The 71,298-nt window shown below is 39.9% G+C and overlaps 4 protein-coding genes across 5 annotated transcripts; 2 read left to right on the top strand and 2 right to left on the bottom strand.

Moving 5' to 3' along the window:
* Positions 1-32,941: 32,941 nt before the first annotated feature.
* Positions 32,942-43,644, top strand: dmbx1a (diencephalon/mesencephalon homeobox 1a). Its single transcript, XM_055032476.1, has 5 exons — positions 32,942-33,150; positions 36,426-36,595; positions 37,572-37,750; positions 38,766-39,156; positions 40,019-43,644. Exons 2-5 carry the CDS (start codon positions 36,442-36,444, stop codon positions 40,459-40,461), a joined length of 1,167 nt encoding a protein of 388 aa, XP_054888451.1. The 5' UTR covers positions 32,942-33,150; positions 36,426-36,441; the 3' UTR covers positions 40,462-43,644.
* A 5,752-nt stretch (positions 43,645-49,396) lies between these two features.
* On the bottom strand, positions 49,397-54,267 carry nsun4 (NOP2/Sun RNA methyltransferase 4). The gene is made up of 8 exons (XM_055033778.1): positions 54,163-54,267; positions 53,274-53,487; positions 52,655-52,835; positions 52,389-52,543; positions 52,126-52,286; positions 51,926-52,050; positions 50,755-50,887; positions 49,397-50,639 (listed from the first exon to the last, which is right to left on the bottom strand). The coding sequence occupies exons 1-8, from the start codon at positions 54,256-54,258 to the stop codon at positions 50,496-50,498; spliced, it is 1,209 nt and encodes a 402-aa protein (XP_054889753.1). The 5' UTR covers positions 54,259-54,267; the 3' UTR covers positions 49,397-50,495.
* Positions 54,268-54,434: 167 nt separating this feature from the next.
* On the top strand, positions 54,435-58,997 carry LOC129362317 (cytochrome b-c1 complex subunit 6, mitochondrial). Its single transcript, XM_055033779.1, has 4 exons — positions 54,435-54,585; positions 54,921-54,974; positions 57,862-58,023; positions 58,717-58,997. Exons 1-4 carry the CDS (start codon positions 54,538-54,540, stop codon positions 58,747-58,749), a joined length of 297 nt encoding a protein of 98 aa, XP_054889754.1. The 5' UTR covers positions 54,435-54,537; the 3' UTR covers positions 58,750-58,997.
* A 1,195-nt stretch (positions 58,998-60,192) lies between these two features.
* Positions 60,193-70,390, bottom strand: pif1 (PIF1 5'-to-3' DNA helicase homolog (S. cerevisiae)). 2 transcript variants are annotated; one of them, XM_055033373.1, is made up of 12 exons: positions 69,625-70,390; positions 68,690-68,813; positions 68,486-68,611; positions 67,994-68,147; positions 66,144-66,258; positions 65,726-65,832; positions 64,444-64,583; positions 63,792-63,898; positions 63,622-63,709; positions 62,333-62,478; positions 60,527-60,718; positions 60,193-60,389 (listed from the first exon to the last, which is right to left on the bottom strand). In XM_055033373.1, the coding sequence occupies exons 1-12, from the start codon at positions 70,207-70,209 to the stop codon at positions 60,351-60,353; spliced, it is 1,923 nt and encodes a 640-aa protein (XP_054889348.1). In that variant the 5' UTR covers positions 70,210-70,390; the 3' UTR covers positions 60,193-60,350. The 2 variants fall into 2 exon arrangements, with proteins under 2 accessions (XP_054889348.1, XP_054889349.1); XM_055033374.1 differs by lacking the exons at positions 60,193-60,389; positions 60,527-60,718 and having other exon boundaries at positions 62,379-62,710.
* Positions 70,391-71,298: the final 908 nt, after the last annotated feature.

Genomic DNA, 71,298 nt, shown 5'->3' with positions numbered 1-71,298 from the left:
CACCTTAGTTTATTTAACCTTATGACAATTTAACTTAACATTTCTAGAGAAGTAACTGTATCTTTGTCTAATTAATCTGTGTAAAGTGTTTTAAATGGTGATGGAGTTATTGAAATAAATGGACTTTTCAATAATATTCTAAATGATTATTAAATGGATTTTAATTCATGTTGAACACATTTCTCTCTGTAATTATTAGTGAACTGTTTGACTTCCTATGTTAACTTCACCATTGAATGAATCTGAAATATTAATTTCATTGCAGTTGTTTAAACATGAACGTGTAGTTTAGGTAAAATGTGTTTAATTGTTCAGACATGAGTCTTGACACTGGGTCTGAATTCAGTATAAGTTTCATTTTGTTTTCATTTTGTTTTCACTCCATCTGGGTGAATAACCTCTCTTCTTTTTATTTTTTTATCAGTCAGTGTTTCCTTAGATGCTCGGTTTTATTGGAGGAATTCCCGCGCTCTGGTTCCAAAGAGACGGCGGATCTCACAGATTTACAAGGTGACATTAAAATTCTCCAGAACCGCTGGGAGGAGTTCTGCTGAGAATGAACAGAACTCCTAATACTGGAATGCTTGGTACAGCCTGGACACTGGCTCCAGTAGTTCATTTCTCATAGTCATATTTTCACCATGACACATCACCATTTCAAACTAAATGTTTAGCGAGCAAGCTAACTATGCTAAAGATTTAATTAGCAAGGTATGTATTTTGTCTACATGCCAAATATTTATCTATACGTCCAAACTAAATAGTTATATAATAAGTCAAATATTTAATTTGACTTTCTATATAGATAATATTCAATATAATATTTACTTAATATTTATATTAAATAAATATTTTAGCAAGTTAAATATTTAGTTTACAATCTAAATGTTTAATTTGGAGCAAAATATTTAGCATAAAAGTGAACTACCATTTTTATCTCTTACTGCTGCTGATTTCTGACAGTAACTTTAGAAACTTTAGAAACTTTAGAGCTCTGACGAGCATTTTGGTCGTCAGAGCAGAGGGAGCTGAATCCAACGGACATGATCCTTTTTAGATGTTTTTCGGAACCCATTTATCAAGTGAATAATCAGCAGTATCTTTACCTCAGTATAGAGAGAGATGTTGGTCCCCTGGGCAGTGGAGGTGTTGGTGAGGGTGAGTGTGAAGTGGGACCAGAGCGGCTGACCCGTCACCGAAACGTTACACTGACTGTAGATCAGCTCCTCTCCTGAGTTCACTCTGTGGGACCCGGACCACCACACAGTCTGACACACACACACACACACACACACACACACACACACACACACACACACACACACACACACACACACACACGCACACACACACACACACACACACACACACACACACACACACACATGCTCTCTGTCAGAGTGCTCAGATGACACAGGTTTGCATAAAAGGTTTGGTCCAGTTAGGCGGATGGACTCTGCTGCTGAGGGCCTTCGTCACGGAGAGCCAGGCTGTCTGTGTCTGGATCATTCAAGGTGAGGACATGTACCACAAGGACTTAAATGCACTTGGAAGACAAAAAGAAAACAAAAGAGGCCTGATAGAGAACATTAAAGATACCTGAGTTAGCTGAAGATAAATACAACAAGTCCTATCTTCAGGAAAAGAGATCTTACAAATCTGACAGGATGCAAAGAAACTTGAACATAATTTACTTTGGGAGATGAAATAACTCACTCCTACAAAATGTTCTATGTTTTTGAGATGTATAGTTCTAGTCAGAGGAACTGATAATAATAAAATGCATTTTAGGCAATCTCATACTTTATCTGTTTGGGAAACAGTTTAGCAGTTAGTGCATCAGCGTACAAAGGAAAGTACATGAAGACATAAAGAAGCGTGTTTGACTGATTGACCTGAACAGAGATCAACTCAGTTATCCGACTTTGGGATGATTAAAACTGAGACAATAAGCTGGATGATATATTCTTTTATAGATCCAATATTCCTACAAATGCATTCCAAAACCATGTTAACATGTCATATCCCAGAGGAGCTAATGCTGTTATTTATCTGCTAAAAGATAAATAACATTTATCTTTTTGTCAAAGCCAAATGGGACATCACTGCATTGCTTAGTGTCCCAATATTTAGGTGAAAATAGCATATGTTAAACATTTCAGTGCTTTTTAAAAATTCAGTCACACATCATATGATCTCTCCCAGGATCAAAACTCAGAACAATTCTTTTGTTAGAAGTTTCTCTAATGTGGAGAAAATTCAGGCAAATTAAAAGCAGTAACCCCCTGGAAAGACCCAGCTCTCTCTTTAATCACTGATTGACTTTTCATCCCAACCATTCACCTTAAATACTGATGATTTTCTATAGTGTGATTTGGGCTACACACACACACACACGCACACACACACACACACACACACAGAGGCCCCTCTGCACACTAATCTATAGCAGACAAATGAGGCTGGGCTAACGGAGTGCGGCACTGAGAGAAAAGATTGACTCGGAGAGGGAGGCCTAATTAGCAGAGACTCATTAGGAGTCTTTAAGAGGCTGTGATTAGGGATGTTTGTTCACACAGCATGCTGCTGCTGCTGCCGGCCTTAATGAATGGGACAGATCACTTGCGAGTTTAGCCTGGAGCGTGACGGGGCTGGAGGAGGGGGAGCATGAAGGATGTGCACAGAAACATGTCTGTGTTCCAGGGAGTAATTTATCTGCAGTTAACTGATATTAAACACAGGAAGGAGAGCGTCTGTGGAGCACTTTTATGTTTTCTTCATTTGTAAATTGATATCTCATGCCTGCCACGGTGTATTAGCTCCGATGTACATAGAAAGACCTAATCTTCAACCACGTCGGAATTTTGAGATTTTGCTCAGAAATTTCATTCATTTTATTTTTTTTTTTAAGAAATGTGCTCCTTTTTTCTATATATATTCTCCCATGCTCCAGATGCCTAATGAAAGAGCAAAATTGAAAACTAACTAAATTGACCAAAATGACAGAAATGCAGTGATTTCAGACAGACGTTTCCCATTTACATCCTGTTCAGGGGGGATCATTCATCATGACTTACAGCGATAGTTTGAAAGAAATGGAAGCAACATTGACTTTAGCTGGGAGAGACTCTGGTGAGAGGACTGCGTCCCCTGTGAGTGCTTTGAGATGGAAGAGCTTGGCAGTATCTGCTGCTTGCTGAAACTAAAAATGATCTGTGCTGATACATCAGTATTTAGTAAGTTGCTTCAGTTTCCTTTAAAAAATTGTTCTTAATTCAGATGCCAACAATCTGTGAAAAACAGCTGTCCAATAGAAAGATTAGATTTTTTATTCCTTAATAATAAAGAAAAGTTGTGTTATCTTTAACTAATATTTCAGTTGGTTTGATGTTTTGTAAAACAGACATGTGAAAAACAAGCAAAAAACAGGAAAATAAAAAACATGTAGGAGCTTCTTAAAGAGACAGACGACCAATTTCAAGGGATTAAATTGCAAAATCAAATGTATTTAATGTCATATTTGGTATATTTAACATTTTCATAACAACTGAACATAACATACATGACTGTGTTTTGAGATGTTACTGTGTACCTGGAAAACACATAATAACGCCTCTTTAACAATTCATCTTGTTCTTTTTAGGTTTTACCTCAAGAACTGTTGAAGACTGGATAATTATTTAGCTATATGCTGATACAACACTATCTAGGTTTATGTGTGAGCATGTGTATTTTATTAGCAGTGAGTGGAACCAGACTGTTAACTTTTGTTCATTCTTGTTATTTTGAGTTTAGGCCAGTTCAGTTCAGTCACCCTGAAAGAACTCATATCCTTGCACAGTTCTATTTTAACATGTAAATTAAACATGTAAAGAGGTAAGATTCAGAACTCGCAGTCAGAATATAGACTGTTTCCCAACCAGCTTGGAAACTTTGACAGCCAGTGAGTTTTCCTAACCTTAAGACTCTGAGATCTCTCAGTAATCACTATGAACGTCCCGCATCAACAGTTTGAAAGTGAACAACTGAGTGTGAGCTATCTGTAAACCCCAAACTACTTCACATAAACCTGATAAGGTCTACGGCGCCATTCCCCTCTCATTTCCCTGAGTCCCTCCCGTTCCACTTCCTGAACCAGGGCAGATTGTCTGGAATAAACTCCAATCCTCCTTAAAAGAAGAGCGCAGGGGATGGAGAAAGCTGAGAGGATCAAGGACGCCAGGGCCAAAGTAGGAGCTCTGTCTCCTGTTAGCTGTCTTATCCATCCGTCCTCACAGCTCCATGTCTCCCCCTGCACTTCCCTCCCGTTGCCACTGGTCAGCGCTGCAGCAGTGTGCCTCCGTGGGGATTGCAGCAGCGAGCAGAGACACTGATCCATTTATTTGTTTTCTGAATCTGGGATTTGCTGAGATAGATTAGACAACAAAAGCATATGGAAAAGATAAAGAACACTTAGGTAATGGATTCTGGCAGACTCTCCAGAGAACTCATCCTCCTTTTCTCTCTCAGGCTGCACATCTTTTTCTCTCTGCTCTAAATATGTTTTTTTTTTTAGGACAGAAGAAATTAAAGACTGCAAATATGTGTGAGGACTCTTCAATAAGTGAAGTAGCATATTATGTGGTGGACTGAAGGATAGGCTTAAAAATATGAAGAAAGCTATTTAATGTTTATACTGAATAAAATTGCATTTATTGAAATGTGACAAGTTATGATTAAAAAAAGTACATAGCACATTTTTACATACAGTATGGAGGATTTGGGGGATGTACTTCATTTTTCACAGACTTGATGTTTCCAGCTGAAGAGGTTACTGCAGAAAACCCGGCCAGTTTGACCTACACTGGACTGCAGTGGCATTCTTACACTTCGAAAGTTATTACATTTTATTAAGTCCATATCTTTAAAAAGTATCATACTAGTATAATGGGGGAAAAAAATAGAATATTGACTAGTAAGAAATATTGCACTTTTACACATTGTTTTTAGGTGTACTGGTGCTGAAGACCAATTGGTGGATAACTGTGAACTGAAAGGAAAGACCTGGTTCGTCTTCAAAACAAAATCAAGATTTTAACTTTATTCTGCATTCTGCAGGTATAAAGTTAAACATGAATCTTAATGATTTATGTTTTGGTGGGAAGTCGTTGTTTAGAAGAACTTCTTTCACAACAAGTTTACTGACCTTTTTGCTCATTTTATGTCATTACATAGAGGAGAATAATTTCAAAGCGATTTAGAAAACACCTCCAGTTTCATCACATTGACGAAGAAACATCAGCGCTGCGCCTCTTTAATGAGTTTAGACTTTAAACAACACTTGGAAAAAATGATCATCGCTAATAGATCCCAAAGAGTTCATTACTTTATGAGGGGATTGAGCATGTGATGCGTACACAACAACAATAACAACAACAACAACAACAACACGGTTCTCTTTTTAAATAACAAGAACAAACCAGCTTCAGCCATACGACTCTTATGAATTATCACCTCCCGGCTCGTGGCGGTTTATGAATACAAATTGAATTTCCGCCGCAACCTTGTTGCCGTCACGGCTCATTTGATTTATTTCTTAATGAATATTTCTCCATTCAACTCGCGAGATGAGAAAACATCTCAGGACTAAAACGAGACCTTGTTTTTTATCAGAGCCCATTCTTCCCCACATCTCGAGGTACATTACACGTCTGCTCTCATTGCTGCTTTGGATTGAACGGTTTGCTTTGGCAGACAAAAGAAACTAAGACAGCGGTGACAAAGTGTTATTATGCCTATGGATGTTTGCTCCACCCAGTAATGGCTGTACTCCTTTAGTTTTCCTAATTTGACCAATAAAAGACACCAGTATTTCTCTGTCTTACACTGAATTAAGAAACTGTCACCTGGGTTAAAGACAGATAAGTAGATCTGCCTGATGGATTCAGAGACTAAGCCCTCTGCATTGACTGTCCAGTGTGACAAAGATGCTGTTAACCACATTGCTCAACAGGCGCTGTTGGGCAGATTCTGCACAAACACCATTTACCTGGTAATGTTGTGTAGATAATGTGCGATTGACCGCACACATGTTAAATAATGTAGCGGCTGGTTTGGGGCCAAAGAATTGAATTTAAATAGTATTGACAGGCTTAGCTGCCAGGGTTTGGGATGTGTGCAGTCAGATACCCCGTCCTCCTTCACGCCGTTCGGTTGAGAGGAAACAATGAGCCGCTTCCAGCAAAAATAACTCAGAGGAATGAGGGGGTAAAATAAAAAGAAGAGGGAAGTAAGGAAACAGCTTTGGAGTTCAATGTCCGAGAAATGGAGGCAAAGGAAGGCGGCAGCGGCAGCGGCAACAGAGGAAGAAGGATGTTGAGAGACGGAGTAAGAGTGAGACATGGAGACATCACGCCATGGCCAGGGGCGGCCGCTCCAGTAAAGTTGTTAACGAGTGTATGGACAGAGGTGTCAGGCAGAGCAGAGGTCCATCAGGGAAATGAGACGCCTGGCTTCTGTTATTGCCCCAGGTGCATTATGGGAGGACAAAAGGAAACTTTGTTAGAAATGGAGGGGGTGGAGGAAAAGACAAAGGGAAATTCAATCCCTTAGCAAAATTTTCATCTCAAGAGTTTTTTTTTTTTTGGATTTTGTTTTGCTTGAATTAGGGCTGTCAGTGTTAACACATACGATTAACCTGTTTAATCCCACCGGCAACAATTGTTGCCAGACTGTTTTTCTAACTTCTGGAAGCTCTAAAAGAATTGTTTAGATTTTTGGTAGCTAACTGAAGTTTTGAAATAAAACAGTAGGGTGTCTACTGTAAGTAATATCAATTTCATGTAGCTAGTGAGAAAGGTCACATGACCAGACCTCTTTACTTCTTGTATAAAGAAAAATTGGATCCATTCATTCATCTTTTGATCGTAAGAAGAGTGAATGTAAGGATGGTAACAATTGTTGCTGCTAGCATTACACACAGACAGCACTATGTTACGTGTCCATTGGTTTGTTGTTTATTCTATATGCCTTGCTATTCCAACACAGCTTGAAATAGCAGATATTTTAGACCGGAGGTGTCAACATCCAGTCCTTGAGGGCCGGTGTCCTGCAACCTTTAGATGTGCTTCTGCTGCACCACCTGAATGGAATAATTAGGACATTAGCAAGGCTCTGGAGAACTGATCTACACAAGGAGGAGGTAATTAGCCATTTCATTCCTGTTTTGTTTTTGTGGCACATGGAAAAACTGCAGGTCAGTGGCCCTCGAGGACTGGAGTTTGACACCCCTGCACTAGAGCTTCTAGACCTGAAGGAACCTCCAAATGATGTCAACAGCATCACTGTCATTCCCACAGCTGAAACCCTCCCCTTTTCACTCCTCATGTATCCCCCCACCAAACGGTGATCCTTTACACAAAATGTGGTCAATGCACTGAATGACAACCACAATATGATGCCACGCCTCAAACACAATATGAAGGTTTCGGCTCGGGACTTTTGCCTATATGTATTTTTTTAATTCAGTTAATTGGGTTAAATATATAACACACTTAAATATATGTAATTGATAAATAAAAATGAATACATTGCATTTCCATCAGTAAATTTAAGTGTTTGATACATTAGTGATGCTGGCAGCTGCAAAATATGGATTGAACTGCTTGGAATAATGAAAACACATGTAGAGACAAACATATCTAATCATAACATGATGGATTAGAGAGGTTCCAGTTTGCTCTTGGAAATGAGTCTTCCTGGTACATCTGATTTAATAACAGAAGTTCCTCAAGTTCTAGTTCTCTGACATTATGCTTTTTAGCTAATCAGACATTTCTTGCATAAGATAAGCCTCATCAGCTTACTCCATAAATTAATTCAGATGATTTTCACGTAATTGAGGTACCTGAAAAACACAGGAACATGCCATCTTTGATGATGCTGCATATATCCAAAGGTTTACATAAATACCTTTGGTAGAGCAGATGGAAAGGTGGCAGCAGTTGTAGGGGACTGATAACTTCATATAGAAACACAGATGATGTTCTTCTCAACAACTGTCTAACAAGCTCGCAGTGATGGGACATCTATCCACTCGATGTAAGGAAAGTACGTTCGGTGAAGTACGATCTTCACCGAACGTCACTTGAGATCCTAATGTTGGTGCAAAATGAAAAACGTTCCATCCGGCAAAAACCCTAGAAAGAAAAACAGCAATGGCAGATCAATAAACAGCTGTGTTTGTGATCTCCAGTCATGATCCCTGCAGATTGTGACTATTTGGTCTACAGATCTCTGGTGTTTATTCCATCAACACCTCAGGAAGGGTTTATGTCTTAAACTTCCTCCAGACCTGATCTGATGTAAACATTTAGATTACAGGAGCAACACAACAAATGTACGTCAGACACCTCTCACATGGTTCCTGTTGTTCACTCTGTCGGGAATTTACATGTTTAAAGCTGCGAAATAAACAACCAACTTACCAAAGACATGAAACACATGTCCTTAAGCTATTACGAAGAAACCTCAGATTTAATCTGTTATGATCGCTTTTAATGATGAAGACAAACATGTTTCTCTGAGCATTAGTTGGTTGTTGCACACACAGGGTGAGCGGCGGCCTCAGGGTCTGCACTTAGTGGGGATTGTAATGGGACAGCTTTAAGGAAGGATTAATGCTGTGTAGTCAAAATGAGAAAAACACTATTGCAGAAACAAACAGGCTATAATCAATAACACAAATACAACAAAGAGGAGCAGATAGAAAATTAATGTAAATAGAAAATTAAGCTTTTAAATTATGATTCAGATTTACTAATAGGAACTTTATCCAAACCAACTTGAACTTATACATGGATACTGTTATCACCCCCTAAAATAATAACTGCTTGTTCCGTCCTTGGCGGCAAAAACTATCACTTGTTCTGCAATATCTGACTGGCATCTCATGCAGAGTTGCATTTACACTTTAACTAGGCCGCTTATTTGAGTCATTCAGAGGTGGAGCTGCTGGTAGTTGCTTCAGATGATTGACCTGCTGAATGACGAAGAGCAGAATTTATGGTTATCTCAACCACAGCAAGTCATCCTGAGCCTGAACAGGTGAAACATCACTCTGCTACCACCATGTTTGTTACCTCTGATGCATCACGACACACACTTTACAAAAAGTTACACTTTTGTCTTGTCAATCTACAGAATATTTGCTAAAACGTTTAGGTGACCACGAAGAGTTTTTTTTTGTTGTTGTTTTTTTGGTAAATGTGAGACTGATCTTTGTGTTCCTTCAGGTCAGCAGATGCTTTTTCCTTGGAACTCTCCCATGGAGGCCATTTTGATCCAGTCTCTCTCTGTTATTGCTGAATAATGATCTCTGACCGTAACTGAGGCAGGCGAAGTCCGCAGCGCTTTACACGGGTTCATCTCTGAACGAACCGTCAGAGAGCCGTCAGTGCATTCAGTGGTGACTCCTGGGAAGGTTCACCACTATTCCCTAATTCCTTCAACTGTACATAATGGATCTCATGTTGTCAGAAAAGTTCTGTTAATATGTTCAATTAATAATATAGATCTAACAGTTGTTAGGTGAGGGTGTGGATAGAGGCGGAGCCACTTGGCTGTGAACATCCTGTTCCCTTGGGGCGTTAACTCACCAGCAAACCTGTGGAACAAGCAGTTCTCATCCAAATCAGTCGGTGGCAGAAGTGATAATATCAATATACTTTCAGTATTATTAACATAGCAAAGCCTTCAAGAAAATATCTTGTCTTTAGTGAATTATTTTGAAATGTGGATGTTGTACTCCAATAATTGAGCAGGTGGAACTAAACAAAAACAAACTAATTTATTAAGTTTATTTTTAAAAAATCCGTCTTTGCATAAAATAGCACAGGCTGGCTTTGATACATTTTCCTATGTTGAGAAGAAATTGAGATTCCAAACTTTTATTACTTATTCAGCTTCTCATTGTTTCATAAAATCTTTTTATCTGAAACAAAAATGAAAAAAAAAAAAACAAGAATCTCTAAGAGGCCTAATACATTTTTGCCAAACTGCATTTTGCTTTTACTGATTTGCTCATCTTACTGAAAGGCTGCAGTAAATAGAGAATTGTGCTGCTTTTATAAATGTTATTCTGTAGAGAGTTTGTTTTACCTTTCATCTTTAAGTATGTCAGAGGATCATAAGTTCACATTTATTTTCCAATATTCTAATATAGGCCAGTCTAATATCTTCCACTTTTTTAGCCATCTCCCCTCTTAGCCTGTGATGTTCCCTCTTTGCATGATAAACAGTTTTTCACCCCCACAATATGTACGTGGCCCATATTCAGTCGTGTGTGTTGCACACTGTATGGGAGTAGACAGATTCTGCTATGGCTATGGCAGAGAGAGAGAAAAAGTAAATAAACAGTTAAATTAAACAGGCAGAGTAATAAGGTTAGCTGTTTAGGTTTTCCAGAGATTGATATTTCCAAGCAGAGCTGCAGGAGAGGGCAAACTTAATGACAGCAGGCCTAATGCCATCAGGGGACTTCGGAGTGTGTCCAATACTTTAAGCAATAGCGTTAATGGCGAATTTGAAGGAATTTAATTTCTGACTTCAAACGGCAGCGCCTCTTTGGAAAGCCGCCACCCACGGCCTCCGGATGGCTGGATTCTGTGGAGCTTCTGAACTCGCTTCCTCTCACAGGGAGGAAGAGGAGGAAATCGTGTCGGCGTTGGCAGGCGACGCGGGAAGGCAGGCGGCTAAAAACTTGGGAGCAGAACAGTCTCGCGACTTGCAGGGCGACGCTTGTTAGGCTCAGGCCCAGAGGAGGGAGCATGGCCAGTAAGTAAGGTTATTGGGAAATAATTAGCCTAGCCTGGGAATCAGCAGGGATAGCAAACTCCTCTGGGGTAGAACGCCAATGCCCCTGGCCTCGTTTCCACAGCTAATTAACTTTGAAGAGAGCCTATTAATAAGGCTGTCTTTGTAGAAAAGGCCTGAAACTATATGCAGAAAGAACTTTTTTGACGTGTCTGGAATTCAATTCTTTGCTGAACCTGAAAGTAATACACCAGCCGTGCAGTAATTGTGAAAATAATGACAAAATGATATACTATTACCAGGCTTTACAGTATCTCAAAACTTCACCGACCTTCCCCTAAGAGACTGATAGGCCAATCAATTCCAACAAAACATTTTGCCCCAGATCACTTGGTTTCCCCACTCCTGCGTCCTCAGTGGACGTGGGCCCGCGTCCCCGTACCTGTCATCCCACAACCAGCTGCTGTTGGCCCCAAAGCTCAGGCCTGCTGGAGGAACAGAAAAAAGGCCCTGGGCTGTGTGGGGTTGACGCAGGTCTCACAGCCTAATCACCTTCCTCCCACGACAGCACTCATCAAGACAGCGGCTTCAACAAATCAATCTCCCTCTGACAGTTCATTTAGACTGAATTAATTTGGAATTAGGGGCCATTACTGCAATTGGCAGGCGTGGGTATTCCCCGAACGCAGGCTGTTATCCTGCTTTGGGGATAAAGAGAAAGAGCCAGCTTTTGGTTTTTCTCTCTCTCCCTTCAGGATCGTCTGGATCAGGCGTTTTTTTCCGTGCTGATCGCAGGGCTGAGTGGGGCAGACATTGGATTTTCAGTTTAACTAAATGACCATTTTTCTCAATCAACAGACAGACGATGCTGATCGTTTGTGCTGTTGTGGTTTCTTCTTGGGGCCCAATAAAAGTAAAATAGGTGTTTATACAAGACGTATTACTTCAGTAAAAGTTAAATAGAAACTCTGGTGGTTTAAGAAAAAATAAATTCAGACTTTTTAGGAACAGTGTCAGAACAGAATAAAGCAGTGATAGTATAAATTTAGTATTTTTTAGTTTATTTTCACATTTTCAGTGTCTGTTTCTCTGCAAGAACACACATCAAACAAAAGCAACTATTTATTAATATTTTAACTGTTAACAGGTCATTTTATAGATTCATTCATTACTGACCCTGTTGAGGACATTTTATGGTTTTGTTGTTGCCTGTGAAACTGAAATAAGTTGTCACCTTGCTCTACAAGGTGCAGACATTCAATGTTCTTCTGACACATGGGAAAAATGTCTATATGTTGTCTAACAAGCATAAATACCGTTGTACTTTTACATGACAGACCGGCACAAATTCACTATTTGTATTTCCATTGAATATATTTTTGCTCAAATTTGCTTGATAGAAACTTGGCAATTTCAAAACAACTCGTTTTTTGATAAAAGGATTTTGCTCCAGGACGCAGTGAAGTTTTATTTTAATCAAAATCAGCAGTAGAAATACATAAGACATGTTCAATAATTGGATGTTACTACTGGCAAAAACAGAAAATAAGATGACAGGAAGTTTTTGGATTACAATGGTGTGGCATTTTTAATGACTTATCACATGAACAAACTTATTCATGTGTGATTTTCTTTTCTTTTTTTGAAAATTTCATTTTGCTCAGAAAATCCTGTTGAGATTAAAAATCTCTTTTGGAAGAAAATCCTGGCCAAGATAAGCACAGAGAGATTACAGAGCATTTCATTACGTTTCTGACTTAATGGAAACACTGCAACTGCAGAACTGTGTTTTTTTCCCACCAAGTTTTGCAACATTTGTAATGGAAATCCAGCTATTTTTAAGGGAAAGAAGCATACAATTAAAAAATGCATTTGTTTTAAGATGACAAAATTATGGATTGAATGGATTGAATATGGATATTTTACCATGTATTTACTACCTTGAGTTATCCGATTGAGAGTCGGTGGGCTGGAGGTTTACTCAGGGTTTATGCCCTCATGACCTGAGGTCAGACCATGACAGCCAGTCTCCATGGAGACGAAGCTTCGAGCGCAAAAACACTCCACCATCACATGTATTATGTCAAAGAAACACACACTGATGGAGAAAAAAATCCTTAAAACACAAAACTGCCTTGCAGATTCGGTGAAAGTTTCATTTGACATGTTTTATTCTGTCACGTTGTAGTTCAGGTTGTTGGAATTAAAACAAATGGATCTTTCAAAAAAAATTGTTTCAGCAGCAAAGATCAGACATGAAGCAGAAAGTCTGGTGGGACTTTAACATAATAAAACTTCTGATCTGCGGACACATTTGGAAGATAAATGTGACTCATTACTAGTACATTTCCTGCTGTAGTCTTTTTGATTCATTTTATACTTTCACTCTGGATTGATTTGGTACCACTGGTAATTACGTGCATCAACTGTTGTGCAGTGACAAACCAGGACACCCAATGCAAGAAAGGAGATGAAACATTTTCTTCTCATCTCTGGAGTTTTGTGCAGTTTTGTTGTCGGTTTTTTACCAGGATGATCCAGAAGTTGTCAGGCTGGACAGGAAATCTTTTTAAGAAACTGTGATGACCAAACCAAAGTCCACTAGAGTTGGAAACTCTCTTATGCATCTTTTATTTATTCATCCAATCACGATGAAACTAGTTTGCAATAAAATGTTAGCTGGTTGGTTGAAATACCAAGCAGGCACATTTAGTTACTTATGCACTTTTATCAGCTCACTGTCTATATTTATTTGTGCTTATGATTCATTATTATTATTTATTTCATCAGTTCGGATCTCCTGAGCTGCTCGTCTGAAGATGGTGGCCAGGAATGGCGGCACGCTTAAATCCATGCAAGTGATTGGACTACACCACCCCTCCCTGCTGGAGAGGGGGAACTTTTATTTATTTGAACAAGCTTTTGTGTTTAATATTTTCATTTAAATATTAAATGTTAATACTTTTGGTTTCCATTTTTACTGTTTAGTAACAAACTGAGCTGAACTGTGTCATTTGTTATAGTCAGTGGTTGTATTATTATATTGTAATGGTGTCATTTCTTTGGGATGATCAGTTGTTTTTTGCTTGTGCTGCCAGTGAGTTTATTCACATACTTTTGCTTTTCACCTATTTTATAAGTTCAACATTCATATCTTTAAATATAATATTTTAAGTTCAAATAAACCCCTATTTTCCTATTGTTCCCTGTGAGTTCTTCTGTTTTCTCGTACTTTCAAACACTTAAACAGCAGGTTCACTAAAGGAGGATGTACAGCAGATGATTTGTTTGAATGTTTCAATAAAATAAGAATCTTCAAAAGTTCAAATCAAATTGCTTTTATCATGTTAGTTAAACTTTACCACACAAGGCAGAAGTACTGAACACTGGGGTCACTCATTTTCACTGCCTTAAATTCCAGCTTCAGAAGATCTTGCTACTCGATTTAAAAAAAATTCAAACTTAAATATTGCAATGAAAATATTCTGGTGTTTATGGGCTTTTTTAAGGATCACAAATTTTATCTCAGACTTCTGACTTTGGAGTTTGTTTTGGCTAACGGGAGTTTTGCAGATTCAATGATGTCGCTTTTTGCTGTAAACAGATGAGGTGTGTTAGGTGTGTGTGCAGGGCTGTCCGACCATGAGATCAGAGTAAATATTAACCTGACACCCTGCTGTGGAAATACCACAGTGATTTACAGGGGCTGTGTCAGGGGGGATGTGTGGGAGAGGACACAGACATTAAGGTAAGCTGAAAGGTAAACTCCAAAGTAATGCAGAATGTGGACACACCCCACCTGATACCCTCCTTTCCCTGACCGTGGCAACGCTTTAAACCTTTTTCTTTTCTTTCTAAATCTTCTGAATCTCTGCTGGTGTGATGACATGTTCATTCAGCACTTTCACAGAGCTTAACCTCTGCAGCACAGCCTGATGCTCTCTATCACATTAACTATCAGCTAACGCAGGAAAGGCCTTGACTTGGTATTCAGGAGCCAACAAAGCTAAATGTTTTTCTGCAAAATATTAAAGCTACTTTATAGTAGCTGTGGTTCCATTACAAATGAGCACAAATCTATGTCAATATTCTGCTAATGTCTAAAAACACAATTTTGTAAGTGCAGTGTTTCCATTAAATAAGAAATTAAATTTAAAGAAATTCTGCTACTACTTCCTGTTGTCTTCTTTGTCATTTTCAACAGTAGTAACATCCTGGTCATATGACTCATGATGCAAAAGTGTTTTCAATGCAGTTTTGAGAGATACATCTATTTCAATACGTCCGAAAATCCAACTCATCCTAGGACAAAAACTTTTCTTTGATAAATGGGAGTTTTTTATTATTTTTTTTAATTAATTTTTTTAAATTTTCTGTTTCACTTTCTAAATTTCAATTTGCCCAATTCTATGGCTAATGGAAACACAGCTTCTGTCACCTTAAATGTTCTTGGTTGTTATTTTGCTCCTGCTCAGTGCGGTTTCCTTCCTTCTGCTTCTCACCATGGGAAGGATGCTGTGATCTGAGGCCGCGGGTTTGAGAGTGATCACATTACAAATGCATGCTAAAACCCCGAGCAGACAGTACGGCCCTCTTTTTAGTATGGTTCCAGGCCAGGGCAGAATGTTCCATCAGCCTGAGAAATATGATGAAGAGTCCACCGACACAGACCCCCGGCCTCATATGTGGATGTAAAGCACAGCGTAATGTACCTGGTGACGGGCATGCATGTGGTTAATGTTTTAAGGAAAGGAAGAAACAAAAGAGAGACTTTTTGAAATAATTTGTGGAGGGGGTGTGACATTTTAGCACCGAACTGATAATGGAGTCAACATACTCTGGACATGTTTAGGAGGAGAAGGATGTATAAGAGGAATTTAAGACGGACAAACTGAACAGTTTTCATTCCACTATCAGACGTTTGTCATCTGTAATATTTCAGGTTACATAGTCAATCATGAGTGGGAAAATGTATTTTTTTTCATATTTTCACCATGTTATTCATTCAACCATCCACAGTTTCAAAACAAAATATTTAGTTTAGCAAGAAAAAGTTGCTAGTTTAAATAATTATCTCCATTTTATTTTTTTTAGCAAGTTAATATGTAGTGGATTAACTACATATTGGAGTGTTTAAACTAAATATTTACCTAACCCAGAGCTAAATATTTAATTTGGGGCTAAATAGCTTGCTCACTAAATATCTATGGAGCCAAATGTTTAACTTGACACCTAAATATTTAATTTAAAGTTAATTATTTAGTTAGCAGACTAAATATTTAGTTAATTTGTTATGGATTTAGCTAGCTCAGATGTAAGTAAACATTTAACTAGCCTAGCGTTAAATATTTATTTTGAGGATAAATGTTAATAAATATTCATGAAGCTTAATATTTTGCGAGCAAGCTGAATATTTAGCAGAAATATTCAGCTCCTGGTTCAAAGCAACCAATCAGAGCCAGGAGGAGGGTTTGAGCACTGTCACTCAACTCTGATACATGCTGTGCTATTAGAGAAACAATTGACCGTTTCAGTGTTCTGATTCTTTTGAACAGTTCTACTTCCTGGTCCCTCGGTTCTCACTCATGTTGTTGATTGCAAACACTGTTGCACTTAGCAACAATTCATGAAAAAGGCTTTGGTTTATGCATTTTAGCAAATCTGTTTAAGGTTGTTTGTGTCACTTCCCCATCGCTAAGTCAAGTTCGGTTGTCACTCATGTATTTACATTTAAATATATATATATTTTTAAAAATATATATTTTATGTGTCCTGTCTGGCAGTGGAGTACCATGTGATGCTCCACTTGATATAAATATGGATATTTAAAACTTTGTTAGAAAAGGCTTTAGGTTTATTGCAATGTAATGGGCATGAAGACAGAAAAGAAATGGAGAAAGGAAGGGAAACGGTCAAATAAAAAAAGGGGATAAGAGTGGATGAGAGAAAGAAGTCAGCTTCTATATTGCAGAAATAGAGGGAAACAGCAATAATCAGGATATAATACCTACGTCAGTGAAAAGTACACAGTACTATCATTCAGCTGATGTACTGGTTTACCTGATGTATCGGCTGCACAAAAGAAAGATTTTACTCTGTCAATAGAAAATAAGATTTTCAAAATAATTCCCAGATAATTTAATTTATTGTAGATTACAAATCTTCTGTTTTTGCTTGTCCGTTTTCATGTAAAACATTAAAAGGTTATGGAAGGAGCCACCATGTATCTTTTGTAAAATAGGATTTCACAAACCCGCCTCCCCCTCCGCAAACAAGATTTGAAGATTATCAGCAACCGAGATGCGGCCTAATCGCCAGATTTCTGCTGGTAAATGCCTGAAAATCCTGGGATTTTCCTCTGTGGTTTAGCTTTAAATCCACTGAGAGACACACAGTGGATACAAATATGGTCTCTGCAGACCTAAATCATCTCAAGTCATGACTCATGGCAGTATACGATCAAATGTGGTACATTAGATCATGTACAACAACAGCCTGGGAGGACGTATGGTAAAAGTCTGGCATTAAGACCAGCAGGAAATCTTCCAGTGATGGTTATTAAGTTTCTGCTTTGGGCAAGTAATACTGAATTTTCTGAGAACTTGAGCTGTTTTTTTTTTTTTTCAGGAACATATTCACCTTATGATATTCACCATCCAAATCCATTAAAGGGGCAGTGCTATGTTACATCAATTCTTTTAAGCTTTGCATCATGTTATAATGATTAATAATGATTAAAACAAACCTGGAGTGTTGCTTTGATTTGTTCATGCATGTTTTAGAAATCCTTTAATCTCCATGGCAACCATTCAGCCTGGGTGGACCTAGCTCCGCCTTCGAGGTGCAGATTCCCAGCTTCTGCCTCACAGAGCAGCCCTCACTCAGCTCCTTCAGACTAGCCAGCATCAATTAGCAAACACCTGCTGGAGCTGTGCATCTCATTCATTATATGAGCTACTTCTCATAAAAACGTTGTTGAAGTTTTAATAGAGGAGCCATGATGTGATGAGTTCCTGAGAGTTTCAGAAAGAAAAGGAGTTTTGAAAGAGACAGAGGCCCAATTTTAAGGCATTAAATTAGGAAGTCAAATTTATTTTAAGTTATATTTGATATATCCAACATTTTATAAGAACTACATGTAACATAGTTAGTAGAGTATGCGATGAAATGTCAATATGTGCCGAGAAAACACATAATTCTGTCTTTTTTTAGGAACTACACAGTCCTCTAATGTTTCATCTGAACATTTGGTCTCATGGTACAGAGAAACTCCCACAGTGCTCTGCTTCTACATGCTATCCCTTGGGAGTAAAGCAGTGAGAAAAGAAATGGGGGGGGCGGGGGGAACAGAAAGGGTGGGCTCATGGAGAAGGAGGAGATGAAAGAGATAGATGGGAGTAGATGTAGAGCGGGAGGGTAAAAGGGTGAGGTGAGGGGAGGGAACATTCTCTCAGAGGTAGCAGTGTGGAACCTCCCAGGGCCGTATAGTAGTTAAATCATATCAATTAAAGCAGTGGACGTCAGGGGATTAAGGGTTAATCTCTCCCTGGGGAGAAGCAGTAAATTAGAGAGGAGAGAAAGGGGAGAAAAAGGAGAGATCATAAAACGAATGAGTGAAAACCAAAGGTCTTACATAATGAATTAGAAAACATGTAAAAGAATTTCAAATGAACAAATAAGCTAGCAGAAGATTGCTGCACGTTTCCAACAATGCAGAGGCAAATGCCTCTGCCAATACGCAGCAGTGTGGCTCTGCATCAGGACCAGGAGTGGCATTTAAGGATTAAAATCAACTCAAAACAGGAGATAATCCCAAAGCTTGGCCACGCCCACCCGGGAATTTACACCGTCAGCACTTTGAACACAAGGACAAAGTTAGTCGCATAACCTCCGTCCAAAGCATCACCGTCCCCTGGCCGTTCTGAATATCATCCCACTTCCATATATCCATGTTTGACTGAAAATTCAGTCTTTTGAAATGAGAGAAGTCATGAGAGGTTGGAGGGTCTACATGGGAGGAAGGGTGGGGGGAACCGGAGGACTGAGCCTTTGGGGTCTGGAGAACGAGAAGAGGATCCCCCCCCCCCTTTTTTGGTATAAATGCAAAAATGGCTGAAGTGGGTAATGGAGCCGTGCAGTAAGAGGATTAAGATCAGCACTCGGTCCGGCTGATAGGGAAGTGCTGGGTGTCGGGAGGACAAAAGGATGTCAGAAAGAGAAAGGAAGAGAGGGGGAAAAACCAAAGGCAGAGGGAAAGACAGAGATGGAGAGTTAAAAGGTAAAAAGATCAGAAAAGATTGGAGAAACCGCATTTGTATGGACTTCATACAAGACTCAGAGGTTTTATTCACCAACACCTTGATGGGAGGCAGTCTGATGAGCTTCAACATGGCGCCTGAGTAAAATCAGCCAAGTCTCCATTCTAGTGCAGCCTTTAACCAGGGTGGTCCTGTTTTCAGCTCCGTCCATCCTCATGCCACTTTAAAGCCTCTGAGCATGACTCTGCCACCACCATGTTTTACATTGGGAATGATGTGCTCCTAAAACCCAAGAATTAGTTTTTGAACCCAACGAGCATAGATTAAAAATGATCTTTCATTCTATTGTTTTAAAATGATCTGATGAAGCTAGAAGTCTGGAGGTAACCATGGATCTTGATCTGAACCGTCTCAACCACATCAAATTTTTAATAAAGATAGATAGATTATCACCTAAAAAATACTGTAAGAACTGATTTGTAATGCTATTTTTACTGCATAACCAAAATAATCAATGAGGCAGCTTTAGCTGATCCAGGATGTTGCTGCGAGAGTCCTTACAAAAACAACAAGAGGTCAGCATATCAGTTCAGATCTGCGATTCTTGCACTGGCTTCCTGTTGCTCAAAGAATAACATTTAAAATGTCACTATAGACTTATAAAGCACTCACTGATAAAAGCCCAGACTGCCTTTCTGCTCTTCTTCAACGCCAGGAACCACGAAGACCTTTAAGCTCATCTGAGTCAAACACATTCATCATTCCAAGGTTTAGAAGTAAACACGCCAAAGCAACTTCCAACTTTTATGCAACAAAATTCCAGAATAAATGTCCTGCTCAGTGTGAGAGTGCAGGATGTTCATTTAAAAAAAAAACTTGCAAACTTGAGTTTTAAATGAAAGCAGAAAGATGAATTCTTGCGAGAAATTCTTGAAAAGATTCATGAACCTGACAGTCTTAAAGTGGCAGTGTTATGTTTTCCAGCAACATTTGATCATTTTTACAGCATCATCAAGTAACCGTGTTACCTTCAGTTGTTCTAAAATGCTGCATTTAAGAAATTTCACTTTGCAATTTAAATAGAAATCAGACTTCTGTCTCTTTAAAAACTCCTCCTATTTCTGAAACTATCTTCAGAAAGTCATCACAACATGGCTATTTTACTAATCCCTTAACATTGTTTTTTTTTTTTTTTTTTTACCAGCGTTGCACTGAGAAGTAGCTTCTATAATGAGCTCAGCAGATGCACAGTTCTACCAGCTGTTTGCTAATTGCTGCTGGCTAGTCTGAAGGAGCTGAGTGCGGGAGTCGCAGGAGAGAGATGTTCTGTGAACTAGAAGCTTGGAAGCTTAGAAACTGCAGCTGTGGGGAGGAGCTGTGCCTTGGTCCACCCAGGTATGCTTTTGATGAGGGAACAATGTTATAGAGTGATCTAAAGCTCAAAAAGTCAATTTCACATCTTACTGCTCCTTTAATTGCATCAAAATGTTCAGAAAACACATAAGGGGAGATAAACAGAGCCAAGCGCTAAGAGATGTTCGAAGTAGAATCAAAGTTTCTACAAACTTTTTCCACATCGCTTGAATCTGCCTCAGAAATAAAGACGTAGCCAAATAGCCGCCGCAGCAGACGAGGATCCTCTGACCAATACTTCTTGGTTTAGCCAACTTGCTGCCATCTTAGGATCAGACTCAGCTCTTATTTGCCAGCCAAAGAGGCTCAGCAGCTCGACCTCAGTGGTAGCCACGATGCCTCCTCCAGCCCCTCCCTGCCTCAGTCATCCCATCCCGAGTCTTAATTCACACACTTTGAAGTATTTCGGTCTGGGCTGAAGAGTCACTCAATCAATTACGAATGAAATAATCTCCTTATATGATATTTCAAGGTTCCTCCAAGTAGAGGAGGGGGCAATGGGAGAACAGATTATGGAAGCCAAATCAGTCTCTCAGCTGCGTCTAAAGTGACAGGGGTAGAATCACAGGAGAGGACGGCGGGAAATTAAATAAGAAAAAGAGATTATGTAGAAGTGTGTCACCTCCAAACACCACTGTGAAATCTCCAACCTGATCCATGAGGAGTGGAGGACTGAGAAAGGATTTTTGCAAGCTGTGTTTTTAAAAGGGAGCCATGATTGCTGAGGAAGCTTTCTGTATCCAACTCTGAGAGAGAAATGCAAACACATCGGTGGGAACGACTGAAAGGAAAACAGGCTCAAAGAGTCGAAGATCGCTTGTTCTACTCCGTAAAGTCTAATTATTTATCTGATGAACTCTGAGATATCCCTCGCGAAGTTTCGATTATAATCCAACACCAGGGCCAAGAGGTTCAACTTTCGGTTGTGAAGACGTAAATAAACCTGAGATCAGGATTCTAACATTCTGACGACATGTGTAACATGCTAGCTGCTTCATAATGTCATATCAAGCATTTTCATCAGGGGTGCACAATGTATTGGCACTAAATTTGATCAATGAAACATCAACAACTGATGTTTATTTGTATTTTGTTGCCGTTTGTTTCTGGCAGCGGAAAGATGAAGGTTGGTCATGTGACAGGAAAACAGGACTGAGGTTAGGGTTAGGGTTAGTTTAACTGAAACAGTGGGGAAGTCAGTGGCATGGTTGTGTTTTTCAAGGTGTCAATAGGGAAATACATGCATATATCATAAATGTATATGTGGGTAAATATCAGTTATCAGCCATTACAGCAATACCAATATATTTACATGGGCCCAAATTTTCATGTCAGTGCATCCCTGATTTGCATCACTATATTTCATTGATGTTGGGACTAGTTCTGCTGAGCATTACATCCGGGCTGCCAGGTGTAAAACCCCCCTGCGACATAATGTCCTTCCACTTGGGGCAGTTTGAATGAGCACAAACAGGGGGCAAATACTCCACCAGTTCCAATATGTGCAGGCTGTTCAGGCTCCTGCTGCAAGCAAGCTCAAAGAAAACCTTGCATGCACATTTTGCTGAGATCAGCAAGAACAAAAGATCACAAAGTTCTCAGACTAAGGTGATGGTCAGCCCAGAGGATTCAGTCATGAGCTGACGGCTTGAAGCACTTTATGGAATATTTCTCCTACAGCTCACAAAATAAGAGATGTGGTGCAGAGTTTGATATATCAAATCAGTTACTTTACAAACGTTTACAAAATGTTGTCGATATTCCACGGATGTTGAAAAAACACAATTTCGCAATGGCAGTATTTCAATTAAATAAGAAACGCAAATGAAGTCACACGTAAGTTTGTCACGTGATAAATCATCAAAACAACATACTGCACCATCATCCTCATGCACCATCATCCTCTTCGTCATTTCCACCAGTAGTAACATCTGATTTTGTGAAGCAAAAACATTTTTTCCATTGCAGTTTTGCAAAATACACACATTTTGGTACAGCTGAAAAACCACCTCATCTTAGAGCGGAACAATATAAAAACTAATTGATTTTTTTAAATTCAATCTAAGCAAATTCATTTTTGTAATTCCAATTTGTGCAAATATACAGTGAATGAAAACAAAGCTGAATGTTGTGCATTCATTTGTGTTATATTAAATACTTTTATTTAATTGTCATTACTGAAATCAGTCACAATTTGCTGATAATGATTGATTTGGAATAACAATAAAAAGGTAAAACATCCAAGGTGGTGAAAAGGTTTTCATAGGCATGGTTCACTAACAGCAATTTACAATTAAATTGACAAAAATACAACATTTTTCCGCTTCTTTCTGCCTCTCTTGGTCTGTTCCTCATTCATTTTTTCCTCCAGCGCTGCTGATTTTCTCCATGGCTGACTGTTGTTTCTAATGCTGCAAGCTCAGCCATCAGAGCATCGATCCTTCCTCGTCATCCCCAGCTTCCCAAACATTTTACCTGACTGTGGAGACTAATTCCCTGCCTCTCGCCTTTTTTCATCCCGGATTCAGAGGGTCCTCAGAAAAAAAAAAAAAAAGAGAAATCAATAACTTTGTCAAGTGGGGCAGGGTCAGAGGTCAACGAGGTCCTTGACAAGTGTGTCAGGGGAAGGAAGGAGAGAGAAGGGAAAGGAAAGTGCTCGTCTGTGGGTGGGGGTTACCTTAGGAGTGGTCAGGAGAAACAGGGTGCAGGTGTCAGCTTGTCAAGGATCAAATTTATGGCTATTGATCGGAACCGTGCGCCGGTGTGTGTTGGTAGTGATGAATGTGTGTTTCATCATGGCAGGATCTGACAGAGGTGAAGAGTCATCATATAAAGCCTATTATGGCCAAACAAGCCAATGAAAAAACTGAGTCCCAGAAGACGTCACAGAAAAGGGGGCATTGGCTCCGGTATCTCTGAGTCCAGTCATCCATTAAACCTGCAGTATGCAACTTCTCTAAAAATTTTTTTTTTTTTTTTTTACATATTTGTTGAAATTATCTTCATGTCGTGACTGTGTAATATGAGACAGATAACCTGTGAAAATATCAATGCACAGCTCCAGCAGGTGTTTGCTAAGTGCTCAGAGGAGGAGCTTCATCCTGGAAGGCGGGGCTAGGTCCACTGCCTGCTGAATGGTTGCCATGGGAGATTAAAGGATTTCTCAAATATGCATTAAAGAATCAAGCCAACATTCCAGTTGTGATTTTGATAAAGGAATAATGTTACAACATGACAAAAAGCTCAGAAAAGTTGATTTTACATAACATTGCCCCTTTAAATAATAATGAGCTGGTTTACGAACATCCTTGCTGTATATCCATTCATTCAAAGGAAAGACAAGTTCAAAATGAAGCATAAAAGAAATCTATTTAAATGGAAATGTAATGAGTCCACAGTGACAGTGAATTAGCCAGATGATCGATTGATCATGTCAAGGACAAATAGGTAAACAAACATATCCATTAGCCTTCTCCTCCTACTCCCTGCTGTGGAGAAACACTGAGAGGTGATAGGATGGTTGGTGTGTGTGTGTGTTTGCATGTGCGTGTGTGTGCGTGTGCCCGGCTGTGTGTAGAAACGGTGCTGACAGCAATCAGTTTTAAATCTGAGGACGCAGGATGAATCCATGGCGCTCGTGGCAAAAACATACAGTTCAACCAAATGTAAACACAGCCTCTCTAACAATCCCACACCCCACTGTGTTGGCCGGCCCCGCTGGTTACACAGTCAGTTGGGCCCAGCAAGACTCCATTCAGAGGCAGTAGAGGGAGCAGAGAAGGAGGAGCAGGAGGATCAGGCCAGAAGAACAGAAGCAGGAGCTGAGGAGGAATCAGCTGACTGGAATCAGAGGTTCCTAATCATCCAAAGTTACTGTTTGATTTAAAGACTCCATCAGACTTCTCATTCATATCAGTTTCAGTCAGTTAAGCACTCCGAAACATTGATATCCCATAAATCATTTCGGTCCACCCGAAGTAAGCCGTATCCATCAGCCGCAGAGCCCCTGCTAACGAATCTGTCACGAGTCTCAATCACCCAAACAAATCAGTCCTAACAAAAACCCGATGAAAAGGTCCTGGTTGTCAGAATGACTTCATTACTGCTCGTTAGCAAGAGAGAAAGACAGAGAGAAAGGTGAAGCTTTACGTAAATAGCAGTCTGGATGAATAAGTTTTTATGTTTAAATCAGAATTTTGCCACAACAATAAATTTCAAAACTCAAGATAGAGCATCGTTGTGAGGTAGAAAGAAAATGATACAGAGCTTCAGATTGTGGCAAGTAAAAATCTCTCAAGTGACCCAGAAATGGAAGAATAGCATTAATCAGCGAAGGAGCCAAAAGTCTTGTGGTAACTCTGGAGGAGCTGCAGAGACCCGCGGCTCAGGTGGGGGGGATCTGTTGACTGAACATTAGACATTCACTCCACATGCTGCTGCTCTGCTCTCACCCTTCCACTCTGAATATCTGAATTCAGTCTTGAAGTATTTTTCAAAGAAGATGAAAAGAGAAAATGTGAAAAATTGGTGCAAATATAACCTAAAAGATATTTTGCAATAACAACAAAAATTATTTCCTGGGCTTGCAGGAACCACCGGGGACTACATAAAAATGTGCTGCTGCTGTTCTGACAATCTGTCTGTCGTTGCTAACATTCAAAACTGTTGGAACACATGTTGATGCTTGTAAAAGGTGCAGCTATGCCTCATGCTGTTGTAGTTTCCAAGAAAATAGATCACTTTGAAGGCAGGCCTTTATGATATTACCATTCATGCCATGAAACTGCCTCCCTACATGCTTCTCCGCTTCGCTCCGCTGCACTGCGCACTTCACTGGTGGAGTGGAGCTTTTCCAACAGATTCTAGACAAAGTCAACAGTTTCCTTTAGTTTGTTGAAAAGTAAATGAACACAATGTGTCACCAAATCATATCATCAACATAAAATAGGTTCCCCTCACATTCAACAAGGTCTAAATAAATGCGACTCCAATCTCGGATCCATTTTTTGTGAGTTATACTCCAGAACAACTTATAGTCTGGAAAATGCGAGTATTGACTCTCGGAACTGAATACAAAAGCATGCCACATTGTTGGTTTTCCAGTATTAAGACGCTTTCAAAACCAAGTTTAACTTTCTTCACAGTTAAGTTATGAAAACTGCAGTGCAGTATCTGGTGGTAATGAGCGAAACCTCAGCGGTATGAATACTTTTGCTCATCCCTATACACAAGCCGGATTCATAGCAAAACCAAACTATCACAGAAAAAAGAAAAAATATATTTTTAATGTTGAATTGTGCTGTTCTTTTGTTTTGTCATTAGCAATCAATTTTTATGTCTGCACCACATTCTGGATCGTTTGCAGAGGGGGCAGAACTTCTCAACAGCATAAGCAAGAAATAAGATTTGTGAGCAGTCTTTGTGCCATGATGTGTTTCTAAACAAAATTCTGTTGGCTTTCATAACTGGAGCCAACAGGAAGAATGGGCAAGCGGTAAAAGAAAAAAAAATTGCAGTTTCAAACTAAAGTCACCAGGTATTCAGCTAAACCATAAACACTTCCTGCTTTCCAATATGTGAGATTCACCTGCTAAAGTTTTCTCCTCATTCCTGCAGAAACGGGACACCCAAAAGTCAGTTTAATTTATGAAAGTGTTGCAAAATTCTGTGAGGTTGTTGAAATCAAAATTCCTGTCCAAAACAACATGTCACATCACATGTCCCTCCTTGGTGTCAAACTGTCTGTGGAGATAAAATTCTTCCCGGCAAATCCTGGCAGAGCTTTCTTTACATTTCAACTCTGATCATCTTTTGTTGAATCAGCTGCATCATGACTGAATGACTTAAAAATCACATCCTGTACCTGGAAAATACATAACACTTTTTGTTTAAGTGTCCAGATTAGATTTGTTCTTCCAATGAAAAGAAAAGAAGTTTATATCCATCCTAGAATTTCTTAATTCTACCATAAATATCAATAAAATACTCCACTGTATCAACAGAGGATCCATGGAAACTTGTTTTTTTTCTGTCAGGATTTACTTCTCGCAGGCTGCTTGTTCTGTTAAATGAAAGAAAAAAAAAGAAAGAAAGAAAAGCAGCCATGTCAGAGTTTTACCCTCCTTTGGAATGGTATTTCCAAAATCATTACACCTCAACTTCTATCATCTATTTCTGTGACACTGTCATTGCAAGCTAATAAGAAAGAAAAGCACTTCACATACAAAGATAAAACCCTACAGATTGATGTTTTTGTGCATGTTAAACAAGATAAATTCAGATCATTTTTGCAATAATATTACCATCTGAGCAGACAGAGAAACAGTGAAAATTGCTGATGAGGAAACAGCAGGTAAACACAGGATGACGAACAAGAAAGAAAGATCTGGACAAAAAAAGAAAAAGAAAAGCTTTTTAAAGAGACCCATTTGTAAAACAAGGAGTTTAAATCCAGATTATGAGCCAACAATGACACAATCCCTTATGTTTATTCCTGTAATACGCTGTGAAGAAGAGGATTTCTGCTTTATTGTGGTGGAATGCATCGCGTCTCCTCTGTCTGCGTGCCTCTTTAGGAAACATTTTCCCCCTCCTGAGGCCAGGTGTAATCCCTGCATGGGGGAACCGGAGCTGCCTGCAGCCAGCTGCTGATCAGCCTTATAATCATTCAAGTATTATGAACAATACCACCGGGGGGAACGATTCACACAATCCAGGCTGACGAATTGTGCTTGCTCTGGCTGATTTTGCTGAGAATGATGTTTCGTTTGGTGGCTTCTCTCCCTCTCTCTCCTGCCCTGCTCTGGGTTGGATTGCATTGGATTGTCTTAATTATCTCTAATGACTAAATTGTCCCAACTATTTGCTTCATTAGCTCTGGGTTAGCTCTATTAGCAGGGAATGGAGCCAAAGAGACGAAGGTAATTGAGGGTGTTAATGAAGGCAACTCATTGAAAGTGTCACAGAGTCGAGGAAAAACTCACAGTGTGGCATTGTGATTAAAAAAACCTTCAGTAAATGATGTTTTAAGGAGTCAACAAAAACAGCAGAAAAAAATACATTAAATAGTTACGATGTTTAAATATTCACCCGTAATGTTGCAGGTTTCTCACCAGTTCCGTGAACTTTACATCTGTCTTTACCTCGGCTCTCGACCTTCTAAATCCAGCTCCAGATTAGAGTCTGATTGTCTGGCACAGAGCTGATACGGCTGGAACTTCTGCCATAAAGACTGATGCTTGAGGGAAAGTGGAGGGATTTTGGTTATTCTGAGAAGCTTTAGCTTTGTCATTGCTGCTTAGAGTTGGCCTGACACACACATTTCCTTAATTAGAGGAAAATCCAGGAAAGGGAGACCAACGTCCAATGACGTTATCGACTGGATGAGTCCAGGAGAGTCTTCCATAAAACTGTCTCTGTAGGGAAAGTCGCTGCTGGGTGGGAGATTCTTTAATGCAGAGACAATCATTTTATGTAAGTAGACGTTCACTCAATGCCATTACTGTAGATCAAGGGTTTCCAAAGCTAAATTATTTTCAGAATCGTGCAATTCCTGTGTATGTAGGGTTAGACAAACAAATACATAAATGTCATGAAATAAAAAATAAAAAGATTAAATGTATCATTATAAAATAGAGAGTAATATAATATAAGTAATTTTTAAAAATAAATGAATTTAGAACTACATATCATTTAACCCTATGTATTCATTTTTAAATAATCAGAGGGAAGTTATTATATGTATTTCTAGGGGGTCACCAGTCTGCTGTTATTTTGGGGATCGGAGGCTGAAATGTTTGGGAACCCAGACTGTAGATGGATGTGATGTTTATGTAGAGGACAGGATGATCAGAGTCACAGTTACAAAATCAGCCTTCTATCACCTGAAGAACATTTACAAGCTTAAAAAACGAATGTGGGAGCAAGACCTGGAGAAACCCGTCCAGGCATTTCTCTTTGGTCTGTCTTCACAGATCTGCCTCATCAATCAATCCTCCATCTGCAGCTGAACCAGAACGCTGCTGCTGGTCTGCTGGTGTTCTGACTAAAACCAGGAACTGGTTCTAAAGTCCTTCCACTAGGAGAATAGGTTTTAGACAAAAATGTAATGTTCATTGCTTGTTTCATAATTGGTGACTATGTTATGTTTTATGGTAAAAGGAACTTTGATCTGCCTTGTTGCTGAAATCTGCTTTAGATTGTCCTGCTGACAATGTGAAGACAAAATCTTTAAAATGTTACATCAGACCAATAAAAAAAAACATGTTTAATACAAAAATGTGGGATTATCAAATATTATTAATAATAATTATTAAAATATTAAATAATATTTGCATTTGTAACCCTAACCCCATTATTTTCAAAAGGCACTTTTAATCTGACAAACAAGCCTCATCAGATTACATATTCTAATTTATTGAATGTGCTACGAATACTTGAAAAACTGCCCAGTGTCTAATTGAAACAGAACAATTAGAAATCAAACTTTGCTCCAATTTTCTTTTTGCTATTTATTAACAGCAAACAAAAGACATTTATTTATTGTGTGTATGCCTAAAAGAAAACCCTTTCTGGTCTTTATTTAAATATAAAAGCATTAACCCGTCTCACTCTTCTCTGCAACACATCAGAGATCAGTGAGTTTGGTTACATTTTCTTAGTCAACAGAGTTTAAAACTATTCTTATTTAAGGTATTTTTTATTTGTATAGTTGAACACATTTATAGAGGAGAAATTTGAAGTGTCTTAATTATTTTGTTTTTCACAATTCTGCACCTGGGCAAATTCTCAGGGAAGTTTTGATTCATTTTTCTGCATAAATAAAAGCTTTTTCAGCACCACGTTAAAACAAATACACCTGCCATTATCCATTTAAACATTTCAAATAATATTTTCACTATATTAGCGTGTGGTTTAAATATGCATTTTGGCAGAGGGGCTTTTTTGATTTGGGGATGGCGGATTTTGCACAGGAAGTCATTCTGTCTGGGGATAAAAATGTTTCTGTCAGTAGGAGAACAGGCACCACAAATACGGAGGATATTTATGTTCCATGCAGATGACCAGGGTTGGATCCCACAACGTGGGAATAAGTTTGTTATCCGCATGTAGAGGCAATGAAAACAGTGTGATCGCTGACATAAAATGCAACCTCAATCTAAACATTATCTGATCAAAAATCTGTCCTGTCTGTGTAAAAATATTGTCCACACTGTAAAGAGATTGTTAAGAATAATGTTTCATATTAATCAAACATTTATTTGAACTGTGACCACAGGAAAAATGACATTTTCTGCACTTTTCATTTGGTGAAAGAGTCATCTTTAACAAGTATTTACATAAATTTGCCCTTAATGTTCAGTCTCCTATTCTTATTTGTTTGTTTCTTAGTTTCAATACGTATGCTTAACTGTGTTCATAAATGACATGTTTTTTTCTTTTTCTTCTCATGAGACAGCAAATCTAGATGGGTCAAACTTGGACTGAATTAGCCATTTTCAATAATTTGAAACTCTGTTTTAATCTCAGAATCAGGCGTCCTGCAGGACGCTGTTATTGCAACGGCTGCCAATGTGTTCATGAATAGAGGGTTCGATTCAAATCTGCCTTCAAGCCAGAGGTCAGCACACTTCAAACATCTGCAGGTGAGAGCCTTGTCAGCGGAGCTTCCCTCTTCCAAAAAACATCCTGACCTTCCCATGATGATCTCTCCTGGTTTGATCAGAGAGTGTGAGATTTTTTTTCCCCTTCTGACAATCTCTTGTTTTCTCTCTCTCCTCCTCTCCTTTCTGTGCCACTCTCGTTGCTTTTTCCTCTCTTTTTTTCAAACGCATATAGGTGGATTAGGGCAGAGGGGCTTTTGTTTAGATAAAGAGAAGGATTAGGGAGAGATTTGCCCCCATAAAGTTGTGGGCTTGATGGGCCTTTTATCCCTGCATGTCCCTAAAGCTGTGTTGCCTCTGGATTAAGACTATACAATGGGGGCCCTTGTGCAGAGGGATCCGGGCCAGAGAGAGAAAAAGACCCAGAGCAGGGAAGGCAAGGAAAAAGAAACGAGACAGAGGGATTGAGACAAGGGAGAAAAGAGGGCAGAGAGAAAGAGAGAAGGGGATGAAGGGAGACGGGGGAAGAGAGGGGAGAATTATCCAGCTTTTCCAGGAAACTGACAGGTTGAAAACTTTTAGAGGAGGGATTTGCTGACGAGATTCCGAGATCTTGTCACCAATAAAAAGGGATTTCAGGAGGACTCAGAGGCACGCTGCTGACAATAAAACCATAACATTGCTGCTGTGTCTTAAAAATTCATTTCTATAATAGGCTGGATTTGAGGGGGGAAAAGGAACAAGGAGAGCAGGTCTGACTGTGGAGGTGTGCTGCTAATAAGGTGTCTGAGAGGTGCCTGCTGGCAAAATTGCTTTGTTATTCTTGTCAAAAAGGTCCTCCCTGCAAGAAGTCCATTTTAAAGCACAAATCAAAATGATTAATTGCTGTGGGATGAACAGATGCCGGAATACCCTTGAATGGTGCAGGGGAGGCTGCGGCCTGCCGCCTCATATATTAATGAAGTAGCAGAGAGCGTCATTAGCAGCATTAATTAGGTATTGGAGGTGCAGAATGCAATGGTAAAAAAAAATTCTAAACAAGTGGGCTTATTACATATTGGCACTCGCAAATAAGCACAAATGTAAATATATATACTGCTTGTTTTTATGATTCCAGTCTGTCTGTGAGGCCTTCACTGTTCAATTTCTGGGCTTGACTGTTTGTTGTTTTTATAAAAGTGTTGTGTGTCCACGTTGCGTTAGGGGGTCGGTGGGGCTGGAGGGGCTGGTGGGGCTGGTGGGGGCGATGGCGTCCCATAAGCCCATCAGATGCGCTGGACAGCTCTGGTCGCTCTAAGTAGCTTTAGGTGGAGAGGCGCTGAGAAGAAACTCTTTCTCGCTTTAATTGCTTTAGAGACGGTGCTCACAAAGAGACAGTGGCCAGATTTACCTCCCGTTTAAGTTCTTATTTCCATTGGTTCACAAGTTAATCCTCTTTCTCTCTGGGAGCTCGGAGAAAACCCGAGTGATAGGAGCCCAATACCGAAGCGACAGAACCAGAGAGGCGCACGAGGTTTTTTTTTTTCTATTTTTTTTTCTTTCTTCACCCGCAAGACTTTGAAGTACACATGGACCGAATTGTAAATAATTTCAGATGAAACCTCGGTGGAGGATTTTTGCATCATTTACAAACACGACGATGAATTGTTTCAGATTTCACTCCATTTTATTCCAGACATTTTAAACCAATTAAGTTTCAAATTCTCCCAATTTAAATGTTCAGGTGAAACAATATTTGTTTATATATATATATATATATATATATATATATATATATATATATATAATATATATATATATATATATATATATATATATATATATATATATATATAAATTTCAACGTGATAAACTGAAAAATGAGAGAATATCAATAAAGCTTGTTAAACTCACGAACCAGATGAGGTTTTGCTCAATGTTTTAAAAATGAATGTATTCCCTATTTCAGCCCCGTTTTATTGTAACACAAGAAAATACTAATCACATGGACATATTTGCTTAAATATTAACATCATTTCAATTAAACATTTCATCTGCTGCTGCTAAAAAAAAAAAAATGAAAGTAGCTATAGGGCCATGCACGTTCTCAGGGAAGCTTTTAACAAAATACGCAAGCTTTACATTGAAAGGCTACTGCGCTGCCCTTAATTCCCTACCTAAACGGTTTTGCTCCGGGAGAAGAAATCCTCTCTAAAAAACCCTTCAAGAAGAGAAGGGCATTATTGCCTTAATCCTCTTACCCGCAGTCATTTCAAGACAGGCTTTTTCTTTTCCCTTTTTTTTTTTTTTTTTTTGGGAGGCTGAGATGGCGTCTTGTCTTTCCTATCCCATCCCAAAATCCTTCCAGTCCCGGCAAAGAGTGTAAAGGCAGCGCCCTGGCATCTGAGGGCCATCTCTCTGTCTCTGTCCTCCAGAGGCATGCAGGGAAAGCCGAAAAGCAAACAGACTATGAGGAGCTTGTTTTGCTCCTCCGAAGTAGCGGGAGGACTCTTCATGTTCATGGGAATAGCTTATCGGGGTAAACTTGACAATCTTATTTATTTATTTTTTACTCATTCACCAATTAATTACATTTTCGCTTCAATAAATAATCAGTTTTAGTGGCCAAATAAATGAAGATAGTCTACAACATTTTCAGAATAGTTGATCAACTTAGAAAAAAATATATATATATATGACATAAGAGTTAAAGGAGGAGGAGGATCTCAGTCAAGATAATATGCCAAAACTCATCACGTTTGGAAATAACTCAGGGACGTCAGCTTCACGCAACTGACAGAACGCGGAGCCAATCAAAAGCCCGGACGACCCCCGCGTGGCTCCCCTTAAAATGCCTCCGCAGGGAAGTCTCGAGCGCCAGCAGATGGCGGTTTCCCACAGCAAGCAGAGATCACAGCGGCACCGCGGAGCGCGCGAGCGAGTTGGACTTGAGGTGAAGCAGCCGAACGGAGTTTGACCCGGTTAGGAACCGAACACGATACAGGCGGTAAATAAGAAAAACAACGGAACCCGGAGAAACAGCGAGTTCTGGAGGCTGGAGTAACTCTGTCCGAGGAGAAGAAAGGAAGGAGCCGTTTGAATTAAAGGTAGCTAAAGTTTTATTAATTTACCCTATTTACTTATTTATCATGTCCGTCACCGACTATTATCCGACATTTTTCTCAGCAGCCTCAGATTCTTCAAGTTGTCCATGTAGCCTGAAGAAGTGACACTTTTACCCTGACACTTTGTTTGGCTTGTCCTAACTGTGACAATTTAAAAAATAAATAATAAAAGATAATATCCATTGAGACATTTTCATAAAAAAACAAACAAAAAAACAAAAACAAAAGAAAGTTATTGCATGGATTAAAAAAAACAAAAACTGACAGTAATATTATGCTACAGATACAGAGACCTTAGAAAACTTTTCACTAACTAACTAACTAACTAACTAACTAACTAACTAACTAACTAACTAACTAACTAACTAACTAACTAACTAACTAACTAACTAAATCTGTGATTTATTCATAATAATTATGGTCGGATTGTGCTGCGTATAACGGAACCTGCAACATTGTGATATGAATATATTTGTTTGACTGATTCGATATAATTTTATATGAATTGAGCCTTTTTGTCTTGAAATTTCCCTTTAAGTCACATATATTGTTGAATTGGCGTTTCATAAATAAACTCAACCTTTTTATTTTTTTATGCTCTCACTTAAGTTACAGCTCAAAGGGAGAGCTGTCAAAAGACAGATTTTAATAAAGAACATTTAGTCTTCATTTTGATTTTGGAGGAACAAATTAAAACTGAGCCAATCCCAGTCCTGGACAGCAACAGCAGAACCTGCGGTGTCAGTAGTTCAAAATGTCAACTAATAAACATGAGCATATTTCCCAGAGTAAGATTAAGTCAGTGCAACATTTCTGCAGGCATGCGTCGAATATTTCAGCTCCGCAGCGTCCTGATTACCGGCCAGTGTGGAAAGTTGATCAGGCCACATCTATTCAGCTCTCTCCAAGCTAAAGAATCGCTCTCCTACTGCAGTTTGACTTCACAACAATTTCAAACAGAAATGTTGGCTCTGCGTAGAAAGCATCATATCAATGCTCGTAACCCTTCCAGCTGCACTGTTCAGATTCAAGTGGAATCCCAGTTTACGCTGCATGACGTAGTGAAAAGAAGAAGAAGAAGAAAAAAAAAAACACAGATCGTCGGGTCGCCTCGTGCCCCCGAGGGAGGATATAGCAAATAACATTTTTCCTAATTTGGTGGGATCAAAGAGCTTCACTACGAGGCAAATTTCCATAATTACGGTTTGATAATGGAAGCGTTGAGGAAGCCTGCCGGCCGGGAGCGGGCCCCGAGTCAGCGCCTGCAGCTCGGAGCGGGTTATGAATGACAATAACGAGCCTGACAGCTACTGTGCACAATCAGTTTTGGACGAGCGAAGCTGCCAGTCACTACGGGACAGTTTAAAGGCCCCACACACAGTTCAAGTCATCATTTTAGCGGAATTACGTTTTTCTTCCGTGAACTTTGAGCGGTGAAAACAGGATCTTTTCGCATTTCTAATTGCTCGGTTTCAAGAAGCGCGTTTGAATAGATGAGAAGATAAAACGAACCGACAGGAAGCGCGTTGCCCGCCACCCTGCACGAGGAACGCACGCGCGCTCGAGAGCGCAGCGCGCGGCCGGTCAGTCGCTGTCGGCCCGGCCGCGCGTCCGCCCGCGTCAGCGTTGATGATAAATGGAGGGCCCAGCAGTCGAAACCTATTTGCACTTCCATTAGACGGGGAGGCAAATGGGGATCAACATGCATATTTTTTTTTCTTTTGCTTTTTTTTTTTTTTTTTTTTTTTACCCGCGTTGAAGCCATACATCTCAGCCAAAACGTTGCCCCAGGGCGGTGGGATAAGAGGCCGCCAGAGAGCGGCGGGAGGGGGCGGCAGAGGCAAGGAGGGGTGCGGGCATTCAACTGGAATACTTCAGGGAGCAAAGTAAATGTTTAGCGAAGCACCTTCTGTCCCGGCGAATTAAACTATTCCCCACTGCCCTCTGATCACATTCATCAGCCGCCGCAGCCACTTAATAGGCTGGGAATGGGCACTGCAGGCAACACGTGCACACGCACACGGGCGCGCGCACGTGTACAGAGTTACTACTCAAGAAACTCCTGGAAAACTAATGTTCAATATTACATTTTAGATCTAACTTAACTGAATTATTATTATTATTATCATTATTATTATTATTATTATTATTATTATTATTATTATTATTATTATTATTATTATTATTATTATTATTATTAATTCGTTTATTTCTTTTTTTTCACTCTGCAAAAAAAAAAAAAAAATCCATTCCAGTCCCGATAAAGAAAACATTTATTTAATGTTCAGCTCAGTTACAATAAACCACTAAGTGTGTTGAGAACAGATGAAATTTTTTCTGTAAGACATTTGCTGGAATTTACTGCAAACTGATAAATCTAAACAAACGTGTCACAGAAGACTTTTCTCGACACCATGTTTAGTTTGAATTCACCAACGAATCAGTGAATATTTTAGATATTGTCATTATATTTTGTGGCATGTCAAGTAAAAAATAAAATTCACTTGAAATGGCTCATTTTGATAAAAATACCTGATTATATGTTTTTGATTTGCACCTTAACGACTTGTAGCTGTGAATAAAGTTAAAGCTTCAACAACAAACAAAGCGCTGGATTGAACTTTCAAAAATAAATAAATAAATAAAAAAGTTAATAAATAAATAAAATTGTCATACACCGGGAAATATTAATACATTCTTTATGTGGCCTTTTCATTAATATTTTATTTCAAGAATAACATTGGCCAATAAATCGAGTTATTTTCATTTAGATTTTAGAAATCTGACATCTGATCTCAGTCTGATATGAAGTGGTTCGGTTAGCGGGTTCTGCAGGCGGAACCGGTTACCTTCTATATTCCCAACACATTTCATCACTGCCGTGATCTGTCAGTGTACCGCTGTCAGTGAAGATTTAGGCCTCTCGGAGAACGGCTGAATACGTTCATGAATAAAGCATCCGTCACGGTTCATTACTGGAACGAGCTATAATTACCCCAATTAAAAGTCTTTTGTATAATTAATGAATTGAACAGAGCGATAATTGGATGTTAATGGATAACATTTTAGCCTGAGTGCGCCCGATAAAATGTGTTGGCCCCCGGAGCCCCTGCCGTCATTCAGCTATAATAAAAAGCTGGCGCAGTTAAAGCCCGTGATCCCCTCCTCCGTGGAACAACCGCAGCGCGTCCAAAGCGCAGCGTCTCATCAGGAAAACTCACAGCCGCTCTCTCTTCTCTCTCTGCTGCGCTCCGCAGGTGCCGACCTCTCATCATGCAGCACTACGGGGTGAACGGCTACTCTCTGCACGCCATGAACTCCCTGAGCGCCATGTACAACCTGCACCAGCAGGCCGCTCAACAGGCGCAGCACGCGCCCGACTACCGGCCCTCCGTGCACGCGCTCACACTGGCCGAAAGACTAGCTGGTAATTGAGCACGTGCCCACCTCACACACACACACACACACACACACACACACACACACACACACACACACACACACACACACACACACACACACACACACACACACACACGCGCGCGCGGTTACCTCGCACAAAGAGTGTGTGACAGTCAGTGTTTAAATATAGTTGTTTTAAATGTGGTCTATATGGAGAGACAAAAGGGCCAAAATAAATAAATAGTAAGTAATTAATCATCTTGATGCAGATAAAATTTAAATTGTGTATACTATAGAAGAAGACATAGATGCAAACTTACTTTATTGAATAGATATGTAATTAAAGTATTACATACAGAGGTTGACATATTGATGCAAAATATTGGTATCAGTATTGGATTGTTAAGATTGATATTTTAGTTTCAGATTTTCTCCTGGTGTTTTTTTATTTTTTATTTTTATATCATAGTTTCTCCAGTCTACAAAAAAGTTTTTGTTTTGTTTCATTAAAATTATAATTATTGTGCACTTTGCTTAGAAAAAAATCAGTACAGATTTGTTTGATTTTGATATGGTTTATCTTTATCATGTTATATACGTAAGTATTTTATAAATAGCTATAAACTTTCTTCAAATTATGTCCCAAATTTTAACAGACTAATTCAACAACAACAACAACAAAAAAAGAAAAGAAAATGAAAGGTCAGAAGTTTCATGTCAAACTTACATTTAAAAAGTCAATGCTTATCAGTAATATTTATTCGGTATCAGATCAATACCAACATATGCATTATCACATACCTCTAACTCAGTGTGAAATTCATGATTTAAAAATGTAATTCATTCTATGAGAAAAAACACATTCATAATTAATGTTATTAGTTCCTGTGGTACTTTGCACCAAACTCTCCCCATCAAACTGCACCATCTGTCATCTGTGCACAGTGAAATAAAACTTGCCCCCTTATTTGTTTTTTCTTCCAACGGCTGCACGTTTCAAGACATCATCTTGGAGGCTCGCTACGGCTCACAGCACCGCAAACAGCGCCGGAGCCGCACAGCTTTCACCGCTCAGCAGCTGGAGGCTCTGGAGAAGACGTTCCAGAAGACCCACTACCCGGACGTGGTGATGAGGGAGCGCCTTGCCATGTGCACCAACCTGCCAGAGGCCCGGGTGCAGGTAGGCAAAAATGACCTCAGGAATGTAGTGTATACTATATTCAGCACAGATAATTGATGAAGATAGAAACTTTTATTTTTAAAAGTTTCTGTCTTCAGAGAGATTGCAGATAAATATGAGATCTTATTAAAATACAAAGTATTCTATTTTACATAAACACACTTTTTGCAGGCTTTTTGCAAGGGTAAAATCTATCCAGTTCTAATCCGAACTGACAAAATTTTTACTATTTTCTCAGGACCTGACAAATCTTTCCCTTAATGTGGAAAATCTGCAAAACCCTTAAATTTTGTCTCTACAATAGTTGGTTCAGAGAAGTGTAAACACACATCTCTTTCCAAACAAACAAATCTGCTCATTTAGTATATTATCAAGTTGGAACGTACTATACAGTACAAGTTTTTATTAAAAATATAAGTTTTTTTCACTTGACAATTTTGGTGCAGCAGACAAAAAGCGCGGACCCCCCAGGCTTATTTTCTATAAATTTTATAGAGAATATTTAAGAATTTAAAGGATCTTACTGATCTTGTTTTTGTGATGGATTTTTTTAATTAAGAATTTTTAGGTGAATACTGGCTCCAATTGAACTGTCTCAAAGATGGATTCTTGTGAGAGAAAACTAAATAAAATCTGTTCAGGATGGAAAAAAATCGTTGAAAATTAAAAGATAAAAATATATTCATCATAAATTTCACATATGCTGAAAAATGTTTGTCAAATACAAAAATCTCTGTTAAGATCTATGAAATTGTCATTTCACATGATTCAAATTCAATTCAGAAATGCTTATTGATCCCAACGGGAAATTGAAAGTTGTTGTAAATCATATTAGTTCAATATTCATCAGAGTTACTGTAAATAGTGTTGGCAGTGGGCAGGAAAGATTTCCTGTAGCAGTTCCAGTGAATTTGAAGAAGCCTCTGACTGAACACACTGTCTTTCTAAGCTGGTCTCATGAAGAGGATCCTCTGGGTTGTTCTTGTGTCAAATTTTCTCCTGTCCTAACTTTCAGGTTTGGTTCAAAAACCGCAGAGCAAAGTTCCGGAAGAAGCAGCGCAGCCTGCAGAAGGAGCAGCTTCAGAAGCAGAAGGACGTGTCCGGGGAAGGAGGAAGCGAGAAGGAGGAAGCTCCTCCTTCTGCCACCATCCTTCCTGACACTCCGCTCCCTCCATCATCTTCCTCTCCCTCCTCCTCCTCTCTGGAAACAGACCTTCCTCTGGTCCGCCACGTTCCTCTTGACATGGAGCTGAACGTGACCTCAGCAGAGCATTCGGGCAGCGACTCGGCAACAGAGGACAACGCCACCGATAAGGAGGACGAGACTAAATCTGTCAGAGAGGAGATGAAGTGCGAGACCCCGGGTGATCCCTCCGCAGGTTGCAAAAGGCTCAGCCCCAAGCCGGGTAAGTTTTACAGACAGAAACCATGTTAGTTACGTTTCCGTTACAAAGGTGTGCAAATCTTTCTCAAGATTCTCCTAATGTCGTAAAAACACAATTTCGTAATTGAGGTGTTTCCAATAATAAAAAAAAGAAATGAAAAAAGCTTGTTCATGCAATAAGTCAATAAAAATCATGGCAGTGACAGATGTCAACAGTTACATTAGATGTATTTATAATTCAGTCATCAGACATTGTCGTCTTATTCATGAGACGGAGCAACATTGCCGAGAGCAGCTACGTTTTGGGGTAATTGTAGTCAGTGATTTTACAGAGAAGCAGTGGAATCAAGTGGTTCTAATGAGAAAACTTTTTATGAGCCGCATGACGCTGTTAGAGCTCTCTTTAATTAGGTTAATCAGTAGCTGTGTTTACGTTATAAATGTGAGAAAAACTTTGATGATATTCCACAAATGTCGAGAAAACAGAATTTTACAACTGCATGGAGCTGAAAGTGAATTAAAAAAACAATAAAAATCACTCGTGAATATGTTTTTTACTGTAATAAATCATTAACATTCATCCCCCTACAATATTCTGTCATCTTCTTTGTCGTTTTCGCTAGTAGTAACATCCAGCTGTTTATTATGTGACTTGTGTGATGCAAAACATGTTTCCATTGCAGTTTTTCAAATTACATGTATTTTGATATTGCTGAAAAACCTCATCATCATAGCACACAATCTGTTTATCAAAAAATGTGGGTTTTCCAACAAATAAATGTGTTTCCATTAAGCACATTTATTTTTGTAATTTCAATTTGCAGTTCTACGTTTAGTAGCAGGAAGTGACTGTCAAACTGATCAGAACTGGTTTCTCTGTGCAGATTCCCCTCTGGTCTCTCCGTCCATAACGCCCTCCTCGTCCTCCGGCGGCCTGGCTGCCGCAGCTCCTCTCTCTCAGAGCCACTCTTACTCGTCCTCCCCCCTCAGCCTGTTTCGCCTCCAGGAGCAGTTTCGTCAGCACATGGCCGCCACCAACAACCTGGTGCCCTACCCGGCAGCTTTTGACCTCACCGCCCCGTCCTCACTCCCTTACCTGGGAGTGAACGTGAACATGCCCCCTGCGCCCCTGGGCTCCCTGCCCTGCCAGTCCTACTACCAGTCTCTGTCCCATCACGCCCAGCAGGTGTGGAGCAGCCCCCTGCTGCAGGCCTCAGCTGCAGGAGGACTCAGCAGCCACAACAGCAAAACCACCAGCATCGAGAACCTGCGTCTGAGGGCCAAGCAGCACGCCGCCTCGCTGGGACTGGACACGCTGTCCAACTGACGCTTTGGAGGGCGGTGTGTATCAGGCGAGAAGCTCCACCTGCACCACAACTACACATCCCATTGTATGTCTGTGTGACCGTTATAGATTTCTAGCACCCATGCAGAGCTCCAGTAAGCCTGCCAGGAGGGTTCAGACCGAGGAAGATCAAACCTAAAACGGGTCATTTGGGATTTTTAGAACTGAGCTTTTGTTAAAATGACATAAGCAGTTAATATCCTTCTAGCAGAGGATAACTCTTTAGAAGACATGCACCAATCAGTCGGTCAGAGTTGGGAATTGGCTAAGTTTCTCTTGACTAGCTCTGATCAGTGTTTGATATATATAAAAATATGAAAACTAAGAATTGTTTTGGCCTTAAACTGCTTGAATGCACAACATGTACATTTAACCTGTGTTTTGTCTTAAATTCATCTGAGTTTCAAGGTAAAAGTAGTTTTTAGGAGAAAAAGTTGGAATCAGTTGAAATCAGCACTTGCATGTCAGACTTAAAAGAAAACCAGAAATCAATACCAGTCAGAAAGAGGCTTTTCCCTGCAGCTCTGCTCTCTGTTGTACAAATCCAGATTATCTGAAGCCAACAGTTATTCAAGCAGAGCCCAGTCCTTTATGAAAACACACGTTTGAACCTTCAAACAATTCTCATGTGTTTTAAGCTGTTATTCATACAGAATAATGATCCCATGGAAATAATCAATTAATGATGAATTAATTATTTACATGGAAAGTGGAGGGAGGAAGTTTCTCATGTGTGTGAAACTCATAGTGAGAACAGAAGATGTAAAGCAGAATAGCCACCCAACAGGAAGGTAAGACAGAACTTGCAAAATCCATTAAATAGATTTTCCTTAATTTTTGCTTTTGAAGTTGTTTTTCGTTCATTTTAGATGGCCACTCTGAGCAGGAAATGCTTTACATGTTTAGCATGTGTCTCAGGGGGTCATTATTGGCAGCGCACCGCCTCCAGCCTCGTCCTCCAGCGTAATCATGATCAGCTTTAATGTAAACAACAGCACAAAGCAGACAAGATTACGGCTTAAAGGTTAAAGAGATTATTTCTTATTATCTGAGAAACTGTGTTATGTTTCATTAAATAGTTGCATTTTAAATGATTCTTTTAAAGTAATTAAACAATTAAATAAAATAGAACAATAACTGTATAGGTGTTTTTTTTCCTTTTCTTCAGCTTTAGTGAACTTAAATTAAATTAACATTTAAATAAGATTTAAAACGTTCATTATAATAAGACTTGCATCTTATTATAACCAAAATATGGCTTTAGTAATGTTGTATTAGTAGAACAGCAACACCTCGGGATTTTAAGATGTTTTAAGAAGAAACGGTGAGAAGACGGAGAGTCATAGTGAGTCCCTTTATGACTTCTAACAAGCTGTGAACTGTCAGAGGAGCTCATTTTTATAACATTTTTGTTTTAGCAAGATATTATGTTATAACAAAAATCTTTTGCAACTAACTGTAATGAGAAAGTTTCTCATTTTAACGAGAAGCTTAAATATTTTGATAAAGCGGAGCTTTTGATCTAGATATTTTCATTGCAAAATATTTCAGATTTCATGAAACACATAAATCCCATTAAATGTCACTGTCTCCAATTTGCAACATATTTAGCTTTTCCAACAAAAGACAAAAGATTGTGATCAGGGTTGTCTTTAGGCTGCTGAGCTCTGCTTTCACCGCGCCTCCTGACAGGCTAGCCGTTAGCTTCAGCCTCCAGTACCAACTAATCTGGATGTTTGCTAAATTTAGATGATCTATGTTGCACAAATTAACATCAAATGTCATTTATTTATGGAATTTAAACTCAGTAAACTACAGGAAAGATATTAACTGCTTCTTACCCTCACTTCAAAATCCCAAACTGTCCCCTTTGGAGAGATGTTCATGTCTTCACACCTTCTGCTGCAACCTGCCATCCAAAAGTAAATTATCTGTAAAAATACCAACAATAACACAACTTGTATAATATTGAACATGCTGCACTAAGGGGCAACAGTCCACGTGACTAGAAACACATTTCACACTGACTTATGATGTGAAATGTAAATATTCTGAACAATTCTGAAAAGGACGTAAACAACTGATGGGGAATGCGCTCTGTTTCTGTGACATTGTCTAGAAGAATACTGTGAATAAGTAAAAGCACTTTGGAAGATACGGTAAATCAATAGTGACAAAAATGATCTGCAAAGTGGCTGTGCACAAGTCCTGTATGGCTCAACACGGTGATGGCATCTAAACCCGCAGCACTGCTCAGAGCGACTCATCTGCCAGTTAAATGTGCGGCGATGTGCTGCTCTCTGCAGACGCTGGCCTGATAATGAGAAAATTATTTCAGTGACTAAATTTTAAGAGCTTTTAATTACACTTGGCCCAGGGCTGAGGGAGCTGGGGCAAATGCAATTATAAGCATGCATACCATTCTAAGCAGCTCACACTCTGGAAACCTCCAACATGATTTTTGCCATGACTTCAGTGATATCCTGTGTAAAGAGAAAGAAGGAAAAACTCTCCTCCCCCTCATATTGTGTTGAAGCCACTCTGACTGTAAGGACTTGATCAGGCCTCTCATGGCTTTCTTCCACTTTCAGTTCATGTGTGCTGCAAGATCTTTTCTTCAAATGTAAAAAAAAAGAAAGAAAAAAAAAGCACATTATTTTTTAAATATGATATACATAAAAGGTCTATCTATTAATGTTTACTTGTAAGGTAATGTAAAGCTCCTTATCATGATGTATAACTGATGGTGGACGTCGGCTGCCAGCTTTTAAGGTGATATTTGCTGAAAGTCATTCAGACACTACACACATCTTTACTTCTGGGAATCACAATGAACAAACACGATGTTCGTGTGCAATGGGTCTGGACTGAAAAGTAGCAAAAAAAACCCCAAAACATAATTATGAATAAGATTTCATAGCATAAATAAGTCATCCTCCATTGTGTCACCCTGTATGGACTCTGTCTGGGTTCTGTTGTCGTTTTTATGCTGTCCTCCCACCGTTCTGTCCATCCTGCTGGTTTAAGTGATGAATCGATTTCTGATGGAGGAGAAAAGAAGGACAGGATATCTGCATAGATGTTTCTATTGCTTCCCCAAATAATGTAGACTTGAACTAGTGTCATTGTAAAGTAACTGCAAATAAAAGCTTTGCTTGATCTGTAGTGGCGGTGTTTTGTACAAAACATTTACACCACATGGGGGCGCTCACAGCTGTACTCGAACTGAATCAGTTTGTTTTGCTTTGTGACTTTATAATCAATATTATATCTCAATATTGATCAACCACTCAATTAAAAATGTTGAGATTGTTCATTTCAATTGAAAAATACTTCTTTTCAAAGGGAAATTAAATGTAAGTTTCATCCCATGTGTCCTTGTGGCTGCGTGTGGAGATGCAGTGGCCAGAAACCATCCAGAAACCATCTACCATCCTGTGGTAGCAGTCAGTTTTACAACAAATCTGAATAAGCTTCTGACTGAAGATTGTTGCTGTCTGACTGCCTCATGACTGTTATGACATGCTAACATCTCGAAGACGATATTCCATAATGATCAGTAGTTGGCGAGATGGGAAGTTGTTACTGAGGGAGGAAGAACTCAAGGTTAATCATTTTCATCATCACTGAGGTTCCTCATGAATGAAATCAGCACACACAGGTTAAAAATTCAATTTTAAGAAGAACTGAGATTAAATCTTGTTTACTGTCACGTTTAAGCAGAAATGAAAACTTCAGTAACAGGAAGAAAACAGCAAAGTTGTCCAGTTTTATGTTTCTGAGCTTCAGCCTCAGTCTGCTGGTGGAACATGCTGGATTTGGAAATTGGCAGGTTTTTTTTCTACCTTTTAGAGGAAAACCGTCTACGTTCTTTATAGAAAACAGACAGATCCTTTTTTTTTGTCAGTCATACTAAGCAAGCTAACAGCTAATAAGAAATTTTAACATTCAGCTTTGCAGGTCAGCTTCATGATCATTTTGACTTTTTAAAAATAATTAAACATCTAAGGCAGCAAAGCCTGAAAATATTTCTTAATGTTTTTAATTATATATCAGCAGGTCAAAGCAAACAAAGTGAATCACAGGCTGTTAATCAGCTGGAAAAATTCTGTAAGAAAGAGCAGAAAGAGATATGAAACATTTTCATCTAAACATGGCATGTGCACAAAGAAACAGGATTCAGATTTAAAATATTTGAAAATGTTAAAAAAAAAGAAAAAAAAGTGGGGGCTGAGATGTAATGCGTCCCCAATGAATAGGAAGGCCATTATCCTGAAGAATGACGGCCTGGGGCGGTGATTATGCTGCTGTTATATCTTTAACAGCATGGTTTGTCAAAACGTACAGACCACCGCCCACCACATCACACACACACACACACACACACACACACACACACACACACACACACACACACACACACACACACACACACACACACACACACACACACACACACAAATATGCACCTTACAGCGTCTAAAACTGTAACCTTGCTCCTCTGACAGCAAACTTTCCATATTAGCGCCTTGTTGCAGCAGTGGGACTTTGTTGTGCTGCTAATTTAATCAGCCTTAAGCGCATTGCTTCCCTTCAGTGTTTGTGCAAATGAGTAATTTAGCTCTGCGGCTGAGCTGGGTTACGTCTGGTGACGGTTATGAACGAGTCCTTCCCAAAAAGATCGGATAGAAGAGGATAATGATCTCACCAGATTAGCAGCATTAACATTGGTGTAACATCTCACCCTCACCTTGTTGTGTTTTATTACACCACAAGCAGGTGTGCGGGTGTGTGTGTGTGTGTCCTCAGCCAAGGGCGTCCGGATTGTGTGACTGATAGGACCGCAGTGTTGATATATATCTGAAGCGTGTGTCCTTGTTATCCAGAGGAGGAATCTGTTCAGATACATGGCAGGATTTTCTCCCATGGGGGTCCGGAGCAGAGAACATAACAATGTTCCCTCTATTCTCAACACCCATCCCCCAAACACACACACACGCGCACACACACCCACATACACACACACACCCCAGGGGGTGAACAGGGATTGCTTGATTGTATTGCTGCAGGGTCAAGTGTGTTGAGCCTCACTGCTGGATCAGGTGCTTCAGTCTCTAATACTCAGGCCTCTGAATGAACCTCCATCATCTCCAGCGTGTAGTTTGTACAGAAGAGCATGCATCTCCATCTACTTTGATCCAGTGGACACTAAATACTGGACAGAAAAAATACGAGGAGAGAACATGAACTGGTTCGCATGCTGGTAAAACCTAGAAAGACAAGAGCATTACAGTGGATGTGTTTCCATTACAAATATGTGCAAAATTTTGTTAATATTCTGTTAATGACAAATTTTGCAAAGTGGTGTTTCCATGTAATAAGAAACACAATAAAAATTCCTTGCAAATAAGTTTTTTCATGCAATAAGTCATTAAAAAGCATCAGTCTGAAACTACTTCCTGTCTTCTTCTTTGTGGTTTGCACTGGAACGTCCGGTTCCAGTGCATCATGTGACTCACGTGATGTGAAAACAAAGTGTTTCCATTGCAGTTTTACAAAATGAACCAATTTAAATTTGACCATAAACCCTCAACCCATCGCCAAAACCTTTTCATTGGGATTTTTTTCTGAAATTGCTGAGCTTTCATCAAGCAAATTTATTTTCGAACTGTCAAATTGTGCAACTATATGATCAATAGAAATACAGCAACTGTATTGCAAAAATATTTACTACCCACTGAACTATTTTTTTGTTGCATATGGTTGGATTGCCAGTTTAAATTTTAATGTGTCAAATGGTTTCCTAATAAAAATCTATAAAACATTCAACCTTCTAACATCAGTACTTTGTAGAAACAGTTTAAAAAACTAGTTTTCTAAAGTGTCCATTTACCAGCTTCACGTATCTTGACTCACTTGTTTTCTTGTACCTTTTCTTCTTTGGTCCAAAAGTATGGAAATGGATTTCTGAACCTGCTGTTAAATTCTTCTGACGAAACATATTTTATTTAAGTCTGTCTGGACTTTGACTGTGCCATTCGCACACATGGCTTTCCCTAAAGCTCCAGTGTAGCTCTGGATGGATGGTTTGATCCTGATGGAAAGCAAACATCTATCCCAGTCTCAAGGTTCAGTTTTCAGTTTCCTCCCACTGATAGATGCATCCCTACTGCAGCTCACCTGAGTCTAATGAATGCATCATTACCAGACCAGATGGTAACAAGCTGATGAGGTTATTCAGTCATTTCATTCAGGTACGTTGGAGAAGTTCTGAATGCAATTGGCTGCAAAATTTTTGCAAAAATCTTGTAAAGTTATCAGGCCAAATGATAGCACTACTTTGTGAATTCATTACATTAAATATAAATAAAACACAATAAGGTTTGTTTTTGTGACTTCACAACATGTGAAAAATCTTTCAGGATTGTGAATAATTTTGTATGGGAGTGTTCAACTCTAAAGCTTAAAAATGAATCGTTTTCTCATGAAAATGAGAGTTTCTCATTAAATTGAGAAAAGCTGAGATGCAAACCTCGCTAAGACAAGTTTTATGTCTTGTTATAACAAAAATCTTTCTCATCTTAATGTGAAATGTTCAGCAAGTTGAGTTTATTTGGTTAAAATGAGAAAAATAAAAGAGAAAATATTTTGGTTTTAATGAGATATAAATCTCGTTATGAGGTTTTTCATTTTTATTTCATTTCTAGGGCTTTTGCATATCATAAAAATAAACCTTTCTCGTTTAAAAGAGGCGCTGCGCCTGAATTTATTTCCATGTTCTGGCAGTTAAACTCTTTCGTACTTGCACAAAGCAAAGTATGAACATATATTTTTGCGCAGCAGAGTGAGCAGTAAGCTAGAGTGTTTTGCACATGACCAACAGGTTGCCGTGTTCTTGCTGCATTTGACTTTCTCTTCCTCAAATACTCAGACACACACACACTCACACACATCTTTCGGATCAAGAGCTCCACACAAAAATCACAGTGTACCATTCAATCAGTGCTTTTCCTCCCTCCTCTCCATGGTTCTCTTAAAGGTTTTAACCAGAGCGAGAATGGAAAAGTGCCAGCGTTGGAAACCTCAGCCCATTGAGGAAGTGACAGGGTCTGCCAGAATATGATCCTAATCCTGTTTCCAGCATTCTTTTAGCCCGGCAGCATTGCCATTTCACAGCATATTCTCTGAGCTGTCAGGCCCGGGGAAATCCCTCTAATAGCGCATTGCTCAGATACACATCAGAGCTCTCCTGGAAACCGCCAGCAGGAAACTCAGAGGAGAGAGAAGCACCGTCAGCCTCACAGCTGCTCACACACATGCTAATGAAGTGGAGGCTTTACTCATGACTCAACACTTCACTCTTTCTCTTTTTTTTCCTTTTTGCTGGATATTTTAAACCACCACTCTGCACTGTGTTCGAAAGCAGAGACAGTAGAAGGAGACAAGTGACAACAGGTGGCTGGCTGTGCATCCAGGGCCGCCCTCCTTTAGTTCCGCTTCATCTTCCATTCTCCTCTCGTCTTCTCACCAACACCCTGACTGCCGTCTCACCCCTCCCTGGGTAATCTTCTTAAAGAGGATAAAAAAAAGAAACACACACACACACACAAAATGTTCTCTCTTCTTAATCTGGTGGCAGCTTGAAGCTAATGTGGCGGTCCCAAAGTGGGCCTGATCAGAACCAAAACGAACCAACAAGTCCATTTGGAGTTGTTGGTCAATACTAAGACTTTTCAGTTCCAGTTAGCCCGAGGTTTTATGCCTCATGGGAAGCAGTTTGAGCTGCCACAGTACGGCAAAATAACATGTCTTACAAAGCACAGCATCTTCCCAACATCAGGTATGTGTTTAGTTTTTAGGAAGATCTTGACAGGAACCATCTTTGAACTCCTACAGCCATACAGAAAATCATTTTTAGTCATAAGGAAAACTTAAAGCAGATTTTTCCTTTTGAAGCTCATGGAAGAAACCCATCTTCCTTTTCAGGAATTGTTGCTCCTCATTAATCTGGGAAGGCTTAAAAGACCATTTCTAGATATTCTGGTAATTATTTTCAAAAGGAAAACATTCAGGCCATTTCTAAAGGACTGGATTCTCCAGCATGCTAAACATTGCAGATCAGCATGTTAAAGATTGAACTAGAATGAGTTGTTTAAAAGGGTCGTAGGAGACAGATTATTTTCTCTTAACATGATCTGAGTTTACAAAGTTAGTTGTGAAATAACCTCAGCTGTTCAGTATTGCTGTATTAGGCTTTCACTTTCTCATCTCCTAATGAGACGCTCCATGTTTGGAGAAAACCAAACACAAACCTGACCAATGCCTTCTAGTCCATTCTCATCTCCCAGCTGAAATTCAACCAGAGAAACTGACTCAATGGGAGAAATCCCACACAGAGCACTGAAGGGAGATGAGAATCGAGCAAAATTGCATGAGGTAATTAATGCTCGGGTACTGCTTCTGTAGGTGGTCCCACTTTCTGATGACTGGTTAATTAGGTAGCTGTCATTCAGGGTAGAGCGGTGAATTTTTCTCCATTTTGTTTTTGCAGCGTTGTTACGGTTTAGTTTGCCGTGACTGTAGTTCCTGCTGGGCGCAGCGACAGTAACTGTTAACCCCCAGCGGCTGGAATCCTCCCTCCAGCTGCCAGCGCTTCACCTGCACACACACACACGCACACACACCCACACAGACACACACTTACTTCCCTGATCACACTGATGGATTCTCATCGTTAAAGTGTTCATCAGACTGCAGTGGGAGCTCAGTTATGCTGCTTATAAAGTTAAGTCATAATGTGTGATTTTTATGGCTGTGTGTCTGTCACACAGCGGCGTGTGTTGAAGACTATTAGAGCGCTTCACATGTTTATCAAAAGCATTATATTTGAAAACACAACAGAAGCAAGGCTGCATAGTTAAATCCATAATATTCATCTTTTTAATACACAGCATAACGCAGGCTTACACACACAGACACAAACGCACAGCGCCTCATTGGCTAATTCAATAATAAAGCAGGCAGCCGGTGGAGTCTGCAGAGAGTAACTCATCTCTAACCGTCTGCCATCTCCTGAGTGCTAAAACATGGAAATTTATGGAGGAGCCCATCGGAAACACATATTTACAATACGTTTAGGTAATCACAAGAGCCATCCGAGGCACCAACGCAGCCGGTACAAAAAAATATATATATATAGTTTTTATGTGTCATTAATTCCCTCTGCATTCCCTGATACATCCCCCCTTTTTGCCACAGTAATACAGTAATCACTCACAATCGCACAGGAAATTATCTGCACTCATCTGTGGAATAAAACAGCGGCGGGGCAGGAGAGAGGGCGAGCCGGCCCATTTTAGCTCTCTGCTGCCTCTTTAATGTTCATCTGGGAGCCGCATGGCTGGCGTCCCGTCCCCGCTGCGCTGCGCCGCGCCGAGCTGCTTAATGACGATGGGATGTGGATTCATCTGATCTCATCAAATATACAGTACTAGATATATATACTCTCTCACACGCGCAGGCATACACACACCTTTTTTCACGCTACATTGCCTAGCCAGGACAGCACACAGGGTCATCGGCGGTGTGATGGCAGACGGCCCCTGAACGCCTCCCATTAGGCGGTGATGAGAGGAAGCGCCTCACCTCTGACTGATGCTGATGCAAAATGGAATCAGCCCTGCTACAGTAATGGAAGCTGCACAGATTCAGATGTGAGAAGCCAAATGGTCAAAGAAGTTCTGGGCTGACTTTTCATTATCTTCTACTTCTGTGCAGAAACACGCATTATGAGGCAAAGCCATCAAACCTGATGAATAACCACAGAACAACCCTGCAGAAGAGCTGCACACTCGGGTGGACAGTTTACCGCCCCCTGGTGGCCGCAGAATACATCAAGCACCTTTACTGCTGAGCTACTGCAGACGTCTACAGGAGAAAAATAACTCTGCAGGTGAAAAGTATCTGGGATGAAAGCAGGCAGATGTTTGTTGTGTTTTGTGTCCACAAAGCAGAGTTTAGGTGAGTCTCCTCAGCTTGCACAGGTAAATGGGTCCAAAGTTAGCAGCTAAGTGCGGGATGACCATCTCACCCAGGTGGAGGTCAGGAGCAAAGTGAAATGTGTTGCTAAACATCTGAGCCAGAGGGGAGAGACTGATGACCTGAGGGGGGAAGGGAGACAAAAATAAATATCAGTGCCTTAATATTTAGTGTATTTAATGAGTCTATGCGGCAGTCCTCCATCATTCCCTCTGCTGGTGTGGTTGTTCCACCGACCTGAAGCTGGATGCCGTGCTGCTCCTCAGCCAGCTGCACAGCTTGCTGCACCACAGCCTGGTTCTGGTTGGCAGAGAGGGTGCAGGTGGAATACAGGACGTCGCCTCCGGGACAAGCAGCTAGGATTCCCGCTCTACACAGGAAGCACACACTTGGATTGACTAACAGTAGTCCTGTAGTTCTGTTGACCAAATGTGTGTGATGTGATCAACTAATCAATTCATTAATAGGTTTTTTTTTTCTTCATTTTTTATACAAACATGGAAGAGATATTAAGAGCCATAACTACTTTCAATTCTGTTCTGGTAAAACAGATTTCTTGTTTCTAATTTTTTTTCTGTCTTGAACAATTTTTTTATGATTCTTTCCAGCTCCAGCGGCCTTTGGCTGGTCAGAATGCCTGATATAGGAGGGAGAAGACATGGGTCAAAGGTCAATTGGCCAGGAATCCTCATGGAGGACCAAGGTCTTTGTGTATGGGTCAAATGCTTTTCACCTGCACCACCATCACACACTTCAATATCGGACAAAGACTTTTATATGAGGATTTAATTTCTAAACAATGAAAGTCAAACCAACCAGGCTCTGTGTGAAAAAGCAAAAAATAAAAATAAAATAAAAAGATACCATGGTTTTCCCTGAGTTGTAACAATCTGGCTTAAAATGATCAATCATCTCTCATCTGCTGTGCAAACTGTTTACATGCTTCATTGTTGCCAAACTCAAGTGACTGAATTTGAATGAGAAAGTGAGAAAATTTGTTTCAAAAAATTATTTTTAAATAATATTTTTTCTTAAAAAAAACAAAACAGACTTTAGAGATAAAGTTTTAAAGAATTCTTTTTGCATCTCTGCATGTCACCAGAGATATTTTTATTGTGCAAATTTACTTTGGGGAAAATGTTAGCTTTTCCTAACCTGTTCAATGTGAGGTTATGCTACGGGAATAAAGATGAATTCATTTGTAGGTTTCTTACACCAGACGATATGATTGTAGTGGTTTGATCACTGTCCAGGTAGACACTGTGAAACTGCAGAAATGCTCCTGATGATTATCACCATGTGAAGCTAGCGGGGTTAAGGAGTCACTGGGACATGTGACATTATGTTTGCATATTTGGTATTTAGTCATCAGTGGTTTGGTCTGTTTGTGTATTTCCACGGTTCTTACAGCAGAAGCGCCGCCTGCAGCTGTGGTAGACTGCGTCTTTCTCCGACTCTGCTCCTGCTGAATATGTTGTTGTCGTTCTCCATGAGGGAATGTCTGTCTGTGGTGCAGGGGACGTCAACAAGGACCTGAAGGGAAGCTGGTGTCAGATCAGTGTGTCGCCAGAAAAACAGGATGAAGATGATGGGGTGACCTGAGCTTACTCTGTCGAAGGAGTTCCTTTCGATCTCCCCCCAAATGGTGCCGTCAAACGATGTGATGCGCAGTTTGTCATCGGTCAGAAGCGCTTTGGGAACGTAGCTGTGCAGAACCCGTTTCAATCGAGACGTTCGAGACACGGACAAATCGTTGGCACATAAAAACCCTGTGGCATAAAAACGACACGGTGGATAATTGTCAGAGGAGCCAGGACACTAACCAGACTGGACAGAGCTTGATGAAGACCAGCTTAGAGCAGGACACTCACTGACAGACTGTGTCTGAAGTAAAGCCAGGGCCTTTCCACCCGGAGCAGCGCACAGATCCAGAACCGTGTGGCTCTCCTGAACATCCAGCGCCAGACAAGGCAATATGGACGCTGCATCCAGCAGGTAGTAACTCAACAAGCCAAACTTGTCAGGTCTTAAGATAACAGGACAGAAGAGAGATTCAGACAATACTTCCTTGGAACAAGACGTCGACCTGATTTTATTTAAGTGCCAATAAATCGGACTGTACGCGACCTTCGCTCACCTTGCGGGCCTGAACCGTGTGATGTCTCCTCTTGGAAAAACCAAGCACCTGATATTGGGACTGAGCCGTAGAGGAGAAGGCTGCAGACTACCACCATCATGAGTCTCTGTAGACACAGTGCTGGAGTCTTCTTCAGGTCTAAACTCAGAGCGGTGATCAGCGGAGGCCGGAAACATGAAGGCTGCAGGAAACAAAAAAAGAGGAATTAGCAAAAGATCTACCAGAGATCCTCCTGTTGGGTTCAGTTTCAGAAACTCTTCAAAGGCTTTTATCACAGCTGATAACGATCGCAGATTTCCACAACAATCAGAAGGAGAATTCATTGGAGAACAAAAGTCACACTAAATGCTGAATTAAACTCTGTCCTCCATGTTTTCTCGGACAGAAGTGTCTTCTTCACTTCATGCCACATGGTTGTTTTTCAACACTTTATTGTCTCACTGTGCATGAAGAGGCTCCCACAGCCACATGTTGCCAGTGCTGGAGTAAGCTCTGTACCAGAGCCTGCGTGGTGCTTTACGCTTCTCAGTAGGAGATTGTCATGGAGCTTGCGTTTTGAAACTGTGTGTCCTACATCATTGGCTGTCGCAGTGAACACTGCACTGAAATGCACACCTACCCTCTCCATTGCTGATGAAGTCTTTGCATCCCTGAGCTTGGAGTTCTTCCACATCTAGATTATGGGAGAAATGATTGAGCAGGGCTCCGTACTTCCTCTCTGACAGCAGGGCCACTCGGATTGAGGGCCAGAGCGCCCCCAGCTGGGCGCTGTAGGTGGCATCGAAGTGCTGCAGAGCCGTTCTGGTGGGAGGCAGCTTGGGATGTGTGGCAGCCTTATAGGAGAGAAAGGAAGAAACACATTTAGCAATAATTCAGAGTTAACTTCATGACCAACTGACTGGTCTTTCTGAATTACACACACACACAAAAAAAAAAAACACGATAAAAGACATAGATACATGAGGTTCTAATGTGACTTGATAATTTTATAAAAACATAAAGGATATGAATTTTTGTTTAAATATAAAAGGCTGCAATGTATTTATTTTTCCAGACAAACTGAACTGGGCGCATTATAACAGTCAGAAGAGAACTTCTATGCTTTGTGGTAAAGTATTAAAAACTAAATCATTTCCAGTAGCTTCTTTTAAATATGTTAAATGTGTAAGAAATTAATTTTCATATACTGATCCACTCGCTCGAGCTCTACACAACGGCTGACAAAATGACAAAAAGAAAATCACCTGATTTGATTTTATATACACATTTTGTACATTTTATACAAGAAACGTTATTATGTTCTCTCCAAAAAACTGTTGTGGTTATGATGCCAGTCACATGTTAGAAGTGGTGGATCTTCTCGCTGTCTAAACTCCGCCCACCCTAAACACCGCTTCACCGGGTGACAATTGGGGCGAACCCACTAACTCGAAACCCTTAAAAATAAACATTTTCTCAGACACAAAACACTAAAATCTATTCTGTTTGCCTGTTTTTTGGTGACCTACCCATTTTCCTTTGACTCGGTGTCGCTTAGAAGTCAGGGCTCTCAGGTCTTTGACCCTGCTTAATATCACTCTGGAAGAATCCAGCAACAGCCCCATCACGATGTGCTACAACTTTTTTCATCCGACGGATTCTTTGCACCCTTCTAAAACAGTTCCGCGCTTCCTGTTTTCACTAAGGCGGGACTTAGGAAACCTCTGTATGTGATTAGACAAAATAGACATCGATGAAACATTTCAGCCAATAGGAAACTGTGGACGGAGAGAGCGTTCTACTCACTTCCGGCGTGTGACCGACCTCGCGTCCTCGAACAGGGACATCAGTTCAGTCTTTCGCTTCAGGTAGCTGACTTGTTGGCTAGTTTCCAACTCGCTGAAATGGTTTTCGAGAGAAAAATGCTCACGTCCGGAGACCCCGACGAAGAGGTACCGTAAATAGACAAGTATATGTAAACAGGAGCCAAATTAAAATAGTGTACCGGATTGTGTAACCTAATAGCTCAGCGGTGGACCGTATGAGCGAAGGGTCAGCCCTTCAACTGGAACAACTGGAACATAGAAAGGCTTGTTAATATCGACTCTGGTTCAGCGAAGTCAGGGCAAAAATATCCGAATTTAGATATTAGAGATTTATCCATGAATAATTAATAAAAGATGGCTACCAGTGAGTTTTTAAATGAATGGTGCAAGTTCACCTTGAGTTCTTGAATAGGCTTTTATTTCAGTATAAACTGACTGAGATTCTTCTTGCCGTTTAATAGGAGGATGCTCCTGCTGAGGAAGAGGAGGAGGAAGAAGAGGAGGAAGAAATGGTGGTAAGAGGCTTTAAGTTCTGTCCGTCTCATTTGGACGGAAGTAGATGTAAAACTAGAGAATGAAGCAGATGTAAAGCTAGAGAATGAAGCAGATGTAAAACTAGAGAATGAAGCAGATGTAAAGCTAGAGAATGAAGCAGATGTAAAGCTAGAGAATGAAGCAGATGTAAAGCTAGAGAATGAAGCAGATGTAAAACTAGAGAATGAAGCAGATGTAAAGCTAGAGAATGAAGCAGATGTAAAACTAGAGAATGAAGCAGATGTAAAACTAGAGAATGAAGCAGATGTAAAGCTAGAGAATGAAGCAGATGTAAAGCTAGAGAATGAAGCAGATGTAAAGCTAGAGAATGAAGCAGATGTAAAGCTAGAGAATGAAGCAGATGTAAAGCTAGAGAATGAAGCAGATGTAAAGCTAGAGAATGAAGCAGATGTAAAGCTAGAGAATGAAGCAGATGTAAAACTAGAGAATGAAGCAGATGTAAAGCTAGAGAATGAAGCAGATGTAAAGCTAGAGAATGAAGCAGATGTAAAGCTAGAGAATGAAGCAGATGTAAAGCTAGAGAATGAAGCAGATGTAAAGCTAGAGAATGAAGCAGATGTAAAACTAGAGAATGAAGCAGATGTAAAGCTAGAGAATGAAGCAGATGTAAAGCTAGAGAATGAAGCAGATGTAAAACTAGAGAATGAAGCAGATGTAAAGCTAGAGAATGAAGCAGATGTAAAGCTAGAGAATGAAGCAGATGTAAAGCTAGAGAATGAAGCAGATGTAAAGCTAGAGAATGAAGCAGATGTAAAACTAGAGAATGAAGCAGATGTAAAACTAGAGAATGAAGCAGATGTAAAGCTAGAGAATGAAGCAGATGTAAAGCTAGAGAATGAAGCAGATGTAAAGCTAGAGAATGAAGCAGATGTAAAGCTAGAGAATGAAGCAGATGTAAAACTAGAGAATGAAGCAGATGTAAAGCTAGAGAATGAAGCAGATGTAAAACTAGAGAATGAAGCAGATGTAAAGCTAGAGAATGAAGCAGATGTAAAGCTAGAGAATGAAGCAGATGTAAAACTAGAGAATGAAGCAGATGTAAAGCTAGAGAATGAAGCAGATGTAAAACTAGAGAATGAAGCAGATGTAAAACTAGAGAATGAAGCAGATGTAAAGCTAGAGAATGAAGCAGATGTAAAGCTAGAGAATGAAGCAGATGTAAAACTAGAGAATGAAGCAGATGTAAAACTAGAGAATGAAGCAGATGTAAAGCTAGAGAATGAAGCAGATGTAAAGCTAGAGAATGAAGCAGATGTAAAGCTAGAGAATGAAGCAGATGTAAAGCTAGAGAATGAAGCAGATGTAAAGCTAGAGAATGAAGCAGATGTAAAGCTAGAGAATGAAGCAGATGTAAAGCTAGAGAATGAAGCAGATGTAAAACTAGAGAATGAAGCAGATGTAAAGCTAGAGAATGAAGCAGATGTAAAGCTAGAGAATGAAGCAGATGTAAAGCTAGAGAATGAAGCAGATGTAAAGCTAGAGAATGAAGCAGATGTAAAGCTAGAGAATGAAGCAGATGTAAAACTAGAGAATGAAGCAGATGTAAAGCTAGAGAATGAAGCAGATGTAAAGCTAGAGAATGAAGCAGATGTAAAACTAGAGAATGAAGCAGATGTAAAGCTAGAGAATGAAGCAGATGTAAAGCTAGAGAATGAAGCAGATGTAAAGCTAGATGAAGCAGATGTAAAGCTAGAGAATGAAGCAGATGTAAAGCTAGAGAATGAAGCAGATGTAAAGCTAGAGAATGAAGCAGATGTAAAACTAGAGAATGAAGCAGATGTAAAGCTAGAGAATGAAGCAGATGTAAAACTAGAGAATGAAGCAGATGTAAAACTAGAGAATGAAGCAGATGTAAAGCTAGAGAATGAAGCAGATGTAAAGCTAGAGAATGAAGCAGATGTAAAACTAGAGAATGAAGCAGATGTAAAGCTAGAGAATGAAGCAGATGTAAAGCTAGAGAATGAAGCAGATGTAAAACTAGAGAATGAAGCAGATGTAAAGCTAGAGAATGAAGCAGATGTAAAGCTAGAGAATGAAGCAGATGACTGCCTGCTCAAGAACAGGGACAGAGACACATGCAGCAGGGAGATGGAGTGTTTTTCCATTCATGTATACTTTCAGGCTTAACTTCAACCTTTGTTATCTTCAATTCATTACATTCATATTTTCTAGAAACCCTTTGCTCCACAATTCTCTAGTTTCTAGAGGTTTCCACATGTGTTCAGCTGCCTAAAAGCTAACCACATGTCCAGCCTAAAACAACATATTTCACATCACCACACAAACCCAAGACCACCTATTACAGATTTGATTGTAAAAGATTCATCTGGAAATGGATTGATGTTTCCAATACTTTGCTTTGGAAAATCATATCTGTATGGCACAGTTTTACCTTGTTACTGCAGACAATGCTGTAACAAATGTTTATTCATTGGTTAATCCAAAGGTGATCACCAGATCAACCATGCATTGTATTGATATGTTCAGCATAAAGGGTTTCAGGTTTCTACATGTTTATACATTCTTTTTTTTATGCAGATACATCCTTTGCTACAAATTATAACGAGTTCACTAAAGGAATGCTGTTATTGTATTTTTGACAATAAAATGTTTTTTTTTAAATCACAAAAAACAAATTAATTATATTTATTTGCATCTTTTACTGCATTTCAAATATTTTATAATAAAGACTTAAATCTGATTAATTGTCAGCGTAATTGATAACTAAAATAATCGCTCAGTGCAGCCTTATCGAGGCACCGTCTGCTTCTGGGTGAGGGTTAACACTGGGCCAGGGGGGAAATGATTCTGATTTGCTGCTGCCATTCCATCTCTGGTTCCTTCCAGGACCCCTTGGAAACGATACGATCCAAATGTGAGCAGACTGAGCACTGTGTGCACCTGAAGGAGCGTCTGGAGGTGTGTGAAGCCAGGGTCAGCTCCAGGTCCAGCACAACAGAGGAGTGCACAGAAGAGCTCTTTGACTTCCTGCACGCACGGGACCATTGTGTAAGTGTTAGAGAAGTTTGAAGAGACTGAGCTTTAGTAGCAGGGCTAATACTCACATCTGCTTATTGTTCAAATCCATCACTAGAAAATAATATTTTATTCAACTTTTTTACAGTCTTAATTTTTACAGCCAACAAATTAAAAGATGAATTGCATGAATAAATGCAGAGTAAAGTGCCACATGACAAAAATAAACTCTTACTTCTGCTTTAGCAAATAAAAAGCCACACACATTCAGAATGTCAAATATGATTAGAATGAATTGGAAACGAAATGAAACTGATCTCAGTTCAGCCAGAATTCAAGTCCAAAGGAAGATTATTTCTGTTCCTCCTTTTAGTTAAAGGAAAACTCTGAGAGATGTGACTATGAACAGACTGTTTGAGTAGAATGAAATAACTTGAGTTAAAATTAAACTCGCATTATCCACACAAATAAAACAGGAGAAAGAAAATAAAAATAGAAAGTGCTTATAGAACACACAGCAAGGATTGAGCAGCTGAAAGACAGGTCACCAGCAGCCAGGAAAAACAACAACAAAGCAAACAATAAAAAACCTTGAAGTCCTTCAGGACATTTATTGGTTGAGAACAGAAGCAGACGCTCTGGTCTCTCATCCTCTCTGAACACGCTGCAGATGCTGAAGCTGATTTTGATTGATTTAATTTCAGTAAATTGTTTCTTTCTTTTCAGGTTGCACACAAGCTGTTCCACAATGTGAAATGACGCCCCCCGCCCCCCAGTGTAGCTGTAGGATCCTGATCGACTAATAATCATGTTAGACATAATGCATGTCCTCTGCAATCATGTGCTCTCAATACCATTGTTATTCATCAACACTGCTGCTCCCATCCCTGGTGCAGCAGTGTTAGAAATCAGTCCAGAGTTAAGATGGCGCTCCATAATGAAACGTTTACCTCTGGGTTTGGCCTTGGAATCATTGTTCCACTTAGAAATAAAGGTTTTCCTCATCATTCTGTCTGATCATGTCATTCTTTGTTATTCCTGGCAATGAATAATAATGAATCACACCATTTGAAGCCTTAGAGTCTGAGGCCAACATGGAAAAACCAACAGCTGCATCACATCGTTTTAAAAATCGTACACTGGATCGGTTTCAGAAAAGTTCTTCCACATTAACCCAAACAAATCTGCCCGTTGGCATGGTTTCAAACATGCTAAACCCATAGGGGGCAGCATAGCACAAAGCAAAACCTTATGAGCTAATCAACTTCCTGTTAGGAATTAAACATGGCGCCAGGAGGTTCATTTGTGTGGACATATCTTTAGAGTATTATAATACAAAGTTAATAAAACAGGACAATGTCAACTGTCAAAGAAAGTATGTGGATATATTAGTGCCTGTAATGCACAAGACTCAAATCTCCACTTACGTTAAGAGTTTTTCCTAATTATTGTTTAGTGATATTAAACAGTTTTCATGTGGAAGAAAGGCCCAAATGCATAAGAATGTATTCATTTTTCCAGACTTTTTGTTCCGTGTGGTGTAGGCACTTCATGTTGCTGGAAATGTGGTATATAAATAAAAGTAACTTTCCATCTTAATTTTTCTCTATGCAGCATTCCACAATAACAGTGTGAAGTTACTTATATGCCACTACATATTAAGAGTACATTTGTCTTTTGGCTAACTCCAGGCTGCCCAGGCCGGCTGGTGTCACCAATTCATCCGAAACACATGAAATGTTTTCAGAGGTGTGTGTCTGAGCCAGTCAACTGATTTTACTGAAAGTTCAACCCAAACCAAGTTGCAGAAATATTAAAGACAACTCGTGGCAACATGACTCACTTCATGGCAAAGTCTGAAGACTTGTTTACAACTTTTAATATGAAAAAACTGTCTTCAGGGAAAATGTCAGCCATTTGGCAGTAAAAGGCTAACCAAATGTGGCAAAAGTGACACTGGATTCAGTGAATTTGCTGTTCACATCATCTTTGATTCATAGCTTTCCCCCCCCCCAGAATTGTGAGACTTTTACTTTTCCTGAATTGCCTTAGATTTGACATAAAGCCTGTGAAGCTGTAGAGTTGCTTTAGCTGAAATTTTACTCAATTATTCCTCGTTCATACAAACTACATGACGACAAGACTTGGATAGTGAGGCCAAAAGTTTATTTAAATACAAACCACAATAAATTACAAATCATGCCATGATAAAAAAAAAAAAAAACTTAAAAACTGCAAGTCACAGAAATGAACTGCAGGTGGCAGTGGAACTCAGCCAGTGAGTTAAGTTAAATTCAGGTTGTATTAAAAGCATAAGTCATGCACATGGTGCATAGTGGCTCAGGAGATGCAGATGCCTGTCAAGCATTTTCTTTATTATAGAAATCATCCATGGAGGCCTGCAGGGAAAACCCACTCAATTAGTTCTGAACACAAAAACATCACAATTCTCACTTTCTGGAAACTTGGTGACACTATAGATGAAATCGTTTAGTTCAGACCAAACTGTGGGGGATGTGGAGAGCTCCACACTCACCTGCATGAGCAGCTGCTCCTTCCTCAGCTTCTTGTAGAAGAGGAGAACATCTGGATCCGCCCGGACAACATGGGGGTCAAAGTCCATGACCCTGAGGCCCTCCAGGCTTCGAGCTCGAGACAGGGCCACGTAGGCCTGGCCGCTCTCAAACACCCGAGCCAGGGAGATCTCCAAGCAGTCCAGAGTCATTCCCTTCACAAGAAACACAAACAATAGGTAAACTGGCTGTTCAACATGAGCAACACTCTCTGCAGGGAAAACAACCAGAGAGCGGCACTTCAACATCCAATGCATCTGAAGCCATTTTCTAGTGTAGACTCACACTCCACACTGTGTTTTATATCAACAGTGTGGTCATGTCTGTGACCACACTGCAAAGGTTTGTCATATTTGCATACCTTTGCAGTGAAGGTATGCAAATATGACAAGAGAACTTAACAGCCTGAAATTTTAAAACATTTTCTGAAACTCTGCCTTCAGGATGTCATTTCCTCTATTAACTCCAGGTTTTCTCCAGCTTTCCTCTGATTTCCAACCAGGCATTTTGTACAATTCAATGGTTGCCAAGGAGATTAAAGGGTTTCTCAAACATACATGAAAGAATCAAAGCAACACTCCGGGTTCTTTTTTTGTCAATGACAGAATAATATAACATGATGTACAGCTCAAAAGGTCGGTTTTATATAACACTGGCCCTTTAAGCGCTACATTTTAGAGTTTAGAGTCCCAGACCCTTTGGACTTGTGTGTCTGCAGAAGGCCAACCTGGAAGCAGTGCCAATAAATACATTTCCACCAGACAGGAGAGGCAGACAGGTTACTGTTGATGTGAGGAGTGTCCGTATTGAGACCCGAAGTTGGCCTTACTGCCCAACTACTAGAGCAGAAAACAAAAGCGGTCATTTATATTCTGATATTGAATTGTTTCATATCTGCAGACACTTGCGCTGCAGACCTCTCCTGCTCCCAGTGCTCACAACCAGTGATCCCAATTATCCAGAGGGCCTGGTCCTCCATTCTCCAGCCAATTACTAAGTCTGGGGTCAGGATGTAGTAGCAACAGCGGCTGCAGGGTGAAACAGTCATTTCCTTTCCAAATAGATTTGTTGCCACTAATCTCACCTCCTCTCTCTTCCTCATCTCCCAACCAGCAACAGGATATAGAAAGACTTGGACACACAGTTGGGTTGCATTTACTGAAGAACAACAGGAAATCAAGAGAAAAAGGAACGTGGTCATGTCTCTAATAGTGTGCTCTGGAGAAAAAAAAAAAAGGTGGTTTAGTGGAAACCAGTCAGGAACAAACCTGAGTCCCCTGAAACTAGTTATCAATAGCTGGAGCCGGAGCAGAGTGGTGTGATAAACATGCCTTCCAAACATCAGTTGTAAAAGATTCAGAGAATTATTTTCAGTCGTTCTTCACGGTTGATGAAGATGGAAACAAAGAGGAAGCAGCTGTAAGCCCATCTGTTGAGTTTCAAGTCAAACTTATTCACTGTTGCAGCTACATAAACAAAATTTTACCATAAACCTTTTGTTCCACCAAGCTTGTTTTAAGTTAATTCCTTTATATTGATTATTAAAAAGTACTAGTTCAACTGGCAGATTGGATTCTAAGGACATTTTTCCCCATAAATGAAAATAAATATCAATATTAAAGTATTATTTACTTACTTAAAAAAATAAAATAAAATAAAAGCTTTTATAGATTGTTACTCACCAGAATTGAGAAAACTAAGATATGCAGTAGAAACTAGAAAACTACTTTGTCACGCTTGTGTTTTTGCAGCGCAGATCCTGGACTCACCTGGCTCTTGTGGATGGAGATGGCCCAGGCCAGTTTCAGCGGCAGCTGCTGTCGGCTCAACTGAATCCCACTGGCGGATTTAAACACCCAGCGCTCCGGCTTCAGCACCTCCGTGATCCCACACAGGAAGCGAACACGTGGGAATCCTGACCACCAACGAGGGAGTAGATCAGCGGATCAGGAAAGAGTCTTCTCTATTGGCGCAACATGAAGTTGTTGACAGGCAGCTGTTTGCTTCATGTACAGACTTTACAGCAATCCCTCACATAGAGCATGAATGAAGTTACAGTGGGAAGGAAGAAGTCTCCTTTTAACAGGAAGAATCGTCCAGCAGAACCAGAACCTGGTTAAGAATGAGCTGCCGTCTGCCTCGACCAACTGGAGGTTTGAGAAGAAAGAAGAAACTGATGTAAATTATTTTTCATGTTCATGAAAGTAAAAACCACCTCAGAATCATCACTTTTTCCTCTCTTTATCTTTATTTTAAAGTCACACCATCAAAGCACTTTTGATCCAATATTTAGTTTTTAACCTGATGGTGTTCCTGGGACCAGGTTCTGTCAGCACCACTTCATTTTTTTCCACTTCAAAATGAAGATTGTCTAAATGTGTCTGTGGCAGTTGACCCAGAACTGTTCCATAAATCAGGCTTGTGGCTTCCTACTCCCACTAAGGACACGGCTTCAGGGTTCAGTGAGATAACTGCAACAGCAGTAATCAATTCACGTTTGATGGCGCACAAGAAAATGTGTTTGGTAGAAAAACAACTCTGCACGTCCCTCCATTTCCAGAGTCAATCTCTCAACATGGTGTTAAGAAAGGATTCTGTTTTTGATAGTGGGGTACAAAGTTTAGTAACAAGAAAAACAATAATTGGTTTAATAATTAAATTGAAATCTCTGCCTCTCCTGTCTGAAGAAACAAAAGGTCAGTACAATTATAAAAGCTGGCAAAAAAAATGTACATTTTGAAGTTTATTTTGTTCTAAATTAGGCAAATTCAACTGATCTCCTGGAGCTGAAAAGCTGTTGAATGGAGCCACTATTGTCACGTAGTGATGAACCTCCTCACTGTCATCACTGTGGCATTCTGCACTTTTGTTCTCTGCCGAAAGAACAAAAGCTCATTTTCACTTGGTTTTAATCCAATGAAAATATGAGGAGCTTTTCTGTCACACGCTGACAAGTAGGAGGAAAAAAAACCCCCAACAAACTTGACTTTTAATCAAACATTGTATTCCTGTTCAAGTATTGTGCCAACAGAAAAAAAAAGAAAAAACTGATCCAAACCTTGTTTTCCTGAGTCGAATGAGACCACCACTCCCCTGGCGCCGTTCACCAGACCTTTAGCCACATCCAGGTTTTTGGTCAGCATGACCTTTGGGATGCAAAAAGGTTTTAAAAATATGTTTTATGTAAACAAAGTCGATCTCTGCAGGAACCATTGAGTTGAAGTCTACCTGGGCTCCCACTTTCAGCTGGATCAGCCTGCTGACTGGGCTGAGAGCGTCTATGGTCCTCACCAGCTCTGGGTCGCTGTCTACAGCCTCAAATGCCCGTGATAACCCTGCAGGACGAGGAGAAATGCTTCAGTTACTGCAGATCACTGAGAAAATGTACACACACACAAAAAAAAAACTTTATTAAAACGTTTTTTGATGAAATTGTGTCTTACAAAATTAAAAAGATTCCAGAACTACGGGTGGGCGATACAAGCTTAAATTTTTATCACATCATTCTGTGGTAGTTATATGGGTTACAACAACCCATATCACTATTTTATCATATGGCTGTGAGAGCATGGCACAGCATTCACAGTGTCATAAGCACAAATACCGTTATTGCAAAAGATTATCATTTGAAATTGGTTTCTTCAGGATGCCGTTTCAAGAAGTGATTTGCATCACCAAACTGCTCATAGCAACTGCATTTAATTGTTTTTTTGTTTTCTGATTGATATTCTTGTGGCACAAACAGTGGAGAAAATTTCTAATAATCATTGGTTTTGTTCCCCCTCCCCCAAGTAGTAAACACCTGGAGGAACGGCACATCAGAGCTACTTCTCATTGCAGCACTGGTAAAGACGTTGTGGACAGCAGTTAGCATTCAGACCTGGCAGCTGCTGGAGTTTGTTCTGATTGGTAAGCTCCACGTCGTCCTTGTGCGTACACAGCCTGGTGGCCAGAATCCCGTCCCGCTCTATCTGATGGTAGGCGCTCTTCAGCAGCGTGGCTGTGACTTCCTCCGACACTCTGAGTTATTGTGACACAGAACATTTCCTTCAGGAAAAGCTCAAACTCATACCGGAGATGGAGCTGCTGTGGGTGTAACATTTATAACTTGGAGGGGAGAAAAAATAAATAAATAAAAAAGAAGAAACTAAAATGCATTCACCCTTTCCAATTCTAGCAGGAGAGGCAAGATCTGTGCTGCCTCTCGTTTTGAAGCTGTAAAATCCAACATGAAACTTACAAGAAGTGAAGAAAACATTCCACAGTCGTTACCCGTTGAAGGGAACATGACACCCAACGCTAAGAGAAGTGTCACACCTCATCCTGTTACAGCTTGTCGATCTCCATGTGGCATAAAAGCTGTAGGACTTTGTCACTCAATGACAAGACTTCTGCACATTTCACCACCACAAATGTATGAATGTTATTAAGACCTCTATCACCATAAACATAAATTGGATATTGCGTCATGCTCTCTACAGCGTTAACCCCCATAATGCCAAGCTTTTCGGAACAGAATGTGCTTGGCAACAGAAATGCGCTCATGGCAAAGACAAATGTCCTCCAGTCACCTGCAGACAAATTTGCCATGACTGGTGCAAAAAACAAAACAAAAGAAAAACTAAAAAAAAAAAAACAAAAAAAAAAAAAAACAAAGAAGTTAGCAAGTGTGTGCTAGTAGCTAATAACCAGTAACTTGAACTGCCCTAGAGTCATAGAACACAATGGACATGTATGAACATGATTCAAAGAGTTGTCTGAAGTAGAAATTCACATGAGAAACCAAAAAACAGAAAAAAACAAGTAGAATTTTAGAACTTCAAAGTATTTAAGGCCAACTTATCTAAAAAAATAAATAAAAAAATTCAAGGCATTTTCAGGCCTTAATTTCAGATACACGTCATTCAGGGCTCATGAATGACATGGAGAAAATCTGGCTCACCGCCTCAGCTCATTGAGGTTCACACACCCCAAAGATTTCTAGTCCCAGTCAAAGCAATAGGTACAGTTAAATTAAAAGTGATCAGTTGAAGCTGCTCACACAGAGAACCTTGTTTCAGTGGCATCAGATCATGGATGGATTATTGCAACTGCAATCAGAGTTGTATTGACATGCATTATGTAAAGCAGCAGCATCACAGGCAACCATGGGGTTGGTTTACCTGCCTACCCTCACTGCCTGCAGGAGGGAGATAAAGTTCTGGTCGGTTTGCCTCCTCACTTCTGTTAGCTCCATGTTGACCTGGATGACCTTCCTCCAACTCCTGGCCTGAAAGTTCACAAATCAGAAGGTTTTCCATGAGTTTCCATAATGATTCCCAGAAAATGTGCAAAGAGAAGAAAGATGCTCACTAAAGAACATTATTATTATTATGAATAAACAGACAGCAGCAATGACTCACATGCACTCAGACCAGGCTTAGCATATGCATCAGTCTACCAGAAAAAAACAACACTGAGGGTCCTAATCTGTTACACATGTAGCTTTATCTCCAGTAACGAAAATAAGATCCAGCGTAGGTCAGCAGCATTAGTGCAGAGCTTCAGCAGTGCAGTAAAGAAATGCTGCAGAGGACCAACCTGGAAGCAGAAGCTGGCCTTTTCCTTTCCTCTAGAAACTGGAGGTAGCTGGAGGAAATCCCCACAGACGATGAGCTGGATGCCTCCAAACGGCTGTGTGGATCTCCTCACCGACCTGACAAGAGACACAGCAAGGTTCAGTTCTACAGAACTGGGTCAGACCCAGTCTCTCATGGCCGTAACTAATCTGTCATTGAGAATAATAAAGCCTGTGTTTATAGAAACACAGGCTGAGGAAGAGTGATTGTTCCGTTGTAATTTCAAGCTTCACCATTCAAGTTTTGATAACAGAGGGAGTTCATTTCAAGGACATCACTTAAACCACTGAAGAAGAAAAAAACGGACGTCTTTTAAAACTGAGTTTTAAAAACTGAACCAACAGTTCAGTTTTAAAACAGTCAAAGATGTCAAATTCTGATTAAAAAATACATATGATAAGAACTGGGGTTTTTTCTACTTCCTGTTTCCTAAATGTCTCTAAAACATGACACAAGAGAAATGAAAACAAACTAAAGCATTAGCACGTTGTGGTGCTAGCCTTCATCTTTACTAAATATTGTTCATACCTGCTTCTGTGTGCAAGTAGACTTTGAATTCAAATGGCTTGTTTGTAAAGGTTTTAGTTTCTGGCCTGTATTCATGAGTAGCTGGACAGGAAGTAGGGTAGAAAAAAAAATAAGACATGCAGTTAATAGTTCAGGTCTGGGAATCAAACCCAGAACAGCTGCATCGAGGACAGTAACCTTAGCATGCGCTTTGCCTGTCCTTTTATTGATCCACAAAGCACAGCTTATGGTGATAAAAAGGAAAAAATAAATAAATAAAAATAAAAAAAGATTCCACTGGTTAGTCAAAGTCCAATTTGTTGCCTGATCAGAAGAACCATGCTCTCTGGGTCAATAATTAAACAGGGATTTTCTTAGAGTTTGGTTAAAAAAAAAAAAGTTATATTTTAAACCAGGTAATTTATTTTACGTTCTCCATCTACTGTCTGCAGTACACACACCTACCCTAAACCCAGTGGGATTTGAATCCAGGAAACTTCGTTTGTGACTGCAGTGATTTAGACTGTTTGGAGAACTCCTAACGCTTAAACAGCACAGCTGTACATCAGCTGCATAAAAGTGAGGTATTATTGTCTTCACCAAACAGATATTAGAAGAATAAATCATTTGATTCAGAGAATGTGGAAGAAATGGCAAAGATCCTATGAAATGTACTAATGCTCTGTCCAAGTGTGTGAAAATTTATAATTAAAAAATGTGTTCAAAATGCTTTTTTAACACTCACGATCCAAAACTTGAAGAGTACTCCACCAATTAGCTCAGTAGGTTCTGGCACACTGAGGTTTATATGAACACTTGTCTGCTTGTGAAGACCAAAGGTGTCAAAAGCTACTAAAGGTCCAACAAAATCGTACATTCACCAGTGCCACTTTAAGTCTGTTGAATGCATTTTAAGAAAAACGGGACTAATATTCATTAGGAAGTGTGTGTTGTTCTGGAACAGAAAAATTACTTAGTGGGTCATAACCCCAATCCTTTCCTAATGTCTGAAGAAGAAAAAAAAGGCCTGTAAATCAATAGTTGGGCTGAGGGCAAAATGGCTCTAGACTAATAAACTGCTAAAAATATATATTAAACAAAAAGACTAGCTCATTTAAACAAAACACACCAATTTTGGCCAAGAACTCAATGTAGCACTTAGACTTTGTTTCGACCATGTAACACAACTCTTTAATCTACAATGCTATTTACAATGCTTGACTTCTATCATTCTAAATGACATTCCCAGATCAAACTCATCATTACTCTAAAATTGTAATGATATTGTCACACTCCTGACCCCACCTGGCTACGGACTCCAGCTTGTCAAAGAACTGGGCCTCCACCATGGAGACCTCATCAATGATGAGGTGGCGACAGCTGGTCCAGTGCTGCAGCACAGCGGGCCGCTGGGCCAGCTCCACACACTGCTCCAAGGGGGCGGAGCCTGAGCCAATACCTGGAATAAAGCAACCGGATGAGCAAAGATCAGTTAATGACAAATAAAGTGGGTCTTCAGTGAAACCCAGATTAATTAGTTCTTCTACTGGGTGAGTAAATGTCAACATGGACACTCTGAAGTGACAAAACCCAGTTAGAATCAGGCAGGAAGAAGATGCATTCTGACACTTTATTAGGAAGAGAAATCTCATTTTAACAGAGGAGCCTCTACTCAAAATTTGAAAACTGTTCTGTGACAATCAATGTCCACCAAGACCCTGAAAGCATCGTTTTAACAAAATGTGCACACAGCCCGAGCCGTTATTTTATTTAAAGATGAAAATTGTTTCCTCTGACCAGCGAAGCTGTGCAGTGTTGTTCCTCCAATGTGACACGCAGCCACTCCTGTGCTGGCCGTAGCAAAGGTGCTCTTCGGGGGCAGAGATCCCAGGATTCTCTTCAGGAGGAAGGATTTCCCCGTACCTGGAAAGAAAACCCAATACCTCAAATATAGATCTTGAGGTGCCAAAGAGCGATTCAGCAGAGCGTCAGACATTTCACCTGCACTTCCAGTGAAGAAGACGTTCTTGCCGCTCAGCACCGCACTGAGAACAGCAGCCTGCTCTTTGCTGAGCTTCCGCATCGGGAGAGACAAGCTGACTCTCTTACTGGGGTTTCCCTTCACCTGTAATCACCACCAAAACGTCTGATGAGTTTCTGAAGCCCAGATGGCTTAGAATATGCCTTCCAATGAGGTTCATTTGTCAGATTAAAATGTAGCTTTTGAAAATTGAGAACCTTCACTAAATGTTAATTTTCATAAAGGCTACATTTCTGTATTAAAACAAGTTTTATTTTTTTATTGATCTGATGTAATATTCAAATGTTAAATGTCACATTTTTGTTAACTATAAGGAGAAATCATAACTTACATACATAATGGCTTTCAAGCATCTATTGGTGTGTAATATGTTTTAGTTACTAAAAATGTTTCAGTAATAACTGGGTTATTCATTAATATATGCTGAATTGTTCTGAAGATTTTGCTTCTGTCATGAAATCCAAGTCTTTCCACAGAGTCTAATGTGGATTCTGGACTTTGATTGGGCCATTTTAACAGGTGGATATATGTCACTTCATTTGAGCTCTGATATGTTAATGTGCTGCTGGAGAGTTATCTAAATCCCTTTCAAGACTTGTCAATCTCTAATAGGATTTCTTTATGAATTTGTGCATTTTAATGTATATTATTAACCCTTTCTTTCTTCAAAATACTAGAATTGGCACACAATTTTACATTTATTTTTTTTCCCCACAAATTCAGTCAGATGGTATTAAACATTGGTTAAACACTTCATTTGCCTTTCTACCCTTACTAGAGTCATTTAATAGAAAACTATTAACTTCTACTTTTATAAAATCCTATTCCAGTGATGTTACTCTCATTAAAGTACATTTTGGAGCAGTTTACCAGAGTGTGGTGTCCAGTCACTCACCGGGCTGCAGCTGGCATCACTTCGGGACCGTTTGACCTGCTGACCTTTGCCTGCAGCTGGCCCCTGGTTGCTGCGGTCCGTCAGGCCGCAGGGAGCCGCTCTGCTCCGCAGCTCATTCACCTTCTGGATGTCTTTCTGCTGCAGAGGGCTGACGGCCTCGAAGCTGCGGGGCAGGCCGGCCTTCAGCTTGTCCCGGTCGGTCAGAGGTTTGCCGCCCTGCCAGACCTGGTGCTTGATGCTGAGTGTTTTCAGGAACAGCTTCAGGCGGTCGGGAGGGCAGTTGGAGAGCAGCAGCTGGGTGTTTTCCGGGAGCAGTTTCACGGTGCATTTCCCCTCGCTGGCGAACTTGGTGAAGAGCCTGAAGTCCTTCAGGATGTAACTGTGGGACAGTTTCCCGTCGTGCACGCGCAGGAGCAGCTCCTGGAACTCGTTGCGGCCCAGGATGACGGAGGCTTTGCGGACGAGCTGTCTCCGGGTGGCCTGGCCGCAGTTGTTCAGCTTCTCCACCGCCACACAGCACCGCAGCTGAGCGCCGTCCTCTCCGGCTAGCATCACAGAAACCGGCTGACGAAAACCGGCTCGCATTCGCTCCTGACGGGTCTTGAACAAGGCGACACCGCTGAACTGAGTGAAACTGAGATCCTGCACAGTGAAACGTCACTGCAGCGTTCTGCAGAATTGCGTCGAATCCAGCTGTTTCCTAAAACCAGAACGTGACTAGACGATGAAGTGAAAGCGCTTTAAGCTCTTATCTTTGGTTCAGCTGTTCAGACCACCGACCAGCAGCAGAGCGTTTTTAAAATTGAAGGCAGTGAAATCAACCAATCACACGCCGACCTCTCCGACCAACCAGGTCAGGGAGGTTTAAAACTCCAACCAATGAAAGACGAGATGACACGCCCCCATTGCAGAAACTACCAATCACTGGCTGTGTGAGCAGTGACGTTTATTAGACTGATTAAAAAAAAAAAACTTTATTTAAACAAAGTAAGTACAATAAGTAAGGCAAATATAACAGCGCGACTCCATAGAAGCCATAGCAGCAGATTTAGAAATGGAAATACAAAGTAATATCGATAAAAATAAATAAATAAAATTAAATAATAACTAAAATAGCAATGAGGGGATTCCTATGTTAGGATTAACATGCATCAGTGTGTAATTCCATTAACAATTTCTTCAGGTATTCATGTGATTCAATACATTTCAGAGATTTCAAATAAGTGAAATTCAGATTTTAAAAAAATGTCAAAAACGGAGGATGATCTCAACACTCTTTGTTTATGAATAAAGACTTTTGCCAAACAAAGTATTAGGTTACAACAGAGTTCTATTGTTTTGTTTTTGCAGACGCATGATCTCATCATCAGACACAATCTAAAGCACAAAAGGGGCGAGGAACACATTGAACATTTTCCATTACACTCTCCATTAACCTGATGAATGCGGACTAGCCTGGACTGTTTATTTGGAGGCCCAGACGGTGATCAAGAGTAGCATGTAGAGGATATATTATATGCGAATGGAAATGGCTAAGGGGATGTGCTGCCGATCTGACATTTGTGCTTTTATGTATTTTTTGGGTTTTATTGTATGTATTTATTTACTTTTCCTTTTGGATGAGCTTCTATTGTTGTACTGCCATTTCCCCCTGCTTCTAAAACAAATTTCTCC

This window comes from Poeciliopsis prolifica, unplaced genomic scaffold, assembly GCF_027474105.1.
Source record: "Poeciliopsis prolifica strain line A6 unplaced genomic scaffold, Auburn_PproV2 SCAFFOLD008, whole genome shotgun sequence".
NCBI classification, from domain to species: Eukaryota; Metazoa; Chordata; class Actinopteri; order Cyprinodontiformes; family Poeciliidae; genus Poeciliopsis; species Poeciliopsis prolifica.
The sequence above is the reverse complement of the archived record's forward strand: the minus strand, read 5'-3'. Positions and strand labels throughout refer to the sequence as shown.

Excerpts from the sequence above, each read along its gene's own strand:
- dmbx1a (XM_055032476.1), top strand. The coding sequence starts at position 36,442 with ATGCAGCACTACGGGGTGAACGGCTACTCTCTGCACGCCATGAACTCC. Across the intron at positions 36,596-37,571 it reads ACTGGCCGAAAGACTAGCTG|ACATCATCTTGGAGGCTCGC; the intron begins GTAATTGAGCAC and ends GCACGTTTCAAG. Across the intron at positions 39,157-40,018 it reads AAGGCTCAGCCCCAAGCCGG|ATTCCCCTCTGGTCTCTCCG; the intron begins GTAAGTTTTACA and ends TTCTCTGTGCAG.
- nsun4 (XM_055033778.1), bottom strand. The coding sequence starts at position 54,258 with ATGGGGCTGTTGCTGGATTCTTCCAGAGTGATATTAAGCAGGGTCAAA. Across the intron at positions 52,836-53,273 it reads CTTCATCAGCAATGGAGAGG|CCTTCATGTTTCCGGCCTCC; the intron begins GTAGGTGTGCAT and ends TGTTTCCTGCAG. Across the intron at positions 52,051-52,125 it reads AAAGGAACTCCTTCGACAGA|GTCCTTGTTGACGTCCCCTG; the intron begins GTAAGCTCAGGT and ends GCTTCCCTTCAG.
- LOC129362317 (XM_055033779.1), top strand. The coding sequence starts at position 54,538 with ATGGTTTTCGAGAGAAAAATGCTCACGTCCGGAGACCCCGACGAAGAG. Across the intron at positions 54,586-54,920 it reads CCGGAGACCCCGACGAAGAG|GAGGATGCTCCTGCTGAGGA; the intron begins GTACCGTAAATA and ends GCCGTTTAATAG. Across the intron at positions 54,975-57,861 it reads AAGAGGAGGAAGAAATGGTG|GACCCCTTGGAAACGATACG; the intron begins GTAAGAGGCTTT and ends GGTTCCTTCCAG.
- pif1 (XM_055033373.1), bottom strand. The coding sequence starts at position 70,209 with ATGCGAGCCGGTTTTCGTCAGCCGGTTTCTGTGATGCTAGCCGGAGAG. Across the intron at positions 68,814-69,624 it reads GTGATGCCAGCTGCAGCCCG|GTGAAGGGAAACCCCAGTAA; the intron begins GTGAGTGACTGG and ends TGGTGATTACAG. Across the intron at positions 63,710-63,791 it reads AGCTGAAAGTGGGAGCCCAG|GTCATGCTGACCAAAAACCT; the intron begins GTAGACTTCAAC and ends TGCATCCCAAAG.